General features: G+C 40.3%; 1 protein-coding gene across 4 annotated transcripts; it reads right to left on the bottom strand.

Annotated features, from left to right (window-relative positions):
- Positions 1-3683: 3683 nt before the first annotated feature.
- Positions 3684-45048, bottom strand: LOC148019173 (centromere protein O). Of its 4 annotated transcripts, none has more exons than XM_087660714.1 (14): positions 44926-45048; positions 44681-44823; positions 9758-9805; positions 9604-9643; positions 9480-9528; positions 7213-7283; positions 6701-6759; positions 6543-6608; positions 6395-6452; positions 4962-5158; positions 4816-4872; positions 4630-4727; positions 4344-4537; positions 3684-4232 (listed from the first exon to the last, which is right to left on the bottom strand). In XM_087660714.1, the coding sequence occupies exons 2-14, from the start codon at positions 44756-44758 to the stop codon at positions 4141-4143; spliced, it is 1107 nt and encodes a 368-aa protein (XP_087516840.1). In that variant the 5' UTR covers positions 44759-44823; positions 44926-45048; the 3' UTR covers positions 3684-4140. The 4 variants fall into 4 exon arrangements, with proteins under 4 accessions (XP_087516840.1, XP_087516837.1, XP_087516838.1 ...); XM_087660711.1 differs by having other exon boundaries at positions 9480-9525; positions 44681-44831; positions 44926-44985; XM_087660712.1 differs by having other exon boundaries at positions 4962-5098; positions 44681-44831; positions 44926-44985.
- Between the last annotated feature and the right edge of the window lie 27041 nt (positions 45049-72089).

Here is a 72089-nt window from a genome sequence, read left to right on the forward strand (position 1 = left end):
AAAGGCATAGCCATGAAGAAGCAAAGAAGAAAGTGGTAGAGCCTACCATGATAATGGATTAAGAGAAGGTCAAAATTTCCATGATGAGTAAGGACCTTGAAGGCATTCATCAACCCCATAAACAATTAAAGGTAGCCTTGAAAGGGGCACAATCCATCATAGAGAGCTCATTGGAAGAAGCTACAAAAGATATGGAAAAGAAAGTATGAAAAAAACCAAGAGAAGGCATGACTAAACTAATTTGTAAATTGGTTTTAAATTTGGCAAATAAACTATGATAGAAGACCAATGTAATGAACAAGAAACAGTACATAAGCATATAAAACCATGCAACTAGACTTGTATTTGAAGGCCATCACCACTACCATAAGATCCTCAAATGTTGATGTGAAGGATTTAGCAATTATGAGTTTTGACTTTCTAAGAAAATACTCCAAGGTTTTTCTCTATAAGTAGTATGGTTTTTCCTTGGACTTGCAACTACTACAATGAGAGTTGAGATATATGATACTAGGGTACACATAGGGCTAGGAATTTGAGTATATGAGGCTTAAGAACAATGATACTATCATCATTTGACACACAATGCTATGTCCAAGATACAAAGTTACATACACCTATCAAGTAATCGAGGTATATGTAAGGTACCTAGGAGGATTGTGTGAGGTATATGATGACATGGCCAAGTTTATGAGCACAAATTTTTTTGACAAATGAGTTGGCATGTGATCGTAGAGGCTATTGTTAAAGCCTAAGGTAGTCATTTAAATAGAAGTTATATGCTTTTATTACATTTTTTGCTACAATCATGAAAATTGGACGCTGCCTCACCATGTTGAGGATCATGGAAATCATCATGAGTTTCCAAACTAATCACAAGGTGATAATATAATCAATCATGACAAATACATGCTTTTTTTAGGTCATGGTGTAGCACGATAATACTTTTTTATGTGGGTTTTATGGAAATTGATGGACAATCATGTATATGAGCTCTTACCATGATGCTTTTTGTGTTTCTTATTGAAAAAGGTGATGCTATGATTTGAGGAAATCTATATAAAGAGAGAATGATAAATGGTAGAGCAAGACAAGGAGAGCTAACACCCTACTACTGGGTAGACTTTAGGAGTACAGAGGAGCATGTAGTTATTGTTATATTGCATTTTCCTTTAAAGAGGCTAAGATTTGTGGTGTTGTGTTACTTATACCTCATGGATAGGTTAAAGTCAAGACTTCATTCCCTATTGTGAGGGTGGTTAGAGATTTAAAGTAGTTGTCGTGGTTTGAGGTGTTTGAATACAAAGGCAACATTTATGGAGGTGTGGACATTTGATGCTGAGGATGCTCTTAAGTGATCTATTTGCCTACATGCCACAGTATTAAAGAATCTAGAGATATGTTGATGTTGTCTATTTGTGAGTCTTGTCTAATGTGGAGAGTGTATTTGTATTCATTAAGCTTGATACTTTATCTATTTCCTTGAGGTTTCCTCACGATGTACTTGCTATTAAATTGATCACAAGGAATAGGTGCAAATATGTTACATGATATAGTTTTAAGGTACAATGGATATAGTTATCCGTAGGTTTCCTTTTCGTAATAGGATGATGGCATGGCAATTCTCAAAAGGCCCAAAAGTGAGTCCAAATTTCCCCTAATGTAGTTCTTGCATGAATATAGTGCTATAATTCAAGCACAGAATCTATAGCAAAAATAACTCTTTTGTGCATCTTTTTGTTAAAGGGCACTATTTTAAGAAACAAGGGTTAAGGATGCAATGAAAGAATGTGCATGTTAAACACATCATGATAGTAATAAACAACTAAACATTGATAGGTGAGTGGGTGCAAAGCAAGAGGATGGAGACCTTGACCACCTCATCATATAGATAGGTGGACTCAATTAGTCGCATGGCTATTCCACTTAAACTAGCATAGAGTTCAATAGGGTTTTCAAAACCCAAGCTTATCCCATTCTCTGTGAAACCTAAAACGTGGAAAAGATCTAGCCAATCACCAAGCTGCACAAAAATCCTTAATATAGTAAGGAAGAACTATGATCAATGGACTAAAGTAAAATGGACTCCATTATGTCAAGAGTATGTCATGTCAAGGAAACAAGTATCCAACAAACAATATCCCCTAGGCATACCTTAGATGAAGTGGAACTGCATTAGTACGGATTTTGTTACAAGTCTTTTGGTGGACCTACCCATCAAGATAGCCCATCTTATTCTAGTGAAGAAAATTATTTGTGTCTTCAAAGTTTTCCCATCTCTTTATTAAACATTTTTTCAAAATATATGACTTACATCAAAGGATATTGTGATCACGACTCCAATTTCACCAACTCCCAAAAGGGTCTATTCAAAGCTTTATGGACATAACTCAAACTAACCAACTCCTAGAATGGCCTATTCAAAGCTTTCCATGAGTAGTTATGCATCAACACCACCTATCAATCTCCAATCGACACATAAAGCAAGCAAACCAAGCAATCAAAGATATGCTTACTAATTATGAAAGAGAATTGCAAAGATGGATTCACTACTTAACCTTGCTAGGATTCTTTTGTTATAATTCTTGCCACCACAGCATAAATATTTTGCTATGAAGACATTATATGGTTAGGAGCATTGATCGCCTCTAAAATTCTCTAATGATTATCGTTAGGGTGGAGACTTCTAAAGCAATACTACAAGAGCTACAGAAGAAAACTAGGGGCACCACTTGGAACATGAATGCCACACAAGATTGCTAAAAGTACATCAACATGCGAAGATTTGAAAGGGTTTTCAAGGATGGCAACATGGCTCTTCTTCGTACACACCCTAAGAGTAGTTCAGTTGTTAACATAGCATCGCAACTTGCAAACATCGCCCTATAACTATTGTAAGTATCTTTATTCCTTGGACTGCATACTTGTTTTTGCTTTGGATTGGCACCAACATTTAAGCAACTATGTTGTTTGTCCAATTATTTTAACAATGGAGATTGCCTACATTATGCCACCTCCAAGTGAAAAGAACCACCACATGGCAAGTGACCATGTTCACTTTCAAAACATACTTCTACCGTTTTCACGCCTTATGGCTAGTTGAGGATTGATTGTTGGGACAAATTGGCAACTGGGAAAAATGTACAAATGCATTTAGAGCTCCCTTCGCCTTTTCCTTGGCTTGTATCATTCAAGCTGGAAGAGTAGAATACATGCAAAACCTTGTGCAATTTCTATCCATCAGTATACAAATTGCTCAAGAGATTGTGTGTTGACTTTCACTGCCAATTAGTATGACTAGCTGTTTTTCAATTGAATGCAAGAGTGGCTGTGATCTGATTATTGGAAGACTTCCAAATCTGGTCCAGTCGAGGCTCGGAAAATGCACAACTCCCTAGGTTTAAGAAGTTGTAAAAATGTTGATTTCTCAGCGACAAATAGACTAACTGTAGCTGGTTTTCGACTTAAATGCAACATTAACTGTAATCTGATATGGTGTGTTCCAGACTCCAAAAACAACCCAACCCCCTAGGCTGCACGGGAGCATCTCTCTTATATCTTAGAAGTCACAGCTCTCCTTTCGATCATGTAAGCAAAACTAAGCAATAGAATGCATTACACCACTACATAAATAAATTTGCTTATCTACAGACACACAACAATGCACTTGGACATGTACCACAACTGATAACAATGTTTTATGCTTTTAAAAATCCTGGTTAATCATGTGAGGGCTCAGACAATGCACTGCTGTTCCCAGATAATTGCCATGCCATCCTTGGACTAGCAGCAGCCAAAAATGTGGACCTCAGAGACAAACAATACTCCAGTCTGATTTATCCCAATCACCGAATAAGTTACAGGCACAAGAGATGTTCAAAAAATATGATAGTTGTACAGTGAGGAAGAAAAAGTCCTGGCAATGTATATCCTGGATGATAATCAAAATAACAGTTGGTCCTCAAACCACCAATCAGTCTCAAATCCACCAGTATCCAGAATGTCCTGTCAACAAGAGAAAACAATCTTGCTTGTATAGAAATGTCATCCCCCAGAGCTATCTTCATCGAGATGAGAGAGACTCTCACTTGCCCAGTAACTCTCACTTGCCCAGTCTTGGGCACAGTATAGTCGAGACAATCACTTTTCTTCAGGAGGATGGGCCAAAGTGCCCACAGCTATTGAGTTGTGTTCCAAAATTGTGTTCAGACGCTCTATTATATCATCATATGCTGCAAATCAACCAATGATGTGTTGGCCACAAAAGGAGAATGTAAAATTTGTAACCGTTTAGTGTAGTAAAAAAGTGCCTCTCTCCAGCTCTTCTAAAACCAACATATTACCATCAGGCAAGAAGCGCTTTTTGAAGCAATCCTCAGCAAATGTTAGCATATATGGATTTGCCCTTGGCTTGCTTCGCTTGGGACTTGTCACCTGGCTCACGTCCTTGGGAGTTTTAAAGGGCCAGGCAAAGACCTTCACTTGAGTAGGTTGGTCTGAGTCTAATTCTTCGTATGTGAGGCTGACAGTCAGTTTGCTGTGAAAGGAGCCGACATAAACTAATCAATGCTTGTGGACCAAGGTTAGAAATGAAAAGCATTCCAAAACCCATGGACACAAACAACATACCAATTTTGCTCTTCAATAAAAAACTCTGCTCTATCACAAGGCAAGGTGTTTGACATGTGCTTTATTTTGTTCCCCTGTCTTTCCTTGAACATGAGCACCTGTTAAGCCCGAAGATGTAAAAACACTGGCACAGACAAACAAATTCATTATTTACTGAATCTGCAGAAATCCTCCAAATATGATCACCTGTTCCCGCCTTGAAATGAAACCTTGAAGCAAATTACCAACATGATCAATAAACCTCTGTAGGCATGCAAATTACAGAGGGTCAGTCTATTCGAATAGAGTACTGAAGCTAACAAGACCCAAAGGTAGAGATTAAAACCACTCACTGTGACACTTGAAGAGAAGTAAGTTTCAACACTCTTTTGCAGAGGCAAAAAGAATGGAATTGTGTTCTCAGTAACCGACAGCTCCCCAGTATATGGTTGGATGGCCAGCACCAGGTAATAACTTTCCTGAGGAACATCTGGACGCACAGCATGACATTTTTCATTGTACCAAATAGGAGTATAATGTCTCTGAAAATCTGCAAGTTAAACACCCTCAGGCACATTTTGAGCACTCTAAAAGATGCACAGCTTCAGAATAGATGCAACATCTGTGAATGGGAGAGGACCCCATTGCAGCAGTCGATCATTCGCAGACACCAAAGGGAACTGTCTAGCAAGTGTGAGCGAGAATGGCAGTATTGGAAGTTACTAGTACTTTGCAACTTTCATTGATGATGCTACATATTATGCATGGGTTGAAACCGTTGGAATGTGATGTCCCCATTCGGAGTAGAGAGAAGTACTGTTGTGGGCTCCCCAAGGAAATTCGTGATTTTTGTATCAAGATCATAGTGACCAACATGTCACAATTGATTGAAATTTGAGACCATGTATACAATAGATGCTTTGCTATGTGGTAAGTCTACAGGCTTCAAGGGTGAAAAGACTTCTTTATAAACTTTTGAATTTCCAAACTATTATTTCCTTTATTTCTTTCCATATTCTTACGTATACACATACAAAATCAGCTCAAATCTCAAACTTGCATACCGAATCAGCCCGTATCACACACATATTTAGTAAAAGGATGTGAATGAATTGTATAAATGTACAAGAGCTGTTGTGTTCAGTGTAAACGTCAAAAACACACAATACACACTTTTTATAATGGAATGCACACATGTATATCACACGCACAGAATCTATGATTGTGTACATCCATCCACATGTCCACCCACCACATCATATGCATACACTCAGTGAATATAAATTTAAAATGTTACCCTTGTATGCCATCCCACCCCCATCGTGATACCCTTTTCCTGACCCTGTCCTCCCGCATCACATGTTACTATGCCTTCATCCATTAGTTAAGTTGGGATGCACAACAAATGTCCCATTGCCCTCCACACATTAGCATGGTCTTCCATACTTATATTGCATCTTTGAAACGAACAACAAATACTACGGCTAGTCTGTCCAAGCTTTTCTATTTGCCCCCCTATCCATCATCTCCCACACATGCCAAATAGTTTCAAAATCACCAAATAGCATCAACAATAAAATTTCATGAAATTGCATTTTGGTAAAGTGTACTTTTCAAAGATGCATCATTACAATCTACTGACCTCACCATGTTAACCCCCACACACATGCACACAGCCATTTCAAAAAGTTATACAACTCCATAGCACGATAGTTGCTAAAATGCTGACTCAAACAATACCAAATAATGTGATCAAAGAATCAAACCTCGCTTTGAAGTAGTTTACCTGCAAATGAAGTATCGTATTGTATGCCTATGCGATGTTGTTTCAAACCACAAAAGGTCTGTCACAGAAACATTATTAACTTTATGACAGAAGACTTTACATGCGTCTTATAAAAAACAGTATAAATTTATGTTCAGAGAATAGAAACCTTGTTTACAAACTTATATAAGACCCTTGAAAGACTCTCATGGCCACTGAATGCTTCTTTGACAATCTGATTTGAGCATGGCACAAAGAGTCTCAGTGCCTGAATGTACAACTTTTTATTTTACCTTTATGATTGCCTGCATTTAAAACACAACGTACATTTTTTTGAAGTCTTCGGATAAACTCATCGTCCCATTCATTTTCATCTAGTTCATAGGCTACAGGAATTGAGAGCAACGAATCAACGAACAGCTTGGAAATCAATAATGAAATTTGACCAAACAAAATTTATTGCTAGATTGTCTATGCACAAAAGCATAACTCGTGAATATCCCACAGCTACACCACTGATATACTCTATAACGCATGTCATCTTTGGGTGACCCACGGACAATAATCTTTTTTTGGCGGGGTGTTTTCAGGGGGAGGGAAGCATCAACCAGGAAGGAGAACTCAAATGAAAAACATGATTGACTTTCTTGAAAATGGAACTGCACTCTCAGCACATAGTAGCTGCAACATCTTTTTCCCAGGACTCACAATACCTGAAGTCAAATCAAACTTATTCGAACTGCAACCAGAATGACATGACAAGTTAAATAGGATCCACTCCATTTTCCACAATGCACTAGCTTCAACAGCTCCTCATTTCAGGAATGGAGATCACCTACCAGAAGTGAGGTCAGCTTGTGCATCCTCAAACTCTTGACGCAAATGAGCTGTTGCAAGTTTTTCTGAGTCACTGCCAGTATTAAAACATGAATTAAAGTGATGCAAATGATTGAAGATCTAATAGGCAATTAAAGTACCCACATCATCATCTACAGAGATAACAACAATCACAATGCTACAAATTAATTATGATTCAAGACATTTCCAAATCACCACCCCAAACTCATAACCGTACCTGCGAAATATGACTCTGGAAGGGTTTACTGTGAGATTTCTGTGGCAGTCAGAGATCTCTTCACATGGCAAAACAGTAAGTCACGTGCTATAGAAATTCCTTTTTGGGATTTGAAGACTTCATTGCAGATTGATATGCTCACTGGCCGTAAAGTATGGCATGGTTTTTAACTATTACAGAAACTCTAACAGCACTTATATTGGGCCATTGGTGATTTGAGCAACTGATTGATTTAAGTAGACTTCCTTGTGAAAAAGTCATGATATTACTAAAGTTTGCCTGTGTAACAGTTGGCCAGAACACTAACTTAACATATTTGATGAGCAAACAAAACAGACAAGCAGGTAGTGCGTGCCACATCTTGGGAAATACAGTTCAAACATCTCAAGGAGCAACTGAATGAACTACTCGAAGTGGTTGACTCAAAAGGTTGAATTTTCCTATAAGAAGCTGGCTACTGTTGCAATCCTTTTGAGTAATGCATACAAACATGACAGGAGATTGCTAAATACTTTCTTGCATGATTCACAAGGCTATCAAGTTTTTTATACTAATAGACATTATGCAACAATGAACCTTTAACCCTTGAGAGCATTTAAAGGTACCAGCCGCCAGGAAATATTATGATATACTAAAGATTGGCAGGACTACAGAATGTTTGCGGCCTTAACATAATCAAGCAGGTAAATTTGAAGAGGCTCTCTTGGTTAGAGGTTGAAGCACCTTTTCACACCAATTATTTCACCTGGATGTTGCTCAAAAACCTTTTATCCTGGAGATGGTGGCCTCTGGCCAAAGGTTTCATCTCTCTAGATCTGCACTAATTGTATTGGCTGTTCACAGCCAACCCTACCTTGTGCATTAGGTTGCTGCATCATTCTCAGCATATAGTAATTTTTGGCATTCGTTCTGTTCTGCATCAAGAGTCTATGTGCTAATTATTCTATGAAAGATTGAATAAATTGTTACATAGATGCAACCCTGAGATGAGACATACACACTTAACAAAGAGAGCTGTCAAGTCCAACATTGGCATTTTTACTAGGTGCACATAAGATAGCTCACAACCTGAATGAACCGTTAACGGGCTAGATCACACTGGATACCTCCTCTTGACCAACTGAGTACTCAAGTTGGCAAGTGTCTAGACCTACAAGAACACACCGTGTAAACATATGTGTCTATTTTTGTGAACAACAAGACTTGAATGAGCCAAGTGTTGCCTGCTAAACCATCACCTTTCGAATTAGGCCCACATGAGCTTGTAAGTGCATTCTGCTTGAAAAACATACCAATAGGTTTCACGACAATGCTAACAGCTGTGGCTCATACCAAGCATATTGAAAACTGCTAGGCTTCATAACTGAGGCTAGCAATCACACACCTCAAAGATAAATATCAGACCTTCCTAAAACTAATGTTCATTCTGCATTCTTAACTTCATCTAAAATATTTTAAATAGTAAGTATCATTCAGCGAAACAAAATACAAATTAAAGTAACTTCATTATCAGATGAACTTTCAGATTGTGTATGCCATTCTTACTTCATGTTCAACCCCCTAAAGAGGAATCAAAACAGTGGTAATGCTACTCCAATGAAGGAACGGAAAAAAAACAACAGATGTATTAAAAGAAAGATCATGGGGCTGAAACAAAGTAAAACACAAACCCCCCCCCCCCCCCCCCCCCAAAAAAAAAGGACAGCTAAGCATACTGAGCATGAGTTTTATGATTTATATGATATATTGACAAGGCCTAATATCGTAACCAATATGTGAAATATTGACAAGGCTCAGTATTGTAACCCTAGCAATTTGTCAGTTTTCAACTCTGTATCTATACTGTACTGGCCTTCCTATACCTATAAGACCATAGAATCAAAAGCCAATATATCTCATTCCAAAGCCCTAACTAAGATACCTTCATTTTTATGTTTAAAGGAGGATAAGACAATCGCTCAATCACTCTCATCCAACATCAAGGAACTGGATTCTATGATGGCATACTTCAGAGTAAACTGTAAGAAGTACCTTGTTAGTCTTTCTTGAAGTTGAGACTGCTTTTCAACCAGAGTAGCTACTGTCATCAATTTATCTTATTAGAGCTTATCAAAATAAAAAGCTCATCATGATAAGATTTGAACAAGAACATTACATCTTTTAGTGACTCCTTCCAATGTTACATCTTCAGGTTCCTGTACAAAAGCTTTTCAAAAGATTGAATACGCAAGGGTGACACTTGGTAGCCTAGAATAATGATTCGTAGACACCCTGAGACATTCAACCAAAGTTGTAGGATTGGAGCATACATCTTCTCCAGCCAAAGCTCTGGCCTTCTTTGTCAACTGCTCCATATGCTGTCAGAATTTAGGCATATAAAGTTACTACTTCAATAATATGACAATGCGTTTAAAAGGAATACGCTTGAAGCAAAACTTTGAAAGGGCAATCTCATCTAGTCTAACCACAGCAGGAAACATTATTACAATGCCATCTGTGCTAAAGATACATTTGAGAGACCTTGAGATGACAACACAAAATATGCAAAATCATCCTCACAAGGGCATCATTTGCTTTAGTGATCATCAGTGTAGCCAGGAATTTTCAGACCAGGAGGTTTCAGATTAGTTTCACACATAGGAAACGGTTTTGTAAACTTTTAGAAACATAAGATGCGTTTTGAGAGACCTTGAGCTGGCAACACAAATAAAATCCTCCTCACCACGGCATCATTCATGTAATTGATCACCAGTTTAGATGGAAGTTTCAGAAACAAGACGTTTCATATGGGTTTCATGCAAAAGAAACAGTTTCCTAAAATTTAGAAATGTAAGAAACAAGTTTCCTAAGAAACATATTTTGTGTGTGTGTGTGTGTGTGTGTGTGTTACCGAGAAATGTGCAAATAAATCTTAAATAGTTTCAACTCATAAATGAGGATTCAAGACTTAAATACATTTGAGTTGAAATTAAAAAAACATGTTACATGACTAAGGTTCAAGAATCATAAAAGTACCATGTTCAGCAACCACTACTACTCACTGGATCATGAATCGTGAAGCCACCTCACATCATATTTGTCTACATTTAAACAACAAGGTAACTACTACGTAACTACCAAATCCGAAATGTGCATAGCCGGTGGCCATACAACAGGCTGAAATAATAATAAGTACCAAAGTCAAAGTAAAGGTGCAGAAATAAACAGGTCACACAACTAAATCCTAAACAGTAGTAGCCAAATCACAGTCCATATCATATTATGGATCCTAGAATCATGAAAAGCTACCACTTCTTCTTCGCTATCAAGATCAAAGTCTCAAAACTTGTCATCTGCCCAACATGTTTTTGTAACGTGTCCACCTGTTCCCTTTCAGGACACGTCTCAGTAGCCCATTGGAAAGAGAGTCTAGAAAGCTCCGCCCAGCACTCCCATGGAATGTTACGTGGTTTGCGATCTAGGTCTTCCCAAGTCTGCCACGTAGCGGTATTCCGGCCGTTCCCACTTAGGACCGACCTGAATCAAGGTTTTCCTAGTGGCCAACCTCCTAGAACGGCAGCTAGCATCAAACCACAGGCGAACTACTTTACGCAGAAACATAAGGGTCCAAGAGGATTCATGCTGCACTTGGTTCAAGGAGAATGGAAAACGAGAGGGATGCAAAGCTCAACCTCTCTGCCCATAAGGCATAGTCCCATTCCGTTCCCCAACATAAATCGGAATCCTAGTAACCTAGACTCTAGGTCAACGCCCTTGCTATTCATTTCCTTCAAGCAAAGTTTCCTGCTGTCGATTTCATTTTAGAAAAGTTCCCGGCTAACCGGGACCACCCATCCGTAGGACGGACCCATGGCCACATCCACAGCACTTTCCTCAGGGTTGTTTTAGTTGTCTAATTACCTACCACATTTAGTTGGACACACATAAAACAGCTTCCTTAATTAACCAGTTAGACACCGGTTCCTTCTCGTAATCTTAGCACTTGAAATAGAAAAACAGTGTCAAGCAAGTTCATTTTCAACAGGTTATCTTATTATCTTTGGAACACATCCATATAATCCAGCCCGTAGGCTAATCCATAATCCGCCCGAAGGCAATCCATAATCTGCCCGAAGGCTATCCAGCAATCCACAGGGATTACTAATCCAAGATTCCGCCCGTAGACTAGTATGCGGGCCTCGAGATCCAATCCCGAGTCACGTTGGCCTCTTGTGCAGGGCCCGGAAGGCAAGGGATTTATGGTCAGAGCCCCCTCTGGCACCCAAGTGTCCTCCTACTCCAAGTAGTGCCCAACGGAGAGACCTCTCGCGGGGTTCGGTCCACATTCCCGGAGCGGCTAACAACCCCCTTGGTTAGGGTCAAGTAGACAGTTGGGGGTAACTAATGCTGCCTCTTCCTTCAGGCCTTCAACCTGAAGCATTAATTAACTTTCCATCTTTTAGTTCCTTGAGCAAACAATGCAAACAGTGCTCCTAAACTGTTACAAGCACAATCAATCCAGTGGTCGTTTTATTTGGCCAACTGCTAAGGAGTGAATCCTTCTCTCCGAATGCATCCAACATTCGATCCGGGATCAATTGCGACTTGGCAAGATCCCCAAGGGTTTGTTTGTTCACCCTTTTGTCCTTGGGTTAGGGCCATACCCCATCTTAACCAACACCTTAGGTTTCATAAATTAACAGTAAATCCTGGCGACCATGTCGCTTTAACTTGATTGATCCTTTGCTTACCAAGCAAAACATAACTTCCCTTAACTTGGCAAATCAGCCCAAGAAAGGTGATGTAACAGGATGTCTACTCATCCTCTTGCAAGTTAGACTTGCACTGGAACCTGCCAACCTCATTCCAAGGAATGGCAAATCTATCTTGTGATTAAATCACAAAGCCGTGCGACGTTGCAACTTGTTGCACAAGTGTCGCACCTAACTCATGGGATCATTTCACCCATTGAATGGCGTTTCCTGGTCAAGGAATTATGTTTAGACAAGAAGCAAGGTTTAGGGTGTCTTCTTACCCAACCCAACCCTAATTGTACTAGGCCGACAACGTTCGGTCCTAGGGTTTCCAAACTGAATCCGAGTTTTAGCTTTAGGTCGGTCGATCCTTAGGGTAAAACCCTAGATCGTTAGTGTTTGGACATTCACCTAACCCAACCGTTCCGTGCATGTGGATAGGATCCTTTAGGTTTAAGGGTCTCGACTTGGCGTTCCAAGTGCGATATTAGGCAACACTTCCAACGTGCCAAGCCCTAGCTAGTACTCGAGGTATTTATCGTATCGACCAGTTATGCCTATACGAATCCCTTGCGGGTTAGGTGATTTAGCTAAATTGGGCTACTTGTCTTGCGACAAGGACGATCCTTTCCTGGAGATGGTAAACTTGTTCTAAAGATGTAAATAGTTGCAACAAGCGATTCATTACTTTTAGGCGGCTAAAAGGTTTTGCAATAACTACTTCTTTCCTTGCTAAAGTCATGACGAATGTCAATTTGGAGATTATCTTGCATAGAACCTACAAGATTCACATCAAGGAACTATGCCTAACAATCTCTCGTTTAATGCAATGGGATTTCATGCTTTGATAAGCCATGCAATCTTTTCTAAATGCAACTTAATGAAATGAAATTTACGCACGACGAACATGTAAACATGCGACCCTTAGATACAACATCGTAAATGAAGTTCATGCAAGACTAAGACTAGTGTTGACTTAATCCATTTCCAAGCATCTTTTTCATGCAACTTACAAGTCCGTGGTTCCATTCCCATACTATGCAATTGTCCAGGGTTTCATTTTCATGCCGTACAACGGACGTTAACAACTCTTTCCATGCGAGACATAACAAGGAAGTTATTAACTAAACGCAAAATACACTTGTTCTTTCACGGCCAATCAAGGATGCACTTAATAATTTCAACCTTTTAATGCTAGGCAATATGCGTTTTAGGCTTGTCACTTTGAAATGCGCGGCAAGGCAACATGCTACTAAACTCGTAAAATGGATAGGACCTAGGTAATTTACATTCATAACATTGAAAATGCAACTAACCCGATTTCATGTCATGCATTAATTCTAGTAGATCCTTCGAGTAGGCAATTTTCCCCAAATGCATTTTAACTAGGCTAGGTGAATTAGAAACATGCATAAGTGCTTCCCTTTCCATGAAAGTTATCGTGCTTAACGCATTACTTTTGCGTGGAATCAAAATCGTAAAACCTAGGCTTGTGGGCTTGTGGAGATGTCCACATGTATGTTTGGGGAAGAGCCTCCCGCGGGTGCCCCTTGCGTCTTCTTGGAGCCATTGTTGATGACTTGAACTCCGCGATCTCCTACTCCATCTCCGAATTTCCTCCGCTTTGGCAAAACAGCCTCCAAGCCCGCCTGCTTTCTCCCTTGTACAAGAATTGGGGCTTTACGAACCCGGTTTTAAAACCGGGGGAGGCACGTAGAAACAAGGCTTATGGGCCTTATCCTTTAGAAGCTTCTGATTTCTTTGAACAGAGTCGACGTGGAAGGGTCCCAATGATTGGGAAGAGGAAAAGATTGCTGACCGGGGGGGGGGGGGGGGTGATTAGGACGATGGCAGGGGGGTGATTATGGCGGCAGTAGCAGGCACTGCAGGCGGCGCCGCCCCTCAGCCCGGCGGCGTTCAATCTCCCTCTCTGATCGTTCCTCTCCCTTCGATCCTCCAGCACGGCAACCTCCTTTCCTTTTGTCCCTCCCCCCAATGCCTAAGGAGAAGGATAAATAGGCCACGTGGGGGAGGTGGTAGCCACCACGTGGCCTATGCATGGCCCTCCCTCCTCATGCTCCCTACACCACACCTACTTCCTCTCCCACTCCCTCTCCTCCAGCCATGCATCGGCTGGGGGAAGGGATAATTATTAAAAAAATTTGACTTAACCTTACCATTATCCAATTGCCCCTTCAAAAAGAGTGTTTTCCCGCGGGTTTTTACGGTCTTCAACCTCGGCCTCGATTTCACAATGCGGAGGCCTCATTTTTGTGCGTGCAGGGTATGGATTAAGCTGCCAATAATTACGGTGTGTGAGATACCTTGCACAGGTTTTACGCGGCGTGCGGGAAGTCAAGTTCAATAATATTTTTAAGCGGAAATATTACAGTTTTCTTAAAAATAACATTGATTTTTTCATTTGCCCAAACATCTTTGTTTCCAGCAACAAAAGCAATAACCAACCACAAACATCAAAAAATGATTTGAAAAGAATGCAAAATGTGTTTCACAAGTTCGAAAAGTTTCATCCGTTTCCAACACGTAGGAGACACATTTCTATGCAACATTGGTGATCACATATGTAGCTCAACTTTGTAGCTATATCAGAGATACAACATAGATGACACTAATACAACCAAAATACCTGGGACCATAGTTGTGTCAAAAGATGACGTACCAACGAGATAGTAGGGTTTGCGGGGAGGAACAAAGAGTGAACTCGGAAAACATGGAGAACAGAAGAGAAGAGAGAAGAAACTCTGATGAATGGAATGATGAAGTTCTGAATCATGGAGTGAATGTGATACAAGGGAACAAGGGTGCCGTAGCACAAGGAAGATAATGAAGACAGCCACAAACCATGAACCACAATGTCCTCCTGAAGGGGTGTGAGGGTAGTGGAGAGGCTAGAGAGAAGAGGTTATGGACTAAATGAATCAGCCGTAAGGAATGAATGAAAGAATGGCCTATAAATAGGCATAGTCAGTCTAGGATGGCGCCCCCTTTTTGAGGCTGCAAACCCTAAACACAAAACGAAAAAATGCAAACTGCGGATGAAGGGTGAAGGGTTTCTTAACACCCCCTCTCAGGCCCAAAAAGAAAAACAGGAGAAGAGTGAGGTGGAGATGCAATGCTCATGCAGCAAGTGCCACTTGGACAGTGTCCCTTGTGGGAAAATTGTTCACTTGCCCAAGCACCCTAGTACAAAGATGATGAAAACATGCAATGCATAGGAGGAATGTCGGACTTTGTGTGGTATCGAGAACCATAAGGATATGCCCGGACTCGATCTCAGGAGATGGCTCCATGTTGACCAAGGGACAAAGAAGATCCATCCTGTAATCTGAGAATACCACCTAAAAGGAGACCTTTGAAGATAGTCAGGAGATTGGATGAGCTGTAGAATCCGAAACTCAACCTCAAGAGAGAAGCCACTAGCTCCATGACTCCATGCTGGAAGGAATATGAAAGCCTAGCCACCAAGTCGCTGCTAAAGACCCAAGGGCCCCAATCTAGGTAGATCCTCTAGATCTTGGGTATGAGTAGAAGAAATGACTGCTCAAAGGAGAGCCACTTCTCGAGAGTAAAAGGTGGTGGTGTGTGAAGAATTTCATGGCACATAGGGTCTCTCTTTGAATTGAAAGGAGTAGAAGTAGGAGCCCCTTGTGAAGCCGAAGAAGAACTGGAAGCCCCTTCTGAGAGCGAAGTAAGAAAATCCCAGTTTGAGAGAGAAAGAGAATCCAACCACTCATGGCTTACGAACTGCGAAGCATCTGATGACAAAGAAAGTGCCGCCGATTGTACCGAAGAAGGTATCTAGGGCTCGGAAGAAGAAGTCGGAAAGCACCCAAAAGTGGTCTCTCGAACTTGAGTGGAAGAGGGTGGGAAAGGAGGAACTCGGGATAATCTAAGAGTGGGGAACAGTCACGGGCTCTCAGGAGAGTGGACTGTGGAGGGGATGTGAGCCGTGGAAGCCACTGTACCCGGAAGTGGGTGAGAGAAACCTCCGTGCATGGGAGTGGTCTCCAGGAGGGCTTATCGCCTTGTAAGGTCTTAGAGCCTTTGTATGCTCGAAAGGAATTAGTGCACGTCAAGTGCGGCTTATTGCCTTAAGCATAATACTCTGATAGCCGATGCAGAACGATCTCTGTAGCCCGAAAAGGAGAGGTGGCACAAGGAGTGCGCGGTGGAAGATGCATATACTCCGGAGGGGTAGGGAGCAAAGATCAATGTCGACAGTCTTCGTTGAGATGACCGTTCGTGCCGCAGTAGGAACACCCAGTAGAAGGGCAATCTATCGGGGGAGATGCCATGGTACTGGTGTGGTAAACTAGATAAGGGAGGGTGGGAAGGAGAAAAAGGATATCTCCCAATGCGCAACAGAAATAGTAGAGAAATCAGATGTTGATGCCAAATCCACCACCGGTCCTTGTCTTCTCTGATGAGGAGAAGAGAGAAAGACTAAAAACGCAAGTGAAACCAACAACAGCAGTCAGTATGTTGAAATCAGCTCCAAATAGTGTGTGGTAGGCTGGAAACAAGCACCAGACTGTTGTAGACAGCAATGACCAGCTTGGACCGCAATGTCCTCCACATCCAAAATATACAGCAAGCTGAAATACCTAAAATCTGCAAAAACGAGATTGTTTTCTGAATGGAGAATGATCAGCAACAGTCGCTCTGCTGTAAACAACTGCAAACTGCAGGTGGAAGGCTGGAAACAGGCACCACACTATAGATGACAGCAAGGGACAGGTGAGACTGTGATGTCCTTCGCGAAAGAAGTGTGGGCAGCAAGCTGAAAACTCCTGAAACCTGCAAAAACGAGATTTTGATGCAGTGAAAGAAGAAGAGAAGTGGATGCTGAACCCGCCATCGGTCTTTACCTTCACTGGAGTGGAGGATCTTTACCACTGTTTGAGCAAATCTGGCTCTGATACCATATCAAAAGATGACTTACCAGCAAGACAATAGGGTTTGCAGGGAGAAACATAAAGTGAACTAGGCAAACATGGAGAAGAGAAGAGAAGAGAGAAGAAACTCTGATGAATGGAATGATGAAGTTCTGAATCATGGAGTGAATGTGATACAAGGGAACGAGGGTGCCGTAGCACAAGGAAGATGATGAAGACAGCCACGAACCTCAAACCGCAATGTCCTCTTGAAGGGGTGTGAGGGTAGTGGAGAGGCTGGAGAGAAGAGGTGGCGCACTGAATGAATCAACCGTAAGGAATGAATGAAAGAGTGGCCTATAAATAGGCATAGTCAGTCTAGGATGGCGCCCCTTTTTGGGGCTGCAAACCCTAAACGCAAAACACAAAACGCAAAAACGCAAAAACACAAACTACGGGTAAAGGGTGAAGGGTGAAGGGTTTCTCAACAAGTTGCATCTTTTATGTGATTAACAAGTATCAAACCTTTTGAGCTACTAACTAGAGCTATCACATTATGTGTTCTTGGCATTCAAGTTGTTTGCAGTTGGTAGTCCTCTTGGGTTTCACTCTAGTGATTATTCTTTTTGCTCTTTACACACCATGTTCTTTGGTGGCAGGGCCAATTTTGTTTGGCTGATGGACACCTGCTACATCGACTCTTGACCCCTCAAAGCTGACTTGGATGGCGGTTCCATGTCAAGCAAGGAAGCCGAGTTCTCCTATGGTATGGCTAGGCTGTTGAGCTAAAAGATGCAGTTTAAACTGATTAGCTCTTTAAAACAGCCCCAAAACATGTAAATAACGTAAAAGTTTCATTAAACAGTACAGGGCCCTAGAGATGCATGTGTCCCATAAGCCAACCCCTGATCTGGGACCATCCACTCACCTATAACTAGACAAGCTGTCTACCATTCAGCCCATGCTTCTCTACAAATTTCAGCCACCAACTCCCTTCTACTGGCTGTCCAGTCCTTGCCAACTGCTGCCACATCAAGCTGCTGCCAACCACCTAGCTCCTCCTGATCAATCTGTGTTTGCTGCAGATTTGTTGACATCATCAGCTGTTGCCAGTTCTTCTCCATTGCTGCTTGTGTTTTCAGTCAATGCAGGCCACTCTGCATCTGCACACACTTAAGACTGCTGTTGCCCAGCTTTCTTCAGCCTCTAATGATCAGCTTCCTTCATCTTTGGATGGAACACTGCTGCATTTACCAAATTCAATGCTAGAGAGTATTGCATTTTGGTTTCCAACCTGCTGCCCTTCCACTTTCAACGTTATCTCAACTTTGACTAGTGGCTAAAGACCTCAAGATATGTCTCCGGGTCCAACTACTCCCATTGCTCTGCCTATTCACTTTCTTCTCTATTTGTATTTGTGGTTTTGAGGATATTGTGTTCTTGTCTCAATTCTTGTGTTTTAGACGTGTTTGTACATTCTATGTATTTGTTAATTTGTTAATTCTTATGTCTTCATACAGTGAGATGGACTTAAGCAGTGATGATGCCTCTCAGTATGAACATTCACATGGAAATGAAGGAAATGCAATGCCTGACTTTGGACAAGGCTCAGACCATGGACAGCAAGCTGAAAATGTTGCTGTTGGGTAAGATGCACGGCCTTCAAGGCATAAGGAGGCTGATGACCAGCAAAGTGAAGAGGAATTTGATAACCAGTTCAAGAATCGGATGAGGATAGCAACAAATCTCTTTGCTGAATTGCCAAAGGATCCTCAATTTACCCGATTTTTGAATGCTCCAAGGAAGGACAGTAAAAGCAAGAAGAAGTAGACACCTTCTACACCTTCAGGACAGCAAGATGCATTGAAGATAATGCCAAACCCTTCATTTGAAGCTCCCAAAGATGCTAATGAAATAAAACAATTGGTACCTACGGGGCAAGAACTGCAAATGTAAGGCCATCAAGAAGTGCAAATCCAATGGATTTTGGACAGCCAAGCATGCATACTATGATGGGGCAGCCAGGATATTTTGGTGGAAGCACGATTTTTCATCATATGGCTGGACAAGGACCGCATATAGGAATGTAAGTCACAAATCCCTATGGTATTCAACAACCAATGGATGGTATACAAGGCCCAATGTATTCGAATATGGCTATAAATATACAAAACCCTATGTATGGCAGCATTAGCTTGATGCTTGGGACACAAAGTAGCATGTTTGGTACTGCATCTGCACCCCTGAATACTTATGGGGCTCAAGGAATAAATGTTGGTCATGCAAATGCTCCATTTGGTGTTGGTTTTGATGTAAATTCAGCAAATGCACCCTTTTTGCAACAACCAGTGTATGACAACTTGACACCCAAAGGGGCAGCAAAAGACTATAATGAGAGTGGAAAAGTAGAAGTTTGAGTCTTTCATCACAATTTTTCATGCTATGGCTGGACAAGGACCGCATACATGAATGTAAGGCACAAATCCCTATGGTATGTAACAACCAATGAATGGTGTGCAAGGCCCAATGCATTCGGATATGGCTAGAAATATACAAAACCCTATGTATGGCAGCATTGGCTTGATGCTTGGGACACAAAGTAGCATGTTTGGTATTGCATCTGCACCCCTGAATGCTTATGGGGCTCAAGAAATAAATGTTGGTCATGCAAATGCTCCATTTGGTGTTGGTTTTGATGTAAATTCAGCAAGTGCGCCCTGTTTGCAACAGCCAATGTATGACAACTTGACACCCAAAGGGGCAACAAAAGACTATAATGAGAGTGGAAAAGTAGCGAAGTTTGAGTCTTTCAGCAGTGTACAAGATAGGCTAAAAGCATTGACTTTCATTCAGCAATTTGATGCAGCCTATTCAAGGGGGAACTTCACAGAGTCCTCGAAGATTCGAAAGGCAACCATTTTCTTGAAAGGGAATACATTACAGTGGTGGTCCACTCTTTTGAAGCAAGGTAGAGCACCGTCAATGTGGGTACAATTCGAGAAAATGTTTGCATCGAATTGGTTGACAAGTACCTTTGAGGTGGACATCACGACAGCTTGGAATAAGCCGGATGCTAAGGAATGTAAGAATTTGGAGTAATATAATAAGTAGTTTTGGGATGCATTGTTGCCTATTTCTTCTTATCGCCTCGTACCCCTTCATGAGCGAGTGGAAAAATATGTTTGTGGGCTGCCTATGGGACTTTTGCATTAAATCCACTGTGTCTAGCATATCTCAGCTCATAGAGACTGCTGCTACAGCCGATGCTTTGCTGCGTGGGAAGGATTCGAGCTTTCTAGAGAGTGGAGAGAAGCCGAATAAAAAGTTGTTTAAGGTTGAGAAAAGGGAAAAATCTGAAAATCAATCTAAAAAGAGGCCAAAACAACAAAGAAAGGGCTCGAAAACATTGGCACAAAGTAGGGAATTGATGGCTGCAAATAAATGTTTTATTTGTGAATAGGAGGGTCACATTGCAAGGGACTGTCCCGATAGGCAGCAAGCTGAAAAATCAGAAAATCGGGGAGATTCTAATGGAAAGAGCCCAAAACATCAATGGGATTGGTGCCCAATGTTGTTAGTGATCAGCCCAATGATAATGCTACTAAGTTGTGCAGAGCATGGATCAAAATTAGAGATCAGCATGCACTGATTTTCTTTGATAATGGTTCACGAGCCAACTTCATCTCTGTTGACATGGCCATGTGTCTAAACATCAGAGAGGATGAGATGGAACCCATAGGGGAAGTTGGAATGGCATGTAAAGGCCATGCTGAATCCGTCACACCGCTCATTGGAAAGCTTTGGTTGCATATACAAGGATATGTGGACAGCAAAGAGTTTTTCATTGCTCCACTTGAGGGTTGTGATGTATTGCTTGGTATGCCACGGTGTCACCATATGCATGCAGTGATTGATTCTTGTGCAAAACAAATCACTATTCAGCATAAGGAAAAGGTACTCACACTTGATGTAAAGTTGAAAGGTTAATCTGTCCCTGTTGTATCTACAGCTACCATTTCTAAATTAATGAAAAATCATCTTTCAGCGTACTTGGTTTTTACTAAGGATAAAGATGAGAGTGAGAATGTTGGGAACATGTCTAAGTTAGAGAAGGATCGCATGTCATTTCTAAATATATATGTTGATTGCTTCTCTCAATCACTTCCAGGGCAACTACAGCCTGAAAGGCCAAAAGATCATGGTATAGATCTTATCCCTAGAAGTAGCCCACCTAATAAGCCACCCTATAGAGCCAGTGCAACCCAACAGGAGGAGATTATGAGTCAGGTAAATGAGCTATTAAAAAAAGAGCTAATTCAGCCCAGCTCATCTCCTTTTTGTTCTCTAGTGCTTTTGGTGCAAAAAAATGATGGTTCATGGCATATGTGCATTGATTAGCATACTCTGAACAAGATCACAATTAAGAATCACTTTTCAATTCCTCGGATTGATGATGTTATGGATAGATTGCAAGGGATAGCCATATTTAGCCGTACAGATTTGAACAGTGGATATCATAAGATGTGCATTAGAGCGGAAGATATGCCTAAGACAACTTTTAGGACATCTTTTAAATTGTATGAGTTTCTTGTTATGCCTTTTGGACTTACAAATGCTCCTGCCACTTTTAATCGGATGATGGATTGTATCTTCAGGCCACATAAAGGATTTGTGGGCACTTTCTTTCATGACAAGATTGTCTATTCAAAGAACGAGGCAGAGCATAGAAAACACTTGGACATTGTGTTCAATGAATTGCATGAGCATAGGTTGGTTATCAATGACAAGAAAAGTGAATTCTTTTTGCATGAAATCCACTTTTTGGGGCATATTGTATCGACTGATGGTATTCGCATGGACCTTACAAAGATTGAGGCAATACAATCATGGCTACCTTTGAGGAATGTGCATGAGATCTGCAGCTTCTTGGGTTTATGTTCTTACTACAGGAAGTATGTATGCGGGTTTGCTGGCATCGCATCTCCATTGCATGCCTTGCAGAAAAAGGATGTGCCATTTAGATGGACAACAGCGGAAATTTCAGCATTTGAAAAGTTGAAAGAAAAGATGATTTCACATCCTATGTTTGTATTGCCCGATCTAAGGAAGTCATTCATAGTTCAATGTGATGCATGTGGTAACAACATTGGGGTTGTTCTTATGCATGACGACCAAGTTGTGGCTTATGAGACCCAAACTCTCCACGGTGCAGAAAAGAATTTGCACGTCTATAAGAAAGAGCTCTTAGTTGTAATTCATGCACTGTCTACGTGGAAACATTATTTGTTGGGGGCTGATTTTACAATGCAAACAGACCATCCAACTTCCAAATACTTTCTGACGCAGACAAAGTTATCAGAGAAGCATATGAGATGGGCGAATTTTCTCTCTATGTTTCATTTTCAAATTGTACATATTGATGGTAAAAAGAATGTCGTGGCTGATGCACTCTCACGTAAGCCACAAATTTCAGCCGTCGGTATGGTTTATCACACTAAGTTGGATGCCATTAAAGAGCAATATGTTGCTGATTCAAACCTTGCTAATGTTTATGATCAGCTTTGCAATGGCCAAAGGCATGAACACTTATGTGCTAAGAGATGGATTTCTAATTATGCATGGACAACTGTGTGTCACAAAGTAGTTAAGGCCTAGAGTTATCACTAAAACACAGAGGTATTGATGCCACGGTCAAGGCAATGCAACATTTCTTTTATTGGCCAGCTTTGAGGCATGATGTAGAACAATTTATTAAGACATGCAATGTATGCCAAAAGATAAAGCATGATAGGTAAAAGATGTCGGGTTTGTTGCAGCCCTTGCCTATTCCAAATTGACCTTGGTAGAGCATTGCAATGGACTTTATTTTTGAGCTTCCTAAGACACCTACAGTGAATGATGAAATATGGACTATCATTTGCAGGTTTAGCAAACAAGCCCATTTCATTCCGGTGAGGAAGAAAATAAAGGCTGATCATATGGCACGATTGTTTTTGCAATACATCTTTAAGTATCATGGTATGCCGGAGTCGATCATTAGTGATCGAGACCCCTGGATGACCAGTTTATTTTGGAAGGGGTTGTTTGAGAATATGGGTACCACGCTGAAATTCTCATCATCCTTTCATCGGCTGACAGATGGTCAGTCTGAGGAAGCAAATTCCACAGTGTTAGAACTTTTGAGGTGCTATGTTTCAAACCACAAGACACAGTGGAAGCCGTATTTTCCCTTCACTAAATTTGTTGTAAACAACACAGTGCATAGTTCTACGAGCAAAGCACCATTTGAGGTGGTTGAGGGTGGCAAGAAGGTACCACCTATTCTGCAAACAAAAGATAAGATCTTTGAGGCTGATCATTATGTGGAAAACTTGGATGTAGCCTATGCAAAGATAAAATATGCACTTTAGAGATCGCAAGAAAAGCAAAAGAGGACACCTGATCGCCACAGACGTACTTTGCAGTTTGCAAAGAGTGATTATGTATTGCTGCATTTTGAAAAGTCAAGGTTGAAAAAGATGAAAGGAATACAAAGATTGTATCCGAAGTTGAGTATGAGATACTATGGGCCCTTCCTAGGTATTGGAGAAGATCAGCATTGTGGCATATCGGCTAAAATTACCTCCACATTGGCAGATACACAATGCCTTTCGCATCAGTTTGTTGAGGCCTTTTCATGGTGTGATGTGTCAAAGAATATATCTACTGAAATTCAGCCTCAGGTTGAGGAGTTGGATGAGATTTTGATACCCGAGCAGATTTTGGCACATAAGGAAAAAATAGTCCCTACCCACCAAGCATATGCATGTCAGTAGTTATAGTCAGCTCATGAGTGAGTCTGGGTATGTGCAATAAAAAGGGCTTAAGTCAAAAGCTATAAGAACGGATAATGGGGGCAAGTATGTTGCTAATGAGTTCAAAAGTTTTGTGAGATGCATGGCATTAAGAGGGAGTTGACAACCCCTTACAATCCTCCATCAAATGGCATGGTTGAAAGATATAATCGCACACTTTTTGAGAGAGTCAGATGCATACTGTCCACAACTAATCTCCCACACCAGTTTTGGGGGGAGAAACTCTTAAAACTACAGCTCATGTATGCAATCGCTCTCCCAATCGTGCATTGAAAAATAGCATTCCTGAAAAGGTTTGGTCTCGCAAACCTGCTTCATATGACCATTTGCGTGTTTTTGATTGTGATGCCTTTGTGCATATTCCTATAGATCAGAGAACTAAACTAAACATGAAATCCATCAAGGGCATCTTCATGAGATATGGAGATGAAGGAGAGATGGGTTATAGAGTTTGGCTTTGAAACCAACCTTCCTTCCGTGGATGGGTGTTAATCCCTGATTACAACTTAATTATAGCGGCAAACAATAAATGCAAATCTGAAAATACAAATTTTCCTACTAATCTTGGACAATGCACACCCAATTGACCCCAAAATTAGCGCCCCTTTCGGTATTTCTTTAGCTTTATTGAAGAAGAAGTTGATTTACAATGGGATTCTCCCGATCCCCTACGCAATCCAAACTCCCCTTGTTGTCCAAAGTGACCAGCAAGTCTTCAATCTGATTTGCCCCTTGATTCAGGCACTTAATTGGCCTTCACCCACTTCATAGATGATGGAAATGCCCCAAATTCAATGGTTGGCTAGTCCTCCACCTGAATTTAGCTTAAATTCACCTTCAACCCTGAAAAATCCAAGTCTTGGAGCTTCCAATTTCTAGCACGCTTCCCGATGCTGCTGCTAAACCGTAATTTCTGCTGTAAATTAGGATTTACAGCAGAGAAATTTGTAATTTCTCAGCCTCCAAGGGTCCAAATGCTGAGATCTTCAGAGCAAAGCTATGAAATGGCTAGGAGATGAGAGAGAAAGCTGTAGAGCGAGAAAATTTAGAGTTTTGTCATGAAGAATGATTGAAAATCAATCAAATGCAGCTGCTTCCCTACCACAACAGCATTAAATGTTATCACATATAACTGAGACATCCAAATCAGTTGTCACCTTGTACTTGGATGCAATCGCCTAACTGTGGAGGGTCCGAATCTGCAATCGCCTCCTCAAAACTCACTCGTGGCTGGCTGCAATAGGGCTGAAAATAGGTTGGCCATCCCACATTTGCTGCAGCAAGAATTATCTCGTTTTTCCTCTTCTTCAATCTTTTACCAGCCTGTATGGGCAAGTTTGCCAAGTGGCAGTCTTCCCAAATGGGTTTTCCAACATTATCCATCATTAAATATTAATTTTCAGCCTTTAATTACTGAAAATTAATCTAATAATTATTTCGGTGCCCATAAAATAGTCTGACTAGCCAATAATTAAATTGCCTAGGCATCTTCCACTCCCAAGTCTCTTTGTGCCATCTTTGACCATTAGATCGACATTAGGTACCATTAAACGCCACATCTCTAGTGTCACCAACTAACACTTATGGCCAAATGAATGACCTAGATCTACAATTGACACCAGATACCACCAAGTACCTATGCAACATAACTTATAGCAACTTTTGCCTTTGACATCCCATGATTTTCTCGGGTCTTGAGCTCGTAAATTTACTCTAACCCCAATTGCACCTCACATGTGCAACATTTACTTAATCATGTAATTAAAAATTAATCCACAAGTTAAGTGAGGTTTCAAAAATACATGTTCTCATAACAGGCTTCCTCAAGGTAGAAAGATAGTACGCAACCGAGACGTAGTATTCAATGAAGCAAAGTTGCTAAAACGTGCTACACAGGGTGACCTTGACAAAAAGAAGGTCAAATTTCAGCATGAACAGCCAGCCATTAGCTGAAGATTCTGTTCCTTGTGATGTTGAAAATGAGCAGCAACCTATACTACTACAGTCAGAAGATAATGGACAGCAAATAGATGCACAGGATGGAATAGGACATCAAGAAGAACATGCTGAAAACAAGTTACAGCAGCAAGAAAATACTGAAAATCAGCCACCGGGTGATGATGTGCACATACCTGAGGATGTAAGTCCATTGCCTAACAGAAGATTTGGGTAAGAAGGTCTACATGTGTCAGAAAGCAGCCACAGAGGTTTCAACCATCTTTGGATTGCATTTTATTGATTGATGAAGGTGAGCCTCTGACATTTAGAGAGGCATTGTCATGGGAAAAAAAGAGAAAGTGGGAGCTTGCTATACAAGAAGAGATGAAGTCTTTGTATGCAAATAACACATGGGAGCTTGTACCTTTGCCCAAGGATAGGAAAGCTATCCCTAACAAATGGGTTTACAAGGTGAAATGCATTGATGGGAAGCCCCAGTACAAGGCACGTTTGGTTGCTAAGGGTTATACACAAAAGGAAGGGATAGACTTCCACGAGGTTTATTCACCAATGGTCAAGATGACTACGCTCTGTGTTTTGTTTGCTCTTACTGCATCCTTGGATTTAGACTTGGATCAAATGGATGTGAAGACTGCTTTTCTTCATGGTGACCTGGATGAAGAGTTGTACGTGAAACAACCCAAAGGTTTTGCTATACTAAGGAAAGAGCATTTGGTTTGTAAGTTGAAATGCAACTTATTTGGTTTGCTATTCTAGGGAAAGAGCATTTGGTTTATAAGCTGAAATGCAGCTTATATGGGCTGAAACAAGCCCCTAGACAGTGGTATAAAAGTTTGATACTTTTATGCTTAGCCATGGATTTAAACGCAATCATACAGATAACTGCTTATACACTAAAAGGGCTGATGATGTAAGCCTTATTGTGCTGGTCTCATATGTGGGTGACATACTGATTGCAGGAAAGCATAACACTACTTTGAATGCTCTTAAAAGGCAGCTGAGTTCAACCTTGTCAATGAAAGATTTGGGAGCAACTGAACATATTTTGGGCATGCGCATTAAAAGAGAGAGAGCGCAGCACTTATTGTTTCTCTCATAGGACAAGTACATTAGCAAAGTACTTGACAAGTTTAATATGGCTGATGCTGAGCCTCTTGGTGTGCCTTTACCGTCACATACAAAGCTTAGTAAAACTGATTGCCCAAAAGATGATGCAGTTGCTAGTGCTATGAAGGGCATACCTTATGCATCCACTTGTGGATCTTTGATGTATGCCATGGTCGCAACTCACCCTGACATTGCTCATGCAGTGGGAGTTATTAGTAGATTCATGTCTAACCCTGGCAAACCACATTGGGAAGCAGTGAAATGTATCTTCAAATACTTAAAAGGTACACAAGAAAAGTGTATATGCTATGGAAAGGGTACACTAGAGTTGCAAGGATTTTGCAATTTGGACATGGCAAGAAATCTTAACACTAGGAAATCTACCAATGGATATGTCTTTACTTTGGCTGGTGGGGCTATTCTCGATAGGTATTGACTCTTCCGAGAAGTCATCATTCTCCAATTCGGACTCGAATCCTCTGGCCAAGGCGTGAAAGGGGTCCTCTTCTTCAAACCGAAGAAAGGACCTGGCTACGCCTCCTACTACTTTCTAGTACAGGTGATACGATCATCCCTCCCAACTCTCCTATACTAGAGAGAGTTGTGTGAAAGGTGGTGAGATGGGGTAGGTGACCTTCATTGGTATACGTATGCACTAGATCCAAAGAGAGACTTCCCTAACGCATTCACTGAAGTCTCGCAGGTTTTGAAACCCTAGAGCTAAGATTGATTTTCAAGGTTCATGATGGGTTGTTACTTGACAAAGAGCAGGATTGGCTCCTAGTCCAAGCTCACATGACGAGACACTTTGGTGGTCTTGCCCAAGGTGGGGAATCCATCTATACGTATGCTTAAAGGCATTTCTAATGCAATGGTCATGTATGCTTCTATGAGGCATTGTTGACAGACACAGAGAGCTACTATGATTCTTCTCTATTTTCAAGAGCTAGTTTGATCGACATCGACATCTGGTTCTCTCCAAGGCATCTTGGTGGTGGCTTGATCACCCACTGCTTGGGTATTGATGGTCTTATTATATGTATCATTGTATCGTATTAGATCACCCATGATTTGAGAGAGGGTGTTAGCAGTTTAGTCAACTCATAAGTGATTCCAAGCATGTGCAATTGTGGGCTAGGCATTGTAGATAATTTAGGTATTTTTTATTGTCATTTTTCTTATGGATTTGGCTATTTATTGCTCGCTGACTGGTGCATGATACTGGCCAACCTAATCTTTTTATGGCATTATTTTATACCTATTTATTTGAGACTCCCTCCTCCTCAAGTCAGTCATCACTTGCAAATTCCCAATGTAAGTCCTATTGGAGAGAGAGAACTAGTGTTAATACGCACGTAGCCAGTGACTCAATATTGTACACAATCGTCTCATGTTTGGTATATGGACTTGATTTCCTAAGCATATCTTTGAGTTCTTCCTTTGCAGTGTTCTTTTGTTTTTTTCTATTCCTCTATTCTCTTGTGTTGTATTATCTATTACTGCTGTCTTCGATGCTTCCATCAATGAACCCACTTCTGACAACGCCTTCCCTTGTAACATGATTTAAATATGTCCAATATGCTAAGAGTCATTGAACTGATACAAATCAAAATAAGCCATCCACTTAGCCGACCATGAATCAATGTTGGTCTCATCACATTCCTTCTTTTCTTCTTTAAAGGGATAAAGCTAGAATCAAAGAGGCAACATCCTCAAGGCTATAGGCACAAATGGAAACTGGGAAGTGCGCATCTTGGTCAACTATCGTTGCAAGCCTTTAATTTGAGCTTGGAGAATCACCACCAGTGACGAATCATTGCATGCCGCTCAAACCAATGGGAATGGGTTCACCCCTCTAACAATTGTACATACTCAATTTATGGTTGCTAATTTGAGTACGGGGTTTCCAATTATTGGGCATAGATCCTAATGGAAAACTCTTGAAGCTGGAAGTCGAGATTGATACGTCAAGCATGATCTTGCACCGCATAGCTGTCAATAAGATGACTCCAACCCTTAGATGTGAGGGGAAGCTGTAACAGAGAGTGGAACCCTCAAGATCCAAAAGCAGCATTTTAAGCAATTTGGGCAGTTTTCACCTAAGCTAGCACCTACAAAGGAGCCTCTCTGCATTACAAAGAAGCTAAGTGATGTGACTTATAAGTTGGAACTACCATCTCATTGAAAGATGCATTCAATGTTTCGTGTGACTAATCTTGCAAAGTATCATAGACCTATTCCTACAACGACCCCAAATTAGGAGCCAAGACTTCACAAATGCTAATGGGCTTCAAGATTTGTTGGCACCAGAACAAATGTTGCTTCACAAGTACAAGAAAGGTACAAGGAAAATTGTTGTTGCAAATCTGAAGTTTAATAACAGATTTGAAGGGATTAAGTCATCTACAGCAATGGAGACCTACATACAATTGTTGAAGACTCAATTTGGCTCCCTAAGTGTTCAAAAACAAGGGGCGAATTGAGGATTAATGAAGCTGGTCACTATACCAGGCTTCAAATTGAAGATAATCGCTGCTTTAGAGGGCTGGACATGCAGAATTTTCTCTCTCCTGCTCTCTCTCTCACATCCTACCAGGTTCATGCTAGATCTGGAGGTGAAAAGTGATATTTAAGCCTCAATTTGAACCTAAGGTGCTGCTGATTGGGAATTTACTGATGCTAGTCTATAACCAGTGAGGATTAGGGTCTCCATGGCTGCACTAGGATGTGTGCATGCATGCCTCAGTGTTCTATGAAGGTTGTGGCTGCAAATTCAGTCAATGGACAACAGATTCGATGGGTTTCTAGAGGTCTACTACAATAAAGATTTGCATGCAACTCCAGAAGATTCAATTCGGGCCTCCCTGGTTGTGAAACCAAGAGGCAATTTAAATGTAGCTAGTTACAAAAAAGAACAAGATATTCCAAATTTTGAAACAGATTGACTCCTTCAATAGAGGAAGTGGAGATTTGAGGGCGTATCTCAAGTTTGTGGCAAGGCCTTCAACTTCCCAAGGACTTGGTCATTCTCTTGGTTGTAAACAAGATCTTGGATTATCATGGAAAGAAATATCACAAGGGGCACCAATGTTTTTGGGAACAATCAAGTGTCACCCAGTCTCATTTTCTTGAGGGCAATCTAGCCTAAAGTGGTAGAGTGTTGAACTTTGAAGTTATCCTTTGTTTTATGCTTTAATTGCTTGTTGTAACTCTCAATTATTCAAGGTTCCATCACCTTTTTGTAAAAGGAAGCTAGTTTCACCTCACCGTCCTTCAATAAAAGGAAGGCTAGTTTCACCTCAGCACCATCCATATGCACATACTCATATGTCAAGCAAGTAATGAGACAAGGATAGGCAGATGACATGGCAAGAGAGACATGTGGATGGCGACATAGGTAAAAGTGATAGCAAATCATATTGTTCAAGGCCATGAGCAACAAATCATGGCTTGTTCTAATAATTAGATGAGGCGTCTTTCCCTAAAGCGTAAACATTAAAAGCTTTGTGATATTAGAATAAAAGCATGTGGTTCCTCACATTAGAGAAGAAAAATATCAAGCTGTATTAATTTGTGTATCAGATGCACATTTTCCCAAAAGGGATAAATCATAAAGGCGACTAGGACAGACTACAAAGGCATCAAGGGCATGATCAAGGCATTGTGGTGAAGATCATGATCAGCAAACACTATCTTCCTCTGTCCTTTTGTTCATGCTTGCTGCAAGGAGCACCAAAGAGAAGTCTAGCCTGTGAACTAGAGTCTTCAAGAGATCTATGATCCAGGGTGTTCATGGCACATTACACTGAAAACTAATCAAACAAGGATATGGTGTAGAAGAGCGATCCCAATTCAAACACCGAGGCGTCTTGGAGGAATTGGAGTCGAGTGTTGGTCCACACTTGGGTTCTTGAAGCCAATGCTTGTACAAATTTCTACTCAATTTTGTAATAAAGATTTGAGGCATGGTTGATAACATACATTTCATATGTCCATACATGTACAGGTATTAAAGTATGACTGTAGTATGATTCAAACCCAGGGGTATTAAAGTATGACTGTAGTATGATTCAAACCCAGGGGCTGAATCATACATTGCCCTAATTTTTTTTCTTTAAAAACTAGAAAAACATAAGAATGATAACCTGGACTTTAATATGAAATGTAAACATTCCAACAAAGCTTACACTTAGAAAAAGAAGCATAAAAGACATTGAAATTTGACAAGGGAACTATATGAATTTTGTGATTATAATCAGCCCACTAAGATCACAAAATGACACAACTCACGACTCATAAATTATAACCAGCCCACTAAGATCACAAAATGTCATCACTCGTAATGCATCATAGTACTCTAGACTCTAGACAACTCAAGAGATTAAAGAGCAAGGGTCAAGATTCAAGATTGTAGACTTGTGCTGCTACTCGAGATGACTCGTTTTCATCTCCAGGCTGAAGCTCATCATTCTCCTCATCCTCCACCTCATCTTGTGACACTCTAGAGGTACCAGGCTCCAGCATTGGATGCACCTACTATCATAGGAACTGAATTTTCATCATCTTCCTCTCTCATTTCTTGCAAAGGAAGCAGCCTTTCATCATCTTTTTCCTTGTTTAGCATTTCTAACGTCACTTCTACCTTCTCAAATCCTCTTTTTTTCAACTTTCTTATGAGACACAAATTGGTATGTACAAAAACAAGCTTTCTTGCATTCTTTGGCTTAAGTTCGTTCCTTTTCTTCGTATGAATGAGAGAAAAAAAGCTCCAATTTCTCTCACACAGTGAAGCACAAGTACCTTGAATTAATATTTTAAGTGCCAAAACAGTTGCAAATCTTGCATCTCTACCCCAAAAGTTTCCCACCATTTTAAACCTTGATGCATCCTTTTCTCATCCTTTGCAATAGGACATGCAACCACACCCGACTTGGACTTAAATGTTTCCAATAATTCATCGTACAACTCCCCCTAAGCACTTGCATCATTCATAGTTTGTAACACACTCAACCACATCCATTCAACCCTTACTGGCCCCCTTGTCACTCTCACGATTCTTTGCTCCCCAAATAGGATGGAGCACAAAAAGCAGTAGTATGCAATGGAGAGTGCATCATGTTCCATTAGTCTACACAAAGTGCCTTGTCTTGTTGCAACTTGGAAGCATTAATTATTCAATACCTTCAAGACTTTCAATCTTTTCTATCATGTGATCAATGAGCTCATACATCAACCCCATGGAGGCACCCTCTCTATTAGCAAGACAAAATCTTTAAAATTGGAGCAAATAGGCTATAGCTTCGCAATCATCTTGACATTGGTCCAAAATGAAAACCCAAGACAATAAATGAAACCTCCAAATCCTTGACAATGTACTCAATTTCTTTCGGCAATAGTCATCACTAATGACCATGCAACGCAATCCATTGAAGACTCTATTATCCGAATCCAACATGTTTGTTAAAAGGATACACATATATGCAAACCGAGTCTATGTTGATTTAAGCAATTTGTTTGAATTGAGCTTTCTCTACAAAGCAAAAACTACACTTTATGTGTGACAAATGTCACTGCTTTCACAACTTCTTTGAAAACAAGCTTCACCCAAGAAAGTTCTCCGATATCCTCAAACAACAAATCAAAGCAACGGCATCTTGAATAGGTGTAAAAAATAGTTGGTCACTCTTGCTCAACCAACTACCCAACACAAACACAATCGGTTGCATTATCCATGCACACTTAGACTACATTTTGAGGCCCCACATCAAGAATGATACTCTTAAGAATTCCAAAGATATACTCTCCTAAGTTATACTCACCATTTGTCAATTGATCGCAAGAGGGTAGAACCAAACATGCATGAAACCATTACATTGATAATGGTTGACCACATGTATCAAACCATCCATCACAAACAATGTTCCAAACATATTTTTTTCCACTTCTCTCTGAGCTCAAGCAAATCTCTTTGCACACATTTGACCTCATCATCCAATTCTTTAGTGCACAAGCAATGGTATGAAGACCCGAGGGACCTTGAAGCTTGGCCCAACATTTCCAATTGCCCTCACCATGTCTAGAAAGTAAGCACTCCTCACCTTCCAATGAGGAATGTCCTCTACATAAAAGAACCAACAAAGTACAATTGCTGCTTCTTTCCTTGCTTACATGTCCCAACTTTGAAATAAGGGGCCTTCCCCAACATTAGCTTTTCGCTTTTTTATTAGAATTTGCCAATTCTTAGTAGTGCCTGATGTAATTTGTGTGGTGTGTGGACACTTACTTAACTATCAAAGTGTGGTGTGGACACAAGGTGTCTTAAGACTTTAAAGTGGTGACACTAGGTTCTAGAGTTAGTCAATTTAACTCTACTTAGCGTGTGAAAGGTTGGTTAGATCAACCTTCAACCTTCGTTCTGCTTTCATTTAGTACTCACATTCAATAGTAACATCTAGAGAGAGCACGCTCATTTAGTACTCCACTTGATAGCACAAGTTGTACCACAAGGGGAAGGAGAGGGAGGAGTCTGCCACACTGTCACACTGCACTTTGCATAACAAGCCCATCTACGCCAACTCTGTCTTGCCACCTCATTGCCCGCCAATGCCTCTAGTCCTAGTCTATTGCTGCCTCTGTCATGTGTGTTGCCTCTGCCCATCTGCGCCCTACCTTGCGCAGCAACTGCCAGCATTCTATCCCTTACTCCATGCGTCACACTGCTGCCTGCCCTGCCTGAATTGTCACTGCCTGCCTGCTAATTGTGCCCCACCTTGCCCAATCCACCCCGCACGCCACCCACTAGCTCCACCCTTTGCACCGCCTATGCCAACTTCATGCCCTGCTGGGGCTTACCTGTCATTCACAATCCATCTCAAACTTTCCAACACACCTCTTGAGGAATAGAAAATTTAGGACTTTTGCCTAATTTGAGGTCCTTGGCATGAATCATCATCAAAAACACCGAGATCATGCAATTTCATCTACATTTTCACAAGAAATTTGGGGATTTTGTGATTTTTTGGTCTAGCACACATCCCAAGGTGTTGTGAAGTTGCTAGATGCTATCAATCCACACCTGGAGGCAACAATTCATCAATTTTAAGGTTGTAAGCACGAAATTTCTTCAATTTCTTAAAATTTCTTCAAGAAAATTTGGGGCTTTTGTTTCATGCATCCCAAGGCAAAAAATAAGTGCAAGTACAACATTTATTTGTTGATTGGTACAGTTTGGGCACAACAATTGATGCAAATTTGGGAATTTACAGCATTAAATTGCTGAAATACAATTTTTTAAACAAGTATTCCGAAGTACATCAAAGCATTGCTATTTTGTGCAAATTTGGCATGCTTTACAAGGCATTTTTGGCCAAATTTGTTTTGAGAAAGTTTTGGGACAGATTTGAGATTGCATTCTCTATCTTATGTTGGGGTTTCAATACTCATGGGAGTACAATTCACACTTTAGCTTGGAATTATGTGTTTGCAGATTTTGTGCATTTTATCGCAGCAATGGCACAACAAGGTCACCATGATCACGGCAATACTTTGGGCATCCTTAGTACTTACTGAAGAGGACAAATTGGATGGCACCAATTACTCCTTGTGGAGTTTCATAGAACGCAATCTATTGGTTGCTAAAGATATTTGGGATTATGTCATGAGGAGATGAAATTTTATTTTTGTGCTTAGCATTTGATTAAAAGTTAATCAAATGTGCTAATGTGACTTGCACATGTGAGGTGCACGTCAATTATTTCACAGTGTGGAACCTAGGACCCCGAGATATCAATCGGTGCCAAAGGCAAAAGCTGACAGGTACTAGGTGGTACCTGATGTTAGATTTTGGCCTAGACCAATTTATTAGACACTAATGTTAATAGTGACATTAGAGACTAGGCGCTAATTAATTAATCAATGCATGTCTAAGGGCTAATAATTGCTCAGGCATACCTGGAAGACAAATTGGCAAAGCCAACTTAATTATTGACTGGTGGAATTAGTTTTTTTAGCACTAGAATTATTTACTAAATTAATTTTTGAATTAATTTAATAAGCTAGATAATGCTAAAAAATGGGATTAGAAAGCTACCACTTGGCCTTCCTTTTTAGAGGCTGGTGGAAGTCTATTCGAGCCATTGTGAGAGAAAAGAAAACTGTTAGAGAGTAAGAAGAGGCTATTAATGTGATTTGCAGCAACCAAGGATCAATCCTACAGCATGTGAGAGCAGTTTGGAGCCCTCGAGGAGCAAGTGACAGCAACCCAAGGTTTTTTGGTGTAGATAATTGTATACATGAGGGGGTAGCAGTCTTTCTGGTGGTCCTAAGCTATAGGTGATAGCTTCCATGGCTGTTTAACCACGGCCATAGTAGCTTTTTAGTGTTTCTTGCGATGAAACTCTGAAATTTCTCTCTATAGCATTCTCTCTCATGCCCCGACCATCTCTTAAGTTATCTCAACATTTTCCAACACTTTAAGCTATCAAAGGAAGAGATTTCATTTAATCTCTGCTGTAAATCCTAATTTACAACAAAAATTAGAATTTGATAGCCACTCTTGAGATGTATGCTCAAAATTGAGTGCCTAAGACTTGAATTCCAGCACCTGAAATTGAGGAATTTTAAGGAGATTCAAGAGGCCAGTCGATCAATATTAGATTTGGGGATGAATTTATCTTTCAAGGAGCAAGGTAAAGGCTAACAAACTAAGGGGCAATTTAGTTTGGAGACTTGCTGGTCATTTATGACAGCAAAGGGGTATTTGGATTAGCAGAGGAGATAAGAGGATATTAGTTATACTCCATCCATTTGCAATAAAAGTTTTAAAAATACTGTAAGGAGCACCAGTTTTGGGGCCAACAGACTGTCCATTGTCCAAGATTAAAGTGGTAAAGTGTGCATTTTCAGTTTATGTGAATTTAAGCTGCTTGTAATTAGTGTTAAATGAGGTTATTTATTACCCTATCCGAGAAGGAAGGCTAATTTCATAGTTCCATCACTGGGATACCATCAACTCTCTTGAATTGGTGGACCTAAGATACCTAATTGAAGGTTACAAGATTTGCTCTCTAGTGTTGAAATTATATTCAATTCAGCGTTACAACAAGAATGTCTTCAAATAGTGCAATGGAATCAAGTAAGTATGATGCCTCTTGATCTGAAAATTCGCAAAGTGTTGAGGAAAATGCAATGCCTGATTTTGGAACAAGTTCATAGCATGGACAACAAGCTGATAATGTTGGTTTAAACCAAAATGTGGTTCTAGGACTTTTGAAAATGATGACCAGCAAGAGGAAAAGAAATTTGAAGATCAACTGAGGACAACAATTGAAATGTTTATGCAATTGGCAAATGGTCCTCAATTCATGTGCTTTTAAACCTTAAAGGAGGGCAACAAAGGCAAGAAGAGAAAATTGTCTTCAAGAGCTTCAGGACAGCAAGATGAATTGAAGGAAGAGCCAATATAGCAGCATGATGTTCCAAATGTGAGTAGTGAGCATAAGCAAATGATGATGGTGGGGCAATTGATGCATATGCAAGGCCTACTTGGTAGTGCCAATCCAATGGGTTTTGGACAGCAGGGTATGCATGCAATGATGGGGCAGCCATGGTACTTTGGTGGTGGCACTAGTTTCTATGCTATGGTGAGTCAGGGATCCCATACAAGGATGTATGGCACAACTTATGGTACGCAACAAATCAAGCAAGTCCCTCCACCACAAGATTAGTGACATCATTGTCCAAGTCCATCCTCAATTGTCGTAATGTGCACATTGACCCTACCTTCATAATGATCAAAAGTTTACCATCCAACCAAACATCAATATCTTATAATATATTTTCGAAAAACTCCCTCATGTCTTAGTCTAGTGGTACCAATTTTCCACAAACACGGTGTCATCTTCTAGACAAAAATGTCATGATGAAATTTTGAGCGGCAACCGTATACTTATAGACAACAAAATCTACTTGGACCTTGCAAGTGATTCCATCTTGTACCTTTGTATCCCAGCTTGCATTCGCAAACTCTAGGATACTATCTACATCTAGGGGCTCCACTAGAAACATGGTTCTTGAGACAATGCACGATGTGTAAGGCCCAATGTATTCGGGTATGGCTAGTAATATGCATAACCCTGTATATAAAAATGTTGCCATGATGTTGGGGCACAAAGTGGCAAGTTTGGCAATGCATATATGCAGCCCACGATGTTTGGGACTCATGGTATTAATGTTGGTTATGCAAATTATCCGTATAGTGTCGGTCATGAGGAAAAATGAAACTAGTAATGCATGTAATCTAGTGCTCCTAGGATGTCAGATACACGTGGGGGGGCTACTCAACTGGATGCAATTTTGCATATAAGTTAATTTGGAATTACAGCAATGTGAAAGTATAAAGCATTGCAATCTTAAGGGAAAGAAAGGCCTCCCAATGGAGGTTTCGAGGCAAGTAAAGTTAGAGGTAAAGTTTCCATAAGCTTCCTGGTGAAGCTTCAGTATTGTTTCACCAATAGATGCAAAGTGGATAGAAGAGGATGACTTGGCAGACCATCCTCCGTTGATGCAACTTTACCAAGATGCCTTTCAGTTGGAGCCGACTCTAGTTTAGACTCAGTTGAATTCAGAAGAGTAAGGGACCAGAGCATTGCCTAATGCTCAAGGGGAAGGTAGCACTTTTACTCCACTAGTTGTGGATAACTCTCGTATGTAGTGGATCTCGGATATATTCAGCATGCATCCAAGGTACTATGCTGACAGTATGTCTACCCATCAGGTCACTACTCATTGTACTAGTCAGTACGAGATGTATGCAAATGAGTATGAGTTTCATCCAGCACTAAAACTATACTTTTGCATCTGGCTCCATGGATAGCAACATGTGACTAAATGCCATTGAGAGTTTCAGCCACGATTTATGCTAAAAATGTGCTTTATTGTGGTTCTAAAGTCAAAACAGTTGAGAAACATAAGTTATGGATGTATCTAATGGGTTTCTAGCAACATTTCTCAACTAATTTTCAATTTTATGTTATATATATGTTGGCTGGAAATTTTCAACATATTTGGGGCATATGGCATGATTGGACAACAATGGCCAATGTTGTGTGACTATGATACCTTATGGAAATTCCAATGTAGTATGCTTTTCCTTTGGCACAATGTAGTGCAATTGAGGACGATTGCAAAGATTTCAAGGGGGTGGTCTATCATGAGGACATGAAATTTTATTGCTATGCTTAGCATTTGATTAAAAGTTAATCAAATGTGCTAATGTGACTTTCACATGAGGTGCAAGCCAATTATTTCACACTGTGGGACCTAAAATCTCGAGATATCAATTGATACCAAATATAAAAGTTATAATAAGTTATACTTCACAAGTACTAGGTGGTACCCAGTGTCAAATTTTGGCCTAGACCAATTTATTGGTCACTAATATCAGTGGTGACATTAGAGAACAGGTATTAATTAATTAATCAATGCCAATCTAAGGGCTAATAACTACTCAAGGATACTTGGAAGACAAATTGGCCTAGCCAATTTAATTATTGGCTGGTGGAATTAATTTTTTGAGCACTAGAATAATTATAAAATTAATTTTCAAAATTAATATTCTAAAAATTTAATTTAATAAGCTAGATAATGCTTAAAAGTGGAATTAGAAGACTGCCACCTAGCAAAACTTGCCCATGCAAGTGGGAAAAACGTTTTTAGGGGCTGGTGGAAGTCTATTTCAACCACTGTGAGAGAGGAGGCTGTTAGAGAGCAAGGAGAGGCTGTTGATGTGATTTGCAGCCACCAAGGCTCAGTCCTATAGCATGTGAAAGCAGTTTAGAGCCCTCCAAGAGCAAGTGACAACAGTCCAAAGTTCTTCTGATGCAAATGATAGCATACAAGAGGGATAACAATCTTTCCAATGGTCCTAAGCTATAGATAACAGCTTCCATGGCTATTTGAGCAAGGCAACAATAGCTTTTTAGTGTTTCTCGCAATGAAACTCTGAAATTTCTCTCTCTATAGCATTCTCTCTCATTCCCTAGCCATTTCTCAAGTTATTTCAGCATTTTCCAACACTTTGAGCCATCAGAGAAAGAGATTTTAGTTAATCTATGTTGTAAACCCTAATTTATAGCAAATATTAGGGTTTAACTGTCACCTCGAGATACATGCTTAGAATTGAGGGCTTAGAACTTGAATTTCAACAACTAAAATTGAGGAATTTCAGGGAGATTCAAGAGGCCAGCTAGTCAATATCAAATTTGGAGATGAATTTGTCTTTCAAGGCATAAGGTGAAGGCCAAACCCTAAGCAAACCAAGGGGCAAATTGGTTTGGAGATTTGTTGGTCATTTATGACAACAAGAAGCATTTGGATTAGTGGAGAGGTCAGAGAATCTTAGTTATACTCCATCCATTTGTGATAAAAGTTAAAGAAATATTACAAGGGGCGCTACTTTTGGGACCAATAGACTATCCGTTGTCCAAGATCAAAGTGGTAAAGCATGCATTTTCAGTTTATGTGAATTTTATGCTTGCTATAATTAGTGTTAAATCAGGTTATTTACCACCCTATCCAAAAAGGAGGGTTGGTTTTAGATTAAGTAACCAGTGACTTGACTAGACTAAGGGAGATTGCTCCTCAAACGCCTCAAAGAGGTGCTAGGGGACAACTTGCTTCCCCCATTCCTCGTACAGCCGAACAAAGGAGATGGGACTCCAAAGATGCACAGCTGGCCTCTTATTGCAAGAGGAACAAACTTCAGAGAATATGGCTATGAGATCAAGTGATGTAGCTATGCTTTCAAAGTATAAAGGTAAAGGCAAGCAACAAGGTAAAATTAGCTCAAACCTAATGCGGGACAGCCATCTAAAATGGCTGCCCTGGGTGAGTCAAGCCTCTAACCCAACTATGAGACAATAGCAAGGAATTATAAAAGGGACCATAAGCTGCATAGAAATAACACGGACCAAGGGCCAAGCGGCAAGGGATGGTGGCTCAATGATGAAGAAAAGGGGTAGCCACATAAAGGAAAGGCCCAAAGTAGACTGGAAACCCCGAAGAAACTTCTCACGATCTTGCGAACCCCCTTTGAAACACAAAGGTCCAAGGAATCCACAGCCGCATCACCAATATCATCCCTTTCTAAGAGGGGAGGTACGAGGGAATCACCAGAGAAGATGATGGGGGATGGAATGGAGCTTGTGGAGTAAATAGTACACAATCGAGAATGATTGTACCTATAGAAAGTTGCCTCAAATGGCCCTGCCCAAGGGAAGGAGAATGGAGCATAGATAGTCCCCCTCCTGCCAACCTGTCACAAAAGTGGCTCTTGTAGAAAAATCCTCGACAAAGACACCCAACTTGGTGAAGACAACACGAGTTCAAAGTCAAGGAAGGCCATCACTTGAGAGGAGAGGGAAGTCCAAGTCAGGAACATGTAGGGCCTCTGAAACAAAGCTCGATGGATGATCAAACAATAGAGGCAAGGTGCCAACACCACAAAGAGCCACCAAAGAAATGTCGCCAACAATGATGATGCCCTCTGACGAACAGAGATCCTGTAATAAATCACCTAGGGAAGTCATAGGACTCGATACACCACTATCAATCAACCAAGGCTACTCAGAAGACGAGACAATCAAAGAAGGCTCCACCCCCCAATAAATGTGTAGAAACACGGATACAGTAGTAATATTGGGTAACAAAGTAGAGATGGACGAAGGCTCTAATGAAGATCCATCTTGTGCCCCCAAATGAAGGTGAGGGTAAATCCTCCAGCACTTCTCTTTAGGGTGCAAGGTCTTCCCACAATGAGAACCTATGGGATATCCTCTACACTTCTCCACAAAATCTGTAGCAAATTCACATGACTCCAATTGCTTCCTCTTCTCTATCTTCTACTTGGCTTGTCCTGTATATGGAGATAAGGCCGCATAAGCACCGCCATGCACACGGGCTCCACAAGAATCTGTCTCACTATGGCGCATCCTGATCAAGCACCGATGGAACTAGCTCCTCCCAAGTGAGAGTCTCCTAGCTACAAGAAGTGAGAAGATTGATATAGAACACATCATATGTTGATGATGGAAGGTGTGAGAGAAGTGTCACTGCTAGGTCCTCCAAAGAAATGTCTTTACCAAGGGATGCAAGTTCATTCCGAAGCTTCTCCATCCTGTGGAAGTGATCCCTCATCATAGAAAAATATACTAGCGACAAAAAGCTATTGTAGCTTCAACTCGAGATAATCAATGCCCAAATGATTGGATCTGGAAGAGAGATGTCAACCTCCTCCAAACCTCTACAGTGGTGCGGATATGTCTAGCATGCACATGAGGACAGAATCTATACAACTTAAAAAGAGAAAAAAGCAAGCTCTGGCACTCAACCAATCCCATAAAGCTGTCAAATCTGTGGTCACATCATCATGAGGATCCACAATAGGTCGGGGTAGAGAGAGAGTAGCAAAATCCCAAAGGTCAAAGTCGTCGAGGAGACACTCCATGCGGTACTACCATAAAGGATAGTTCATACCCATCTAGCTTGTCAAATGCCAGTAAAAAGGATAGGATCAGGAGATGCCATCAATGCCATTCAGGGACTAGAAGTGATGCATGGAGGCATATTCCACGATGGATTCCGTGAGGTTTTGTGGTGGATTCCTTAAAATTATATTTGTTGCCGGGGCTCATACACAAGGTGGATTCCTTGTGCGAAAAGTCAATGGAAACTCCTGTCCTTTTCGAGCGTCTTGTTAATTTAATGTGCAAGTGGGTGATTCCATAGCGTGTGATTTCGCAAAATACATATTTAAATTAATGGACGTTTATGAGTTTAGAGTGCGCACTCGTAATAAATTAAGGTTAGAATTGAGTTCTAACCAATTTATTTATTTTGTAGCTGAAGACTGCTAGGTATTCACTTTTGTCGGTTTAATTTTATTATTTTCTAACAATTGTGAATGCTTCAGTTGATGTGTAGAGCAAGCAGCGGTGGCGTTGGGAAGCACTGGGCGATAGCGTGTATTCAAGTTATTTAGAAGAAATTATCACTTTGATCGGCACGCATCTTAGGCGTGGCGCCAATATTTATTTTGACGCGATTATTTATTGAAGTGCTTGATATTTATTTATTATTTTGTATGCGCATGGACGCACAATTTAAATATTTATTATTGGACATTGTATTTGGGCACAGTCCGACTCTTTGGGCGCCCAATCGCTTTAATTCTTTAGTGGGACAAAAGCAAACATAAAAGCTAAAGAGTGCTAATTGTAAATTGGGCTATTTTTTTAGCTTGGAGATGAATAATATATCAAATACATACTTTATGGAGCGCTGACACAAGGCATGGGGGGAGATTATACCCAATTAGTCTTTTGCTTCATGTCGTGCAAGTCTTCTCTCTTGTTTTTTGTGCAAAAGTAGAGTTCTTTTGTTCTTGGGGACCTTCTGGCACTCACTACACACGCATACGGCATCCGATCTGTGCACCAAGAAGCCCCGGAAGAATATGGTGGGAAAGAGGGATAGGATGGTGGTCAGTTTGAATCATCCCAAACCACACGATCACCCAAAGCATACACATCGGTCATAGATGTTCTTCAATAAAGTACATGCAAGAAAACAAAGAAGATGTTGCCACTAGGATGTGCTGCACATGTACAAGGTCCATCGAGCTACAGGTCAACCAAAGATATATCCACAATAGTGTAGACAAGGAGTATCCAAGGTGAGAGACACAACCGGAGGCTGAGCAGAGAGAAAAAGCAATAAATGCATATGAATACAAGTCTTCAACATGTAAATACAACCAATCCAAGGGCTAATATCACATCAAGAGTACCCAAAAGCATAAGGCCTACACTAAATGCAAATCTGCCCTGCATCAAGCCTGACAAAGAGACCACCCAACATCAAGAATAAGTTGCCCTCATCAAAAAAGACCAACCAAACTAATACAAGCAGACAAATGATTATATCCGCCTATAAACTAGCCACCCAGCAAAGAAGAGCCGTCGCCCGGCCTGCAAAGATGCCACCCAACCTCCGCCTAGGTGCAAAAAATAGTGTTGCCTAGGTCCAATAGAAGCTGCCCAACACTAGAGAAATGTTGCACAAGAAAACATAGATGCAAGGAGGAGCCGCTTGCAGAAAACGCAAGCTACCTCTAGCAAGTGTGCTGCCCAAGCTATTTAGTGGCCGGCCAGTCTATCAAAAGTTACCTGAGTGCAATAAGAATGCCGCTCAATTCAAAATGCAAATCTGTAATAGTAAGTGCAGCCTAAAGAATTGGAAGCAAGCCGTCCTATCATGTTTGATGACAAATGCAAGGGCTACAACACGTAAATATGGTGCCCGACAAGTTTCATCATGGATAGCACACTCATCTTCAAGATCTCCGGCTCCCACATGTAACATGTGAGAGTGCACAACAGAAAGAGGAAAGTGAACATGAAGAGTAGGAGACAAAGAAAAAACGCAAGAGAGAGAACAAGCAATGTGACTACAATGGATGAAGGTATGAGGCTGCAACAATCAAACCTAACACGTAGCTCTATGCGTGAGTGTGGACGCCAGACGGTAGCAGGAGATAAGAAAATAAGGAGGGTTGGCTGATCACGAAGGATCAATGATGAATAATGAGAGTGGGAGGGCAAGTTGCCTATATATAGACAAAAATTTGGTAAGACCCTAAATAGTTTCAATGCAACTATAGCCCCAATCTTCTATGCATACATGAGGGATATTGATTGATCGACCCATCGAGCTTGACCGCTCCAAGCATCCAAGACCCCGATACAAGCCCCGACGTCACTTCCACAAATAGATACAAGAGATAATTGCCCATGCTAGAGCCAAGCCTTCTATGTCCCCATGAGATCGTATCAACCCGAACTCTTTACCGGTCAACTAGAGCTCTCTTTACTTATAGCCCTTAGTCTACTTGTATTGTTTATTACATTTTTGTTTATTGTTCTTTTTTCAAAGAGTTGTGCCATCACACAGATAATTATAACTCATGGTCTCACAAATCATTTTGGACTTCTATAGACGTTAATATATCATCTCTCTCTCTCTCTCTCTCTCTCTCTCTCTCTCTCTCTCTCTCTCTCTCCTGATTCAAATTTCAAGCTCTCTATTCTCAAACTCTTTCTCCTCAAGCTCTCTACCCCCACTCCCTCAAACTCTCCTTCACCCTATCTCCACCCTTCCTCCACTCTCAAGCTCTCCATCCTCTCTATCCTCAACTCATATGAATTACTAGTAGCCGTACTTGCATATCAGGGACTTTTCCCTGTTTGGGACATCTCCCTGGCTACGATTCCTTCCAGCAGAAATATATTACAAGAACACGGATAATTAAGTTTTCCAATTATTCTTCGTCATTTTGCCCTAAATGCTATGGTGTCGCCGTACTTGCATATCAGGGAATTTTCCCTGTTTGGGACATCTCCCTGGCTACGATTCCTTCCAGCAGAAATATATTACAAGTACACGGATAGTTAAGTTTTCCAATTATTCTTCGTCATTTTGCCCTATATGCTATGGTGTCTTTGCTGTGGCTTAATTGGACAACACGGCACGAACTGCAGGCTACACAGTGAAAGTAATAGCTCCAATCTATTCGATGTACAAAATAAGAGATACCTACAGCTAGCGTACAGATAGGGAAGTGACCCTACCCTGGAATTGATGTCTGCAGCGACCCGTTGTCTGTGAGTGCCGCGCTTTCTGATGGTCTTCGTCTGTTTTTCTTCCATGTGCCTCTCCAAGATCGTACAGCTCTCCTTCCGTTGTACGAGCACGCCCAAACCTTTCCAAAATCCTGAGCTTCTACGTATTAGGCACGAATCGGGACCTCAGTTAAAGCTCGTAAGGAGATCAAACCGTCGAGCCCCGAAAAATATGAATAATGAAAATGCGTTACCGAGCAGTGTCTAGAGCAGCCGATAAGGCAATGTGTGAGTGTGGCATTATTCAGTGTGATCACTTAGAGCGTTTTACTCTCTCTCACTCATTAATTCACTCCTCATTCGTAATCCAACATCATCGTGCATTGATTAATTCTTTCATTCCCATTTATTTTCTATTAAATTAAATAATTGCTCCACACCTCGGCCAACACCGCACTCCAAAAGGAGAAATAAGGAAGCATTTTGATTTATGTAACTCAAAGGGGTTACATGAACCTGACACTGAGCCTGGTGGAGATAAGGAAGATGGTTCGCCAATGATCCCAAATATCATATGTTCTCCTTAATTGGAGAGGTAGCCAAACTCACCAACTAGTTCCAATATAGTAGCAAAGTTGTTAGGAGAGGTGTAAGCTCAACTATACATGATACACAAGTACTCTTCAAACTCCTCTATCATCTAACTAAAATCGAGAACATAAGAAGAAAAAGAAGGTGAAAGTGAAGGTGGGTTGTCGTCTTTCTCGTGGAGTCCATAATGCCTCCTTAGGGCCTCCAGTGATGGAGAAGCTTGATGAGACATCATGGGAGCCCAAGAAGAAGAAGTCTGAGACATGAATTATTTACGTGTTGTTCATATACCTCACACAAAACCAAGCCTCCACAATATATCTGCAGGATACTCTTTACAAGAGCATAGCTCTAATACCATGTGAAGATATTCTAAAGTTTGCACTGAGGAAATACAAAAAGTACGACCACAACTCAAATGCAAAGACTCAAACAATGGCATGCAAAACTCGAACCTTACAAACAGTAATGGGCCAAAAGCTTCACCCAAATGAGTGTCGTAAGGGGTTGGCTTTGGTCAACATGTCAAGCGTTGAATGTATTGGCAGGTGTTCAAAACTAGTATAACATCAGTAGGGGGCCAATAAAGTGGCAGCCCCCCATCGAAGAACAGTAATGATCCAAAAGCTTTACCCAAATGAGTGCGGTAGGGGGTTGGCTTTGATCAATGTGTCAAGCAGGAAATGTAATGGCAAGTGTTCAAACCTAGCATAATATCATCACTACTACAAATGTATGTGGAGCCCTTGAACGAATAAAGATGTGTCCAATGATCTCAATATTGAGCTCATAGAGTGCAAGATTTTGGTAAAAGTACAACTAGTTACATTTTAATAAGGTGACAACAGAACACGCCACACGATGGTCACTTTACTTTCTCAAGAGTTCCATAAGGTCCAATAAAGATTTGGGTGTAGTGCTGCTCTAATTATACCAATGAACCACTAATTCCCAAAAAGCATTTTTGGCTCACGTAGAGTAAATGGGCCAATAATAGGGTGGATCCAAGAGCAAAGTATTCCCACCATTGGTTACGTTTTAATAAGGTGACAACAAAACATGCCACATGATGGTCACTTTACTTTCAAGAGTTCCATAAGGTCCAATAAAGATTTGGGTGTAGTGCTGCTCTAATTATACCAATGAACCACTAATTCCCAAAAAGCATTTTTGGCTTACGTAGAGTAAATGGGCCAATAATAGGGTGGATCTAGTAGCAAAGTATTCCCACCACCACTTTCAAAACAAGGAGGAGCATGTTAGTTCCTACTAGAATCCTAACTTGTGGCATCAAAGACCATGTGAATTATATCCTATTGGGTAGAGGATCTTACAAAAAATGAAAATGGGCTTTTGAGGCAAATGGAACTCCATGATGAAGATAGATGTGAAAAATAGAAAAAATGAGATGTGAAAAAAAGAAAAAACAACAGGAAGGAAGGTAGAACTATTGCAAGTACATAGAAATTGAATAGATATATTGACAATGATAAGTGAGATATGGAGGTATAAAGGCAAGGTTGTATTTCATATGCCTATGAATGACCTCAAACCCTAACCCTAAACTTACACACACTGAGATGCGTTCACACACTAATGCAAGCATTAAGACATGTTCACACATAGAAATGGTAGATAACTAACATATTTGAAATGTGCCCTCTACTTTTCACATTCTTTCCATTATCACATTGTTCCAATGCACATAGCACATGTGGATGTACATGTAGATTCATATATTTTGTGTCATATGTGGGCTTATTGTTTGGATATGTTTGTTGGGATGTGAATTTTAAAGGTTTGAGTAGTACTATCTACACGCATCCCTTTATTAATATAATTAAGCAAACTTAAAGTCAATTAGAATGATTCATATCTGATATGTGAAAAATCGATGATGTAAATGGGAGTTTATATTGTTCTATGTAACATTGTGTGAACCATTGCCTTATGAAGTGTAGGGTGTAGAATAGTAGGAACTTCTCATTTCCTTGGCAAACTACTCATCTCTCCCAATCACAAGCAAACATTCTAAAGACATTAGCCATAATTGTTGGATCTTATAGAGCTAGTTGTGTGGCATCATATATAAACACATGCTAGAGACAAAAAGACTAAAGGAAATAGGTACACACACACACACACACACACACACACACACACACACAGAGGAAGGGGCATTCTACAACCCTTTTGTGCTCCTCCTTAACATACCTAGAGTGGGATGTATTGTGAGAGAAATATGTATCTAATAAAATTAAGAATTAAGCTTGAGGAGAAGGCACGCATGTAGGAGTCTGAGAAGCAAACAAAGGCATGCAAGTGGCTACAAAGATTATAATGGATATTGAGGCTAAAGTTGACAAGAAGAGGGAGGTTTAGATAAGCATTGGAAGGTGTTGGGTGTAAAGGCACATGTGCCTACATCACCTTGTATTTACTACACACATTGTGACCACACACCTATACATTGCAGGTGGCAAACGCCTATCACTGTCACTTTAATCTTTATCCTTTTAGTAACTATTGAATAAGGGAAGGTCACCCATAGATTGTGATTGTTAGAGTTCCCACGTATGGCATCTCTCTCTCTTGCTCTCTTACTCCATTTGCCATAGCTCTTGCTTCCACTTGTGTACTCCCACTCAAGCTCTACCTTTCAATTGGTATCAGAGCGAGCATTCAAGGAGCTTCATTTATCATTTGCTTTATCCTATGAAGAAGCTTCAGCTCAAGGTTTCATAGCAGCTATTGTTTCTTCCTTTCAAGGTATGCATTGAGTCTTCCCTTCTCCCACCTTGTTCCAACTTACTTTTGGCTTGTCGATTGCAACTAGAGTTAAACGATGAGTACATCTTAGTAGCTTCCTCTCTTGATATGACACAATTGACTGATGCTTTGTCCCCCTACTCTCAATGTTGACTACTTGATTCAGGGGCTTACTTTCATGTTAACCCACACAGGGATTGGTTTTAGTCCTATTGTAGCATGACAAGTTTTGTGCGATTGGGAAATGACCTAGCATTGGATATTATTGGAATATAGCTTCCTTCACAGAGTTCTTTTACTTTGCATAATCTATGTCATGTATCAGCTTTGACCAAAAGCCTTTTATCTCTTGGACAATTGGATAATGTAGACTATTATGTATCTTTTAGTGATTTTGTATGGAAGATTACATGTAGGAATCTTGTCTTTGCTCGAGGTGCCAAGGTTGGCAACCTTTATCCTTTGTTTGTATTTGGGTCTCTTGACTATGTTTTGGCCGTGGTGTGCAAATCGGATGCTAGATGCACACGTAGTGAGTGCTGGAAGGTCCCCAAGAACAAAGAACTCTACATAAACTCATAAAATAAGAAGAAGGTTTTGCACAACATGAAGCAAAAAGACAAATTGGGTACAATCTCCCCCAATGCCTTGTGTGAGCGTTCCATAAGGCATGTATTTATAAATTTATTAATCTCCAAACTCAAAAATAGCCCAATTTTACAATTAGCATGCTTTGGATTTTGTGTTTGCTTTTGTCCAAATAAAGAATAAAGCGGTTGGGCACCCCATATACCCAAATATAATGTCCAATAATAAAATATTTAAATCGAGCGTCCATGCGCATACACAATAATAAATATTTGTCAAGTGCTTCAATAAATAAGCGCGCCTAAATAAATATTAGCACTATGTCTTTAATGATAAGGCGTGCGCCCATCAAAACTGATAATTTCTTCTAGGTAATTTAAATACACGCCATCGCTCAGTGTCGCAGCATGTAGGGTTGAAGGTCACCACAGGGATTTGACAATAGAAGAATGTATGGGGGTTCAAGAGCTTAGACTCCAGAGATGGTAGAGATAAGAGAAGGGTTGAAGGTTTCAAGCCAAGTTCTTAAAGATAAGAGACACCAGGGCGAAGGTAGATTTAGGGAGAGGAGTAGACGAAAGAGAAGGGGTTGGAAGAGATTAAAGATGTAGAAAAATACTCCAAAAAAAATTAGAAATATATAGAAGAATACTAACAGAGATGAAGCCTATCAGTTTCTTTCAACACTATGAGAAAATATAACTCTAATAGACAAGAACGTGTACAAAATAATACCTTCCTATATGCTACTCAGATCGCCAATCTAATCCTTCCAATGGCTCCGAAAGGGGGGTTAAATACCTGGACGCTTGGCCAAAATCCTGCCAGATCACTCCTTCTTCATCTCCCACTTTTGAAGTAGTGCTGTTCACTACCTGAAAAAAGCGATCGCGCATTGTGCGATTTCGCTAATCTCTCGTTTTACATAAAATCCTCTCAAATTAGCTAAAAGCTATATGCTTTCTTTTACATGTCATCCAAATCTAGCAGTTGTCTATAGTTTTGTAGATTTTTTTACAAGAGATAATATATAGAATATTAAAAATTGACTAAAATCTAATATTTTTGAACCATGGACACTAACACTAATGTCTAAAATGGCATTGGCTCTCTAAATCTAAAAGGAAGCCACACTCTAGATTTTTTTATATGGTGTGCGCATAGCGGCACGGCACTGGTGCTTCCCAACACCACCACTGCATGCTCTACACATCAACTGAAGCATTCACAATTGTTAGAAAACAATAAAATTAAATCGACAAAAGTGAATACCTAGCAGTCTTCAGCTACAAAATAAATAAATAGGTTGGAACTCTGTCATAACCTTAATTTAATACGAGTGCACTCTAAACTCATAAACATCCATTAATTTAAATATGTATTTTGTGAAATTACCCACATGCACATTAAATTAATTTGACGCCCGAAAAGAACAAGCATCCCCGTCAACTTCTCGCACACGAAATCCACCTTGTGTACGAGCCCCGACAAAATAAATATAGTTTTACAAAATCCACAGTGATCTCATGGAATCCACCGTGGAATATGCCTCCTGGCATTATATCCCCAGGGTGGGATAGCAATTGTCCTCAATTGCTATTAGCTCAATGTGGAGCGAGCAATGAGAGGTAAGCCCTTAGGTCGCAGGCGTGCATCCATTGGGCCTCTTCAATATGATGATTTTTAAACTTAACCAAATATCTAGAGTATCTATGGCTAGTTCTAGTAGTCATAAAGTCAGTATCTAAAATAATTTCAAGTGCAAGGATTTCAATTTCTTCTTCTAACAAAGGAGGGTTTTCATAGATAGGGTGGAGAGATAATTGGCCTCTAAAATGTCGTAGTAAACTTATATAAAAAGTATTATGAATTTTTCAATGTTGGGGTAGTTCTAATTTAAATGCATTTTCATTGATTTTGTGAATGATTTTGAAAGGTCCATAAAATCTAGGGGCTAACTTAATAACAAGGTGTTTCTCAACACTTTGCAATCTTATCTTTTCAATGCGTAACCAAACATAATCATCAACTTTGAAACTCATGGCTTTTCTTTTCTTATTAGCTTGTCTAGTGTATGATTGGTGGGCCTTCGCAATCATATCTTTAACTTCAGCAAAAATAGTAGCATGCACTACAAGGATACGGAGGCATAGCGATGATGCTTTCCGATGCAAAATAGCGGCGTCGCTATTTTGTGTCACATTTGCGACACAAATAGTGATGGTGCTCAGACGAAAAAACGCGGGCCGAAACCCGAGCACGTTATTTTGCGGGAACGAACAAAAGAGAGAGCGAACTCCATTTTGCATTTGAGAGGGAGAGGAAGAGAAAGAGAGAAAGAGGGAGAAGGAAAGCTTCTCATTGCCGTCGCCGCCATTTGCGAAGAAGAGGAGGAATTGTACGGTGGGCGAAGAGGAGCCACCGTTGCGAAGAGGAGCCGCCAAATCCATCCTTGGGCCTTTGCGGTGAGTGCATTGTTCCCTCTTGCTTTTTTTTTTCCTCATTTTCTTTTACTTGTTTTTGTTAAAAATCATGTGTATTGAGAGAGAAAGAGAGGAAATGAGAGAGGAAGAGGAAGAGAGAAAAATAAAAAAGGAACGAGAGAGAGAGAGGGAGAAAACATTAAACATAATAGGAAAAGAGAGAAAGAGAGGGAGAGGGAGGGAGGGAGAGGTTGTTGTTGTTGTTATTATTGTTGTTGTTTTATTTCTTCTTTTCTTTTTTTCTTATTTGTTGTTATTGTGGTACTTGTAGTAGTGGTAGTGGTAGTGGTAGTGGTTGTTATTTAATTTCTTATTTTCTTGTTTGTTGTTATTGTGGTAGTCGTAGTAGTAGTAGTAGTAGTAGTAGTGATAGTGGTAGTGGTAGTGGTAGTGATAGTAGTAGTAGTTGCTGTTTAATTTCTTCTTTTCTTGTTTGTTGTTGTTGTGGTAGTCGTAGTCATGGTCGTAGTCGCGATTGTAGTAGTAGTAATAGTAGTTTTCTTGTTTGTTGTTGTTGTGGTAGTCGTAGTCATGGTCGTAGTCGTGATTGTAGTAGTAGTAATAGTAGTTTTCTTGTTTGTTGTAGTACTAGTAGTAGTAGTTTTTTTCTTTTCTTATTTATTGTTGTTTAGTTTTCTTGTTTGTTATTGTAGTAGTAGTAGTAGTAGTAGTAGTAGTTTTTTCTTCTTTTCTTGTTTGTTGTTGTTGTAGCAGTAGTTGTTGTTGTTTTTTCTTCTTGTCTTGTTTATTGTAGTGGTAGTGGTAGTGGTAGTAGTACTGGTTTTCTTGTTTGTTGTTATTGTTGTTGTTGTTGTAGTAGTGGTAGTAGTAGTAATTTTTTCTTCTTTTCTTATTTGTTGTTATAGTAGTAGTAGTAGTAGTTGTTGTTGTTGTTGTTGTTTTTGTTTTTGTTTTTTTTTTCTTCTTCTTCTTCTTTTATTGTTTATTGTAGTGGTAGAGAGAGAGAGAGAGAGAGAGAGAGAGATGTTTTGTTAAAGGAAATGAGAGAGGGAGAGGAAGATAAAAAGGAAGAAGGAACGAGAGAGAGGGAATAAACATACAACATAATAAAGAAAGAGAAAAAGAGAGAGAGATGGAAGGAGAGAAGAGAATGAATGGATAAAAAACAAAGAGAGAGTGGTGGTGAGGTCCAGTGCAATACCACGAGACGGGAAACACTCCGGGGAAACACTCTGACATACGCTAATTTGTGGGTAGATGGAGACTACATACGTTAATTTTGTTGAGTTACAAGAGAAGAAATCTCTTCTTAAACAATTTAAGAAAGAAAAAAAGAATGATAACAAAAACAAAGTTTGTCATAACGTAGACCAAATGGAAAAAGATGAAGGTCGTGATGTTCAAGATTGCGAGGCGTATCTTAATCAACATGTCCCATATCCTTGCTCTTAATGTAAGTTGGCAATTAGACGAAAACGTCGATTGTCTATAGAACATGTACAATGCTTTGGCGAGTTTCAATCTGAGATCATTGATTACGCGAACTTAGATTTTGAGCAAATGGTAAGAAAAGTGTATATCAATCATGCATTGTATTCGCAAGCTAATTGAATACCATATACAAAAACATCGGGTGTGGCTGGCAAATTTTCTATCCAGGGAAGTGACGTCTCGTCCCAAGGAGGAGTGCACCCTTTTCGGCCAGTTAGAAGAGTTTGTGGACGTGCGATGGATGAAGTGCCTGAGCCAATCCACCACTTGGAAGATACTACCCAATCTATACTGTCAATACCAAAGGAGACAGGTAGCCTTCTAGACTTACCTACAATCTTGGAGCCTAAGATGGAGGCAATGATCGATGCATTGATGCCCATGGATGTTGAGACTTCTGATCCACTTAGAGAGGAAGCATCCATACCATTATATGATGGGTGCAAGCAAAATACGAGTGGAGCAATGCGAGTGTGACTGAGTTGTTCAGGCACCCTGTACGTACGCTTTGTTGATTTCTTTTCGGCACTATCATTAAAAATATTTGTGCTTTTTCAAGGTGTTTTATGATTTTTTTTAAAAGGTTACTAAGGTATCATATATTACCACTTGCTAATACTATGCCTAAGTCTCGTGATGATGCGCGACATGTTTTACGAAAGCTTGGCATGGACTACAACAATATCCATGCATGGATCAACGATTGCCATTCTCATGTGGACCATGCATGACTTTTCGGGATTGGAGAGTGCTCAAGTAAGTAGGTTTTCATTCTCGTTGCTAATATCTATCATAGCTCGTTCAAGTTTGTATTCATTGGATAGAGGTGTTGGGATAGGTCTGGTTACCTCAGGTTATCATGCATGTCCATTGTGTGGGCCACAGTTAGACTCCCAAAGGTCACAAACCATGAAGAAGATGGTATATCAAGGACATGCCGCTTTCTTGCCAGAGGGTCATGAACTCAAGGAAGGTTTTCTTGGACGACCTCCAGCACGTATGAATGCCCAAATCTGGTACGAGTTGAAAACAATCCACACGGAGTCACATCCAAATGGAATGTGACGGTTCTCAGTTTTCTACGAGTTACCATATTGGACCCACTTATAGATCAATCACTTGTTGGATCCCATGCATATTTTCAAGAACATGGGCAGCTTGCTATGAGACCACGTCACAGGAAATAGAGACACTGTAGGGGTACGAATGGATTTGAAGGAGGTAGGCAAGATGGAGGCGCTTTGGTCGCAGTCCAGTGCTGATGGTTGCTTGCAGGTACCTTGCGCTCCTTGGGTTTTGTCCACTAAAGAAGAGCGCATTGTGAAGAAAATAGTCAAGTCTATCCGCACTCTGACGGGTATGATGCGTTCTCTTAGGTCTGCGTTTTCTAAAGATGACCAATTATCAGGGCTAAAATCCCATGATTGGCATAAGATATGTCAGGCTTGTACTACGAATGGATTGTAAGTAGCTTGCGTATTTTGCTATTTGGAGTGTAGTCGTTGTTCATAATGCTTTCTCATTTGTGGCAGTTTGTACTATCGATCACGATCGCAGGATGCCTTACTCCAGAAATATGCGGGGCGATTTACAAGTTGTCGACTTTAGTGCAATGGATCTCACAGAAGGAGATTAAGACGTCCTCTATTGAATCTGCAAGGCGGAGAGCAGTGGAGATGGTCTGTCTCTTTGAGAAATATATGCCTACCAACATGCTCACGATACAAATCCACCTTCTTGTGCATATTGTAGATGAAGTGGAGATTGTTGGACCTATCCATACACGATGGATGTTCTTCTTGGAGCGCTTCATAAAAACCCTGAAAAGGTTTTGTGTGACAACGAGCTCGGCCAGAAGGTATCATGGTTGAAGGTTGGTTGGTGTCTGAGGCGCTAGTACATATTTCACAATGGCTGCCAACAGTGGATTTAGACAACAGTATGCTATGGTCGTTGAAGGATGATGATAGCTTGACCAGAGATGTGGTGATTGGAAATGGGGTAGAAAAAAGAATGGATGCTGCAATGGAGGAGAAAGTGAATCGCTTTTGTATGTTGCACAATGTCTCTATGAAGACGTGGCTTGCTAAGGTACCAGCAAGCTAGGAAAGATCGAGAGGAAGCGCGATCTGAATTTCGACATAGTACGTGCCATCGATCGATTCAATATCTCGAGGGCATGGAGAAGATGCCATGGTTTATGTCAATGAGATGGTTGCATGGAACTTTAACTGCAGCGTCTCGCAAAGGGGCGGAGGTCTCAACCGAGGAGTGGGAATTCTCGAGGGGATGTAGTCCAAAGGTGATGACGTGTTTAGGATTTGTCGTATCTATATTTTATATGCGACAACTAATTGAGTGTTTCAATGTACAGTACAAAATATATAGTGCAGTGTGGTTGCGCGGACGATATTTCCGCGTGGAGTGTATTGACAAAATACACTCCACAACAGATTGTGGTATCATGGCAAGGTTTGAGCAAGAGAGCCGATGACGAGCAACGGATCCAAACACGGTTATAGATAAGATAGAGTATTTTGGGAACTTGCAAAGTATTGTCACGGTGGATTATTGTAGCTTCTCATGATCCTATTTGATGTGCAGTGGTTCAAAGTGGTATTTCAAGGAGTTGGAGCAACAGTTCGATGAGGTCCATCTAGATTTCTCGAAATAGATTTTGAAAAAAAAGGACGGATTTGCGCGACACATTTGTGTTGCCGGCCCATTGTGAACGGGTGCATGAACTCATGTGTTTTTTAATTGTATTATGACATGGTACATGTCACAATAGTTAAATCTCTCTTGTACGTGATTGTGAACATGTAATTTTCTATCCAAACCCCGACAACCTCGATTGTGGTATGTTATACCTTCAGCTCCTCGAAGTGCGAGAGTATATGATCAAAGCGATGTTCTAACCATAGATGAGAACAATATGCAAATAGAAGGGTCAATATTGCAAGGGGTGGAAGCCACCGAAAGCTTGGAGCATGTAGAGGAGCCAGCATCGGGTAACAATGATGGAAATACAAGAGTCCAAGAATTCTTTGAGAACGAGGTGGACTTATCCTTTTGTGGTGACATGTTTATCGACCTTCCAGTGTATGCGAAGTTGTGTTAGGAGATTGACATGGGACCATAAGGTACTTCATACTTGGAGCATCCATCTACTCAATTCGTTGACGAATCGCTTATAAGGGTACATAAGATATGCATTTTAAGTAAGATCATTTTTTAAAGATTTATATTACCATACTTTGTATGATTTATATTGATTATACTAACATCAATTTTTGTCTGTGTAGGTGACCTTTGTGGATATTTAGATCGTCATGATGAGTCAAGGGATGAGCGACGAGGACCTATAGGAGATCTTCATGCGTATGTCTCCAGATTAGATGGCGAGATTCAGAGATATGGTGGACCAGGAGCTATCTCGGACACCATTAGGCCGCTCTATTAGATCTACTTCTAATGCTTTAGTTTCTAACAGATGAGGTCGACGCTCCAGACTTGGGCTAGATGGAGGGAGTGGTTCAGGGGGATGTTGCAGGAGATCTGGATGCAGTGAGTCCACGGTTGCCTCAGGATACATGTGCTATTCCTAGCTCTTGTGGAGGTTCGAGAGAGTGTGGCTTAAGTGGTTGCTATGGAGGTACCGACGCAGTGTCTCCGTCTCGTCGTTCTGCTAGAGTTGCATCACCTTTGGGATTTGTTACACCTGTCGGGATGTCTACTCTAGTCACTCCGGCTTTTGCTCAGCCATCTGCCGCAGGTGGCACACCTATGGGTGCTACTCCGAGAGATACTACCCCGATAGGTACACCAGATGTATAGGGGTCTCTTGGGTATGCCCAACAACGTGGTCGCAGGTGGGAGAGGACCCATCTTAGGCATACCCTAGAGGGGTATGTCTACCTTGTAGATGATAGGTCAAGAGCCATCATCATGAATAATGAGGAGAGGGTGATGGCTCGCATGAGAGAGTTGTGCCAACAAGTTTTTTGGCACAACGTCTTAGATCATTAGAAGAATATACCGGAGAGGAGAAAGGACTACATTGTAGCATCCTTGCATGAGGAGTTTTCGGTACCAGACACAACATATAGGTTTTCTACGGGCTGGATGATGGAGTGCATGCGTGCATACATGTCACACAGACAATCGGACGTATGCAAGGCACTCAAGAGTGGGGCTTCAAAGCCCGAGTGGCTAGACGTGGACGACTAGTGCGCTCAGGGAGGAGGCTAAAAATTCTCTAAGACGTTGGAGACAGCAGCGTGAGGCGGCAAGGGCACGACTAGAGGTCGGAGTGGTCCATCATCTTGGGAGTGGCGGCCACAGGACATATCTGGAGGACTTTGTAAGTTTTTCTTTTGTTCTACTTGCTTATTTTTTTGCAATATTCTTTGTATTGACAATCGTGTTTCTAACAGTTTTATTTTGTTTTCTTTGCAGCACTTCATATGCAGAGATGTACGGTCTCACTATATTAATCGACCGATTGTATGGACGCGACGGCCCTATAAGTCACTCATCTTTCTTGTCCATAGTTACTAAGTTTAATTAAAATGCATTATTGTATGGTGGATTGATGTGTAGTTGTTTATTTTTTTGTAGAGTCCATTCGATGCTCCTTTGTGCAAGACGAGGTTTCGGATGGCGAGGATCTATAGCTCGCCCTTGGATCCCTAGAGCTCACATACTCTTCTTTTTTGGTCACGCGATCTGTGTAGACATTTTCTATGTAGTAGTAGTATCTTGCCATGATTGTACCGGTCGCTTTCATTATGCGATCATGTATTTATTTCATGTATCAGTGTTATGATTTAAGTACACTTTGCCTTTATTTACACGAGCATTGTACACATTACTGAAATTATTTTGTATGGCCCAAATAAAGCACATAGTGCTATATGTGGCAGAGCAACTTGCTATCCTGCCACAAATTTTTTCCCTATTATCGTCGCTATTAGTCTCGTAAATTTACTGTAAGCGTTGCTATTAGCGTCGCAAAGCATCATTATTAGCATCGCTATCTGCGTCAGTAGTAGCCACTGATACCGACGCAAATAGCGACGCTAATACCGACTATTCTATGGCATCGCCAATAACGACGTTTTTTGTGACGACAGGGACACATTTCTTTATGAACATTTTCGTCGCTTTTAACGTCGGTATAAGGCCTATATCTTGTAGTGATGCATATTGGCAATATCATCAGCAACTTTAACTTTGTTTGACAATGATGTAACATGTATAGGCAATCTATGTCCATAAATGATTTCAAAATGTGCTTTATGTGTAGCGATATATGTGGTGTATTATTGTATGCAAATTGAAGTAAATGCAAGTGTGTATTCTATGTTTGTGGTTTTGAAATTGTGTATGCATGCAAAAGATCTAAAATTGTACTGTTAGTAGCTTCTATTTTTCCATTTGTTTCATGATGAAATGCATATGAGAAATCAATCTTAGTACCTAAATTAGCAAACAAAGTAGTCCAAAAATTATTACAAAATCTAGGATCATGATAATAAATAATAACTTTTGGAAAACCATGGTTAGTGAAACAGTCTTCAAAAACAATTGTGCAGCTTGAGACATAGTCAAAGTTTTTTTGCATGGAAGGAAATTTGCTTGTTTGCTAAATCGATCTACAATAGTCTAAATCATATCATGATTAGCTTGTGTGTTAGGCAAACCAGTCATAAAATCCATTGAAATATGTTCCCAATGGTCATTCAAGAATTGGTAAAGGCATTAATAAACCATATTGCTTACCATGGTGTCGCTTCACTCATTGACAAATTAAACATTCAGAAACAAAGTTAGAAACATCAGATTCCATTTGTGGCCAGTAAAAATCTTAAACCAATGTTTATAAAGTAGAAATAATACCTCTATGGCCTTGTTATGGGGGATAATGAATTTCGTGCAACACAAATGATCTAAATGAAATAGTGACATACAATCTTTTCTCATAAAACATAAATCAATCAGAATAAGACAAAGAGTCAATTGGAATCCAGTTATTAGCAACTAATTTATTCCAATCAGCTTGAAAACTGGGGTCTTGGTCATAGGTATCTTTCATAGGGTTAAGAGAATCAAAAGATATAACAGAAATATTATGGATACTTGGTCTTCTACTTAATGCATCAACAATAATATTCTCTTTTTCGGGTTGATATTAGATAAGTGGATGAAAACTTTGAATAAACCAACCCATTTAATATGACAGTCAGAGATTTGTGGGGCTGACTAAGGAGATGCTTGATACTTTGTTGGTCAGCTTTGATCATGAATTCAGATCCCATTAGATAGTGTTTCCATTGATGTAAGGCTTGTACTATGACTAACAATTCCTTCTCATAGGTAGAATACTTCAGTTCAGAGGGTTTAAGTTTGTAACTAGAATAGGCTATGGGATGTGAATCTTGCATAAGGACATCTCCTATTCCTGATCCGCTAGCATCAGTGACTACTAGAAAGAATGGTTGATTAAAGTCAGGTAATTGCAAAACAGGTGCATGTGTTAAAGCATGTTTCAATAAATCAAAAGACTTTTGCTGATTATCAGACCAATGATATACAACACCTTTCTTTAATAATTTCATTAAAGGCAATGCAAGCAATGAAAAATTTCTCACAACTTTTCTATAAAAGCTAGCAAGACCTAAGAAAGAACGTAACTCATACACATTTTTAGGGATTGGCCAATTCAAAATTGCTTCTATATTTTTAGGATCAACTTGAATACCATCAAAATAAACAATATGACCTAAGTATTCAATGTGGGTTTGAAAAAATTCACTCTTTTTAAGGTTAGCATATAATCGATTTTCTTTCAACAATTTGAAAACCAAAGATAAATGTTCATAATCCTCATTCTCATTTTATTGAAAACCAATATATCATCAAATAAAACAATTACACAATGCTGATATTTCAAAAATATTCGATTCATCATACAACTGAATGTAGCTAGTGTATTAGTCAAACTAAAAGGCATAACAATGAATTCATAATGACCAAATTGAGTTCTAAATGCAGTTTCGAAAATGTTAGGTGTATCCAATCGTACTTGATGATATCCAGATTTGAGATCTATCTTGCTAAAAATAGTGGCTCCTTGTAGTTTATCCATGAGGTCGTCTACCCTAGGGATCAGATATCTATTCTTAACAGTGATCTTGTTTAGGGCACGATAATCAATGTACATCCTATATGTATTATTTTTCTTCTTCACTAATAGGACAGGTGCATCAAAAGGAGAACTATTGGGCCTAATAAGTCCTCAAGTTAACAATTCTTCAACTTGGGCTTGGATTTCTTGTTGTTCAATTTGATTGTGTTTATATGGTGCTTTACATGGTGGTTGAGAACCTGGGATTAAGTCTATTTTATGATCTTCAGGATGTGTAGGTGGTAAACCAAGGGATAAATTAGTAGCAAAATAATCTTTAAATTGTGAAGGAAATTGTGTGTGCCTAGGATGCATCTGATTTTCTTTAGCTTCAATTTTCTTCACCCAGATTAAGTATGATTTGCTACCTTTTCTCAATGCATGTTTAGCCTGTGTGTGACTAAGCAATGGAAAATTATCAAAGGTATGCATTCCATGTAATGTGATTTGTTTTCCATTAGAATGAATTTTCATTGAATGTGTGGAACAATCTATGTCGGGATTATATTTGTGATACCAAGGCATTTCTAAAATAATGTCACTAGCTTGCAAAGGCACAATCAAGAAATTTCTGCGCTCAACGTAATCGCCAATTTTAATTTCTAAATCATGAACTTCTTGTGTACCATTGTATCTAGTACTTAAGAATGCAGTCTTTATGCGGTAATGAGTTGAAACAATATGTAAATTCAATTCTTTGACCAACTTTGTAGAAATAAAACAATCTTTTTATAACCATGCACAAGACATTTCATTGTTAATAATGAATGAGGATTTGGCATACCTGGTAAATTATCTAAAGCAGTATCGATATCATCATCATCTTTCGTGAAATCAGGCATTTCTTCATGGTCTTCGTCTTTAGCCACTCCCAAGTAGTTTATTTGAAAAATTGACTTCTTGGATTGACAATTCATCACTAAGTGTCCAGGTTGTTGACACTTGTAGCAAACTATAGACTTTGCTTTGGAAACATTATTGGTAATGGCTAGAAGTTTGGGTATGTTGGGATTCGGCTACGCTGACTATGTGCACATCTAGCATCCGATTTGTGCATAGTGGTATCAGAGTGAAGCTGAGATCAAGGGCTTCCAATTGCTTACCATATTGCACGAAGGCGAAGCTCTTGGGATGAACGGGCTCTACAGGTAGTCTCGCAACAAACCATCGATACCAACATGTTCCTGGCGATAAAGAACCCCCTGCTGTGCTGTCAGATCGCAAAGGACCACTTCTGGGAAGTGAAGAACCGCCTCTGGAAATCCTTTGTAAATCTCTTTTGTTAATAGAGAATAGAGAAGAAAGATTAGTTGATTGGAATTATAAAGCTTAATAAGCTTTATAAAAAGCTTAAGCTCTCAATTTCCATTGTTAGTGGATGGTAGGATGTACTGATTGTCGTCGAATCTGACGTTGACATCCTCCTGTCCTGCGCGTTGCCAAAACAATTTGATTCAAGCTTTTTTTTCTTAAAAGCATTAGCTTAAGTTTTTAAGCTTTCCTAAAGCTTCAAAATTTCAATCTTAAACCTTCCCATAGCAACTGTTCACACCGATCTAGACCTGAACCCGTTTCGAATCTTCAACAAGCCTCTATTCGTACCTGCACCTTGGTAGAGTTGATTTCCAGCAAGCAGATTATCACGCGCAGTCTATTTTCCACTTGGAAAAAGACCTTCATCAATTACCGTACCCGCAAAAGAAGCAAGATCGCAAAAATGCTTTTTTTTTTTAAGCAAACCTTGTAAACCCAAACTTGAGCTACGCTTATCCCTCTAACAAGATTTCGAGTGTGTGAGGTTGTTTGAGATTTTGCAGGATGTCCAATTAAACCATGAAAGATTTTATGGCCATTAAGCAAAAATTAGATGTATTATCTACCTTTCAATATTGGCTTGCTCTTGTTGAAAATTAGTTTGGGTATAGGCTAAAATACATAAGGTTTGACAAATGGGAGTGAGTATGTTTCTAAAGCATTTGAGCAATTTTGGGATAAGAGGGGTATTAAGTGTTAGTTGACCACCCCATACACCCCACCCTAGAATGGTATTGTAGAGAGCATGAACAAGACTATCTAGAAAAGAGTCCGCAATATGCTTAGTCAAGTAGGCTTACCACAACATTTTTGGGATGAGCCAATTATTACTGCTATATATTTAATAAATAGATCCCCATGCACTGCTATTGGTTGTCACATTGCAAAGGAGGTATGGCTTGGAAAATCTACCTCAATGCACATCTTAAAGTCTTTGGACGTGAGGCTTTCTAACATGTACCCAAGGACAATCATAATAATCTAGATCCTAATTGAGTAAAATGCATCTTTCTTGGTTATGGGGATGCAAGTGAGATGGGCTATAGCCTATGGGATCCACAGGCTCAGCCATGATGTCTTCTTTCATAAGGGAAAAATGCATAAGCAGCCTGAGCAAGCAATTGAGATACACATGGTGATCTTTCAAGAGGAGCCTCATGTTACTATACATCCAGTTAGAGACAACTTATAGTTGATGTTCCAGTGGCTCATGATCATGATATTGGATAGAATTGTGTAGGCCCCATAAATATGGTCTATCGGAAATAAATGTCAGCTTGATTGGTTTGAGCCCTCCATAGACTAAGCTATGGTGATAAATTCGAGTAAGCCCCTTACTTATGAGGAGGCCATGCCCAAACGTGATAGTCACTCTTGAGAGAAGACCATGCAATTTGCGTTTGATTCACTACAGAAAAACTATACATGGGATTTGGTTCCTTTGCCTAGTGGAAAGCATGCATTGCTATGCAAGTAGGTGTCCAAGTTGAAAAGTACCCTTGGACACCCTAAGCTAGTATATAAGGCTAGATTGGTTGCTAAAGGTTTTAAGTAGGAGCATGGTTTTGACTTTGATAAAGTCTTTTTTTCGTAGCTAGGATGACAACCCTATGATTGGTTTTGGCCTTGGTTATATAGTTAGATCTAGACCTTTATTAGATGGATGTGAAAATGGCTTTTTTGTATGAAGGCTTGTATGAGGATATCTAAAACAATAGCCTAAGGGCTTTATGGAAAAGGGTAGAGAACACCTAGTGTGTAAGTTGAGAAAGAGTCTATATTGCCTTAAGTAGACACTTGAGGAATGGTACCATAAGTTCGATGCTTTCATGCAATTGCAGGGCTATGCTTGCAATGATATAGATCAATATTTTTACATGAAGATGGCCCATGATGGTAGCCTTGTTATCTTGGTACTTTATGTCGACGGTATGTTGATTGTTGGAGAGGAGCTCATGTGATGAATAAAAAACTTTGAAGACTCCGCTCCAAGAAGAGTTTTGAGATTAAGGACATGGCGTAAGCCTCACATATTCTTGGTATACGCATCACGTGTAATTACTCTAAGGGGCTCCTTGACTTGTCACAGTAGACACACATACAAAAGGTGCTTGAGTGATTCCATATGCAAGATATTAAGCATACTGCTGGTTGTTCTTTACGTTTCCATGTGATGGTTAGCATCAAGCCAATTGTCCGTAATCAGATGAGCAAAAGATTGAGATGGCTAAGATCCCTTATGCATCCATAATGGACAATTTGATGTATGCCATGATAGCCACTCGCTGTAATATAGCATTTTCAATAGGAGTTGTGGCATGCTATGAGGCTACACTGGACCAATGACATTGGGATGTTGTGAAGGGTATCATAATATACTTGAAAGGCATTGTAGATATGTGCATTTGCTATGGTGGCTAGAATATTGCAATCGTGGGTTATATTGACTCCGTCTATGTAGGATATGCAAATAGTAGGAAGTCCATCTTTGGGTATGTTCACTTTTGCTGGAGGTGTTGTTTCTTGGATGTCCAAGGAGTAGTAACACACGACCTTATCTACTACTAAGGTAGAACATATTGCAGCCCCAGTCAAGCTTGCAAGGAGACCCTATGGTAGTAAGGTGACAAACCTTGGTATTATTGTTACTCCTACATTGCATTTGATTCTATGAGTGCCATTCAATTGGCCAAGATTCTGGTCTTCCATGTAAAGACAAAACACATTGAGGTGTGTTATCACTTCATCAGAGAGGTGGTAGAGGATAAGTTTGTTGAGTTAGTCAAGATCTTGACTGACGAGGATCCTATAGATCTGCTCATTAAAGTCTCTCAATGGAATGTCTTGCCTTCCTTAAGATGATGATGGGCATAGGATGAGATGACATCTATTCCTCATTCTGTTGTACTTTATGTACATTCATACTTTGTCACATTTTTTTGTTCTCTCCTCACTAGAGGCACATTCGTCTTTAAGTGGGGGGTTGGTGGAGGTAAAGGCATTTGTGCCTCTACACCACCCTATATTTACTACATACACCATGATTGCATATCTATACACTACAGGTAGTAGGCAGCTATCTTTGTTACTTTATTCTTTATTCTTTTAGTGACTATTGAATAAGGGAAGGCCAATCACACATTGTGACTGTTGGAGTTCTGACATACGGTTTCTCTCTCCCTTGCTTTCTTACTCCATCCACCATAGCTCTTGCTTTGCTCTTCCTTTTGCTTGTATGGTTCCACTTGGGCTCTAGCTTTCAGAAGGCAATCTAGATGATGACATTATGCATGTCAAGAGATTTGGGTGAGAATGGTACTAGGGTCTAGGGTTGGGGATCAATGCCCTATATATAGACTAATATGTGGATCAAGGGGCCTTGCCAATGTGAATGTCCTCCACCATCATGTAATGTAGTAGGATGATAACAGTTAGAGTAGCATGCATTATAACACTAGAAGCATGAGGATTGGCCATGAAGTGCATGCACTATAGCATTGAGAAGCGTGTTGCACACATGCTCACAAGATTACTTACTCAATCCATTTCTCTTGCAATGTGTGGCCATGTGGGCAGCAATAATGAGTGAGAGTTGGCACCTACTCAGGCCCACTAGCACCCACCATGCTAACCATGGCATGCCATATTTTTTCATAGAGTGGCATCCAAGAAGTGTTCTTTAGCTACAAAGCCCTTTTCCAAAATTTGACTTAGAAACCAAATTAGATCTTCTCTTGTTAAACCTTAGAAGAACAAGGTGAAAAATCTAGAAAATCTAAAGTGGAAGACATGGCCAATTCAAAGTAAAACGGAAGATGAAGACGCGCCATGAAAAATATGAAAACACAAGAAGTGTTAAAAAGTCCTAAATCAAGGAGAAAGGTGCACAAGAAAAAGTGCAAGTCAATACTTTTGTAAAAGAGCGCAAGGCACACCGTGATTTATTTTAAGAGCGCTGTGTAAATTGTAAAAGTAGTTTGGCAGTAGGAAGGAAGCTAGGAAGATAAGAGGACAATTGGAAAAATGGCCTAGGACACGACCTACTATGTAAAGAAGGGGATAAGGGGATGAGCGCCCAAAAGGGATTTAGGGTTTCGTATATGAAGTTGAAAAGTGAATGAGAAGCTCATTCTTGTGTGTGGCCAAAAGTGGCTCTCCTCCTCCTCCTCCTCTTCTTCTTTTTCTTGTTCTTGCTTGCTTGATCTTGTGCTTGAGAGAGGGAGTGTGAGGGTGAGGGACGGTGGTGGAGAAGCTCTCCATCTTCTCCTCTCCTCTCCTCTCCTCTCCTCTCCTCTTCTCTTCTCTTCTCTTCTCTTCTCTTCTCTTGCTCATGGCAATGGAGCTTGGAGCGTGGAGCTTGCTTGAAGCTTGCACTTAGTTCATGGAGCTACTAGAGTGCTCGGGAGAGGAGGTAACTCAATCAGGCATGGAGGTAAGCTCACTACACTCGTAGAGATGGATAGCATGTCGGCTATGTAAGAGGTAGCCATTAGTACTCAACTTGGAACACTTGAAGCAATAAGTGGTCCGTAGGCCTTGGCGGTTGATCGCCACCACACATCCTAAGAGTTAGTTGATTTCTTAGGGGCCATAAGAATGGCCTCTTTATTGTATATGCATGCATGTAGCTAATAACATTTGTTTGTGGGATTTTTCATTTTTGTTTGACTAAACCTAATTTTCAATTGAAACCAAAATGAAAAAATCACTTTGCTTTTTTCATTTCTTCTTTGTTATTTTCATGTTCCTTTGTATCATATTCATGTTCCATTTTATCATCTATATGTTTCTCTTTCTCTTTATCTCTTCCTTCTCTTTAAATTCCTGTCAAATTTGTAGTAAAACAACAAAAGAAAACTTATTTTGGGCATGTCGAGCTTTTAAGATTTTGTAGGAAGGGCATGCTTTCCATGTGACAAAGGAAGGAATATATTAAACAAAAAAAAAGATCATATTGATCCCTTAGGTGGGCTAGAATAAAAAATAGATCTAGTTTATTACAGGATCCACATTTGTTTGGTGCTTGGAAAATTAGAAGTTGCTTGAGCATAAGAAACATGCACACACTCAATCACCGAGTTGCATCAATAGGAAAAGAAAAGGAGTTGTGCATAATATTCTATACAACAATTGACTTGATTAGGGACGGGGTGTGTCAACCATGGGAAACATCACCATAGAAATCTATTAAGGCTAACTCTTGAACTTAAGATTGAAAATAGAAACCCCAAAAGACTAGACTCAACCACAACACCTTAAAAAACCAAAAGCCTCAAAAAATTGAAATTTACAATACCAAACTCTAGGTTAAACCCTACAATTGAAAATATCACAATGAGGAACACACACACACACACGCACACACACACACACACACACACAATCAACAAACATGAGGGAAGGACAAACTATCAAAATGTTCAACGAAGACCTCTGAAGAAGCTTAAATACATGTACTAAGAACAACAAAAATCTTAGAGCTACAAAAACCTCAAAAGTGCAAGAGAGCGATATTAATCAATTAGGATACTCAAGAGCCATGTAAGTGCATGCACTTGCACAATGTCTTAGGGATCCCAACTCCTAAGGGAAGTAGGGCTCCTAGCCCTGAATGCACCTTCGAGGAACTAAATATAGAGAAAACCCCCGTTTCTCTACTAATGATAGAGCCATCCATCTTGTAGAGAAAGAGACAAATAGACATAAACCAAATGCAAGAGAGAAAGGTACATGAGAGTTTTCCCTTTGGACCTACATGATTCCCTAGACAACTTCCATGTTGTAGCAAGCTTTGATCTAATCCAAATGACACAACAAGCCCTGGGAAAATGGGTTGAGATCCTAAAAAACCAAAGTGAAAGCACTCTCATCAAGTTCATAGACCTAATGATAGTACCACAATAAGAAAGGTTAGAGATGTAAAGAGTGATTGGTGACATCAAGAGACTTGCCTTAAACATAGGGCTAGCTAGATCCTCTAATGTCTCCTTAATAAACCTTGTTCACAAGTACTTAATAACTCGATCATGCTATTGGAGGATTCACAAATGGCCAACACACTACTCATCGGATAGGGTATCACATTAAGAACCAAGAAGTAGTTTAGGATTCCTTTAATATCCAAATAGTTAGAAAAATATGTAATTAGAAATAAACCCTATAGCTTCATGGAGCAGTTTGAACAAGTATGTGACACAAACATCTGTTGCATATATTAGAGTGAGAGTAAGAGAAAGTGTGCACAAGAGGGAGAGAGAGCTCGAGTACAAGAAGAAGATCTTGCTTAATGAGTTGTTCACAAGTACAACTTGTACACTCTCCCCTACATTGAGAGTGACCTCTAGGATATTTAAATAGCCTTTGGATGGCTAGGGTTAGGGTTTCTTCCTACCCTCCAATTCATTCACACCCAACTATCCTTATCCACCCTTGCATACATAGGGTTCACATGCCTATCTCTCAACCCCCCCCTCAATGCCAGAGTGGCATTGGACTACAAGACAAGAGTGCTTATAAGTTGAGGATTTATAGATTTAGAAAAGTCGATCATCAAGTGTTTTGGAGACAAAGTTGGCCTCCAATTCTTTTGGTACTTCAAGGATTGTAGGACATTTACTAGTAATATGCACTATCTTCATACATTTGTTGCACTTCATTTTGTCAAGATAGTTTTTCCAATAGTTGCCGACAAGATGTCCCTATTATTGCAAAATGAGCAATTGGTGGAGCCAATATGAGCAAAGAGTTGCTCATGGGATGTTGAAATAGATTCTTGATTGGCACTACCTTCTTTTTTATTTATTTTCTCCCCATCTAAACAAGATTGGATAGTGCTTTCCAAGGTTGTATTGAGGATATTTGTAAGAGTAGTTACAAGGGTTGGGAATACCGTCTTTACAACTTTCAAGAGAATTGCAATGGCATCCTCATCATGAATTGGAGCTTGCACTGAGGATAGCTGAGCCATGAGCCCCTTCATGTGAAAGGAACTTACCTAAATCTTCTTTTTACTTGTACTCTAGGCTAAAAATTTTGATCTTAAGGAAAATTTTAGAGTTATTTCATTTAGCTCCATAAAGCTTTTCAAGCTCATCCCATTTCTCCTTGGCAGTGGAGAGCTAGTCAATTTGATGAATCAAGGATTCATCCAGATGAAGCATGATTATGGCTTGGGTTCTTTCATCATATTCTATATCAAGTGGGTTTCATGGGTCAATAACCTTGGTCCCTTTGATGAAGGGCCAATAGCTCCATTCCATCGTTTTATATTCCAACAGTGAAGCATCAGATGAGGAGACCGCTCCCTTGAGTGAAGGAGTCGGATCTCTACCTAAAAGCAATCTGTGGGACCTTCATCTGCAAAGTACAAGGCATTCATGGATGTAGATGGTACTGAATGTCACCTAGAGGTGGGTATCAATCTTCTACAAGAGGAGATGCCACTCTTGAATGACCTTTTGAAAGAGAACTTGGACATGTTTGCATGGTCCTACAAGGATTTAAAGGGGATTGATCCCTTGGTGTGTCAACATCACATCAACCTAGAACTTGATGTAAAGCTTGTGAGGCAAAGATAGAGACACATGAATCCAAATTACTCCACCTTAGTAAAAGTTGAATTGATGAAGCTCTTTGAGGCTGAGTTTATCTATCTAGTGGCCAATAGTGAATGGATTTCATCCATCATGGTAGTACCTAAGAAGAATGGAAAGTTACGAATATGTGTGGACTTTCAAAAGTTGAACTCCAAAACTAAGAAGGATCATGGTAGTACCCAAGAAAAATGGAAAGTTGCGAATATGTGCGGACTTCTAAAAGCTAAACTCCAAGACTAAGAAGGATAATTTTCCTATTCCTTTCATAGACCAACTGTTGGATACAATGGTAGGTCATGGGCTTTATTTCCTCTTGGATGGTTTCAGTGGATATAACCAAGTCCAAATCGCAGAAGAAGATTAATCCAAAATAATCTTCACAATAGAATGGGGAACCTATGCTTATAGAGTGATGTCATTTGGGTTATGTAATGCTCCTACTACCTTCTAATGAGTGATGATGGCCTCATTCCAAAACCATATGCATGATTTCATTGAGGTATACCTAGTTGACTTTTGTGTCTATATCCTAATCCATGAGCATTGGGGGGGACACCTAGAACAATGCTTTGATAGATGTCAATAATATGGATCTCCATCAACCTTGACAAATGCATCTTTAGAGTCTCTTCAGGAGTTCTTCTAAGCCACATTGTCTTTGCATAGGGGATAGCAATAGACCCTGCCAAGATCAAGAAGATTGCAGCTCTAACAATGCTAACCAACCTTAAACAATTGAGGGGATTCCTTGGCCATGTGGGTTATCATAGACAATTCATTGCACACTTTTGTAAAGAAGTTAATTCCCACAGGAAGCCATTAAACTGAAAATACAAGAAATAGACTATTTAACCAAGAAACAATAGCCAAGCTGTCTAGACATAAAATATTATTACCATTGTTGGTGGCTGAGAATCAAACGATGAGAGGCTGTAGCATGATATGCACCTGGAGGGGAGCTAAAAGCTCTACCCCGAGACCTACGGACCACTTATTGCTCAAGTGTTTCGAACCGAGCGGCCATGGCTACCTCTCACATAGCCGACGTGCAATGCCTACCTTACGGGTGTAGTGAGCTTACCTTGATGCTTGATCTAGTACCCTCCTCTTTCTTGCACACCGGTAGCTCCACGATCCTTGAGGCAAGCTCAAGCAACCTCAATCCCTCTCCCATGAGCTTCATCCTCCATAGCCACGTGCAAGACAAGAGAAGAGAAGAGAGGAGGGGAAGATGAAGAGAGAAGATGGAGAGCTTCTTCTCCAAGATCCCTCACTCTCACACAATCACTCCCTCACTCCCTCACACTCTCTCAATCTCTCTCTCAAGCACAAGCAAGAAGGCAAGAAACAAGAGAAGAAGAAGAAGAAGCTTTGGCTACACACAAGAATAATCTTCTCATTCACTTTTTAACTTTAGATACATGCCCTACTTTTCATGGGCGGTCATTCCCTTTTTTACATGGCCGGCCATTAGCCTAGGCCCATTTCTCATTTCCCACCGTTCTAGTCTATCCTACCCCCAACTAATGCATACAATTTGCACAGGAGTGAGCCTGGTGCTCTCTTACAAGGATTTGGGAGTGTTTTCGCACTTAATGGTGCGCTTTTTACTTTTTTACTCTGCTTGGGCGATTGTAAGACTTCTTGAGGTCGTGCTCATGCTTTTAATTTCTTCCAGGGTCTGATTACCAGTTAAGGCACCTTTTTCTTCTTTTTGTCCTGTGCCTTTTGCTATTTCCTTTTTTCCATTTTTCGCTCCTCTGTGCTGTGGTAAACATTACCCCCCTCCTACCAAGTGCCAATCCCATGGCACTGTGCTGGGAGGTACTGGGATAGATGATGCTGTTGCGAGGTGGAACTAGTGGGTAGATGACACTGACGCTTGTGAATGAGAAGTGATGGGATTTGATGACGATGACCAGGAGAGATTCCGGCGTGCTTTAGGCTCCATGAAGAGATATCCGAAATGCTTGAAGCAATAAGCAATCCCTTAGGAGGATGGTATTAGAGGGATTTATTCTAGAAAAACCCCCGAATGCTGTTTTCCTTGAACATCCGTGGTTGTGGTTGAAGATCCTTGTCTTGGAGTAAAAGGTTTTCAGTTTGGAGTTGAAGGTCTTCAGGCTTGTGGAGTTAATAAGCGATCCGTAGATCTTGAGGCGTTGGGCAGGGATCATTGGATGATGAGGTTCCAAGATCTATGCCAATGGTAGATCCATCACTGGGGTTTCCTTCTGCTTGATTTGGTTCAGTCATAGCAGCCATCAGTAGACGGATGTTTGGCAACATGAAGTGTGTTGAGCCCTTTAGACCGTTGCAGTGAAGCCTCAAAGTTGTGGGAATGGGGTCATGTCCGACTCATGGAAAAATTCATTGTCATTGGATGATCTTCTTCAGCCAAACAGTCAGTTCTGTTAACACGAACATATCCTGCAAGAAAAGTTGTGCACTTCCTAGGGGGTGTGTCTGTCGCACTGTGTAGTGCATGGTGCCCGTGCCAGAACTAGGAGATGGGTCACCTTGGGCAAGCCCTTGGTAACGTCCCACTCTTGAGGACCCAGTTCGTGTGTCGTTGGAGGTGTGATGCAAAACTTAGGATGACAGGTCTGAAAGTCCTGCCCTTGATGTGCCCTAAGTGTGAAGTGGGGGAGGGGCTAGAGAGAACCCTAGATGCAATGAGTGAGGTGCACAATAACAGTGAAGGGAGACTACAAGCACATGTGAAGTGTCCTCCTTGTCAGCTTGCTTAGTAGTAAATTCACCTTTCAGCTTTGCTATTTTTGCTCTTGCTTTGCTCTCCAGTTTTTTTTTTTTTTTTTGGATAAGGATGAGAGAGAGGGTACATTTGGCAAGGTACAGGACACCGATTAGTCACTGGGTGGTCGTAGGCATTGTGATAAGAATGCGCGACTCTGTAGGTATTCTTTAATATCGGCTTTAGCTCTCAGGGGAGTGGTGGACAAGAAAGGGTGATTACACCTTGCAAAGCGGGTGTCACTCATATTTTCTAAGAGCTCTAGACAGAAGGAAGGGAGGAGAGTAGCCCGCATCATTAACCTAGTCATAGCTCTACTATCTATTCCTAGGTTAATATCAAAAAAGAGTGGGGGGAGATGGTCTTCCTCTGCTGCAGGTTTCTGGAGTAGCAGGAATTTGATAAGTCGAAGGTAATTACAAGTGGTCAAAAATGCGGGATCAGGGCAGGAAGAAAAGTCTACAAGAAAACGGTTTATAGAGGGGAGTATATCCTCTACCCTAAACACTAAGCACTCCTCAGGGCTCCTAGCATTTACATTATATATTTTCGGGAAGTCATAATCCCCATGTAAGTCTCTATCATAGTCCACTCCATGCCTACGGGGGTAGGGCATGTAGATAGGATCATTGCGCTCTTCGGGGAGTGAACTACAAAAGGCAATCCATGCATCAAAATTGGT

Source organism: Lygodium microphyllum, chromosome 20 (assembly GCF_053477565.2).
Source record: "Lygodium microphyllum isolate KBCC chromosome 20, Lygodium_microphyllum_v1.1.10, whole genome shotgun sequence".
NCBI lineage: Eukaryota > Viridiplantae > Streptophyta > Polypodiopsida > Schizaeales > Lygodiaceae > Lygodium > Lygodium microphyllum.

Bases quoted from the DNA above. Each gene is read 5' to 3' on its own strand.
- LOC148019173 (XM_087660710.1), bottom strand. From the start codon at position 44,972: ATGCCACACTCACACATTGCCTTATCGGCTGCTCTAGACACTGCTCG. The intron at 9,644-9,757 runs GTATGCTCCAAT...GCTTTTGTACAG, and splicing joins GAGCTTTGGCTGGAGAAGAT to GAACCTGAAGATGTAACATT. The intron at 7,284-9,479 runs GTACTTCTTACA...TAATACTGGCAG, and splicing joins CTTCAAGAAAGACTAACAAG to TGACTCAGAAAAACTTGCAA.